This window comes from Suricata suricatta, chromosome X, assembly GCF_006229205.1.
Source record: "Suricata suricatta isolate VVHF042 chromosome X, meerkat_22Aug2017_6uvM2_HiC, whole genome shotgun sequence".
Taxonomy (NCBI): Eukaryota; Metazoa; Chordata; class Mammalia; order Carnivora; family Herpestidae; genus Suricata; species Suricata suricatta.
Window position 1 is genome coordinate 9,003,627 of NC_043717.1, and position 62,454 is coordinate 9,066,080.

A 62,454-nucleotide genomic window follows, 5' to 3' on the forward strand; every position below is an offset into this window, starting at 1 on the left:
TTCTCACCTTCTTTGTTTAGGGGCTTTCTCACAACATACTGGCAGACATCATCTTCTTTAGAGAGGCTGAAAGGTTTGCGGATTCCACTAGCTCTTTGGGGCCCCAGGCGATGAGGCACATAGTACTCGTGAGTCCAAGAATATCCTCCTCCTCCACTTTTTTTTTTTTTTACAATGACCAAGTTGAGAACACTGGGATTAGCATCCCCAATTCAACCCTGGACAGATTTGTGCTTTCTCCCTCCACTCCTCCTTGCTCTGGACCAGGTATGCCCCCAACTCAGGTACAGGAAGTCACGGCCATGAGTCAAGATACCCCACTTCATGGGTAAGCTGGTTTGTCATCGCCACCACTGATTCGGACCCTGTAACACATCCATTCTTTACCCAGAACATTTATAGCAATGTCTGTAGCCATACGCTTCTCATAAAAGGTATGAAGTTTGTGCGTATCAACCACTCCAATGAGTTTCTGGTAACCAGTAGCTGGGAAAGACATGTTCAGCTTCATCCTAAAGCTGCCTGCTGCCTCCAAGGCACCACGAAGAAGAGCAATACACAAACACCTTTAAGTTTGATAGAGTCCCATTTGTCTATTATGGCTTTTTTTTTTCTGTACTTTTGGTGTCATTTCCAAGAAACCATTGTAAAATCCAAAGTCACAAAGCTCTTCCTTCATGTTTTTGTCAGGGAGGAAGATGGTCCTCTGCCCTCCAAGGTCTTCTAGCAGGGCTTAGAATCAAATTGATATGAGACAGATTAACAGGAGATCAAACTTAATAGCATATGTACAGGGAGTCCACACAGACAGGAGATTCCAAAGACAATGAGGCAACATGAAACTTATATGAGCTCAGGAAAAAGGTGGGGGCCTGAGGACGCAAAGGGGAGAAAGCTCATTAGCAAGAAGGTGAAAGATGTTTGGCAAAACAAGGTTGCCCTATTATGCAGATGAGTTTCTTAGGTAAAGAGGAGTCTGTTACTGGCAGGGCAGGCTCTCCTTTCCAATGGCAGTGTGCACTGTTGGGGGCAGGTCCAGAACGTTTCCTGCATCTGCTGTGTTTTGATTACTTTTAATTCAAAATAATCTTTAGGTCAAAGTGGCGCATTTTGGAGCATCTCATCCTGCACCCCTTTAGTTATTTTTTGTATATGGTATAAGAGAAAGGGTCAATTTCACTCTTTTCCATGTGAATATCCAGCTTTCCCAGCATTATTAGTTGGAAAGATTAGCCTTTCCTCATCAAATGGTTTTGGCACCTAGTTGAAGACCATTTGACCATATATATAAGAGCTTATTTGGGGGCTCTCTGTTCTATTCCATTGGTCTACATGTCTGTCTTTAAGCCAGTACCACCCTGTTTTGATTATTATAGCTTTAAAATATGTTTTAAATGCCTTTTCTTTCCTTTTCTTACCTAATTTCTCTGGTTGGGACTTCCAATATTTTGTTGAATAAGAGTGGCAAGAGAGGGCATTATTCTCTTGTTCATGATCTTAGAGGAAATTTTTTGTCTTTTACTACTGAGTATGATGTTAGCTATGGGGTTTTCTTTTCTTTTTTTTTTTAATTTTTTTTAATGTTTATTCATTTTTTAGAGAGAGAGAGAGCAGGGCAGGGGCAGAAATAGAGGGAGACAGAAAATCTGAAGCAGGCTCCAAGTCTGAGCCATCAGCACAGAGCCCAACACAGGGAGTGAACCCACAAACTATGAGATCATGACCTGAGCTGAAGTCAGACACTTAAACAACTGAGCCACCTAGATTCCCCAGCTATCGGATTCTCATATATGATTTTGATTATGTGGATGTACTTTCTTTCTACTCCTGGTATGTTGAGTGTTTTTTTTTTTTCATCATGAAAGGGTGTTGGATCTTGTCAAATCCTTTTCTTGCGTCAATTGAAATGATCGTGTGGGTTTTGTCTGACATTCTATTAATTCTCATATGCTGAACCACTCTTATATTCCAGGAATAAATCCCACTTGGTCATGGTATATAACCCTTTTGATATGCTCTTAAACTGGGTGTGCTGGTATTTTGTTGAAGATTTTTGAGTATGACATTATCTTCACTAATTACATCGGCAATGATCCTATTTCTAAATAAGGTCGTATTCTGAACTACCATGAGCTGTGACTTCAACATCTCAAACCCTTATGATTTCCACCCAAAGTGCCCACATGCTTTATTTATTTTGAGTTCTGTGGTTCCAGAGAATCGCTTTTCATTGTTTACAGAGGCCCTTTGAATACAAACCATTTGTATCATTCCCTTGATTCCCACTCCACCCCACCCCCACGCTGTGGAAACCAGCCACTTTTGTACAGTGAGCTCATTTTTAATTCAAGAAAAAAAGAAAATAAATGATTGGTATGTAAGTCAGTTCCTAGTTCTGTCTCAGAAAACAAAGGATCGGGGCCCAGCTAGCATAGTGTAGTTCAGTTATTCCTTAATATGGCCCTCGTACATCCGCTCCTATGCACTTTACCTGGCTCTTTCCTTGTTAACCAGTGATAATCAGTTTCCCAAGATCTGAGTCAGGCTCATTAAAAAGTACAAAGTCATCTTGCCTTGGATGAATCTTACTTGACACTTTGGAGAATCTTCTGACCTCATGAAACCAGACTGCTTTCTCTAAGGAGACATGGATTGTTAAAAATGAACTTCATATGGCTTTTTAAGAGACTGTGTTTTTCTGCCAGCCTATTACTGGGAGATTTTAAGCATATTTTTGAGACTTCAGTACAAAATCTTTCAAAACACTCAAGGAATATAAAGGATCTTTGGTCACTTGGTAGTACCTTTCTCTCTTAGAAATCTCCCTGGTACCCTGACCTCCCTCTCATGCCATCTTGGAGCTCTGACCGGTGTCCTACAGCTTCTAGATCATTGTCCTTGACCTCACTGACTGAGAGCCTTTACTCAAAGCTTCAACATGTTGGGAAGAAATTTTCCACCGTGGGAACATTTTCATTTTTCAAATTAAAATTGCAGCACAGTCCTACAGTTAGAAGAGTAGCATTTCTAACAGAGGTGACACCAGGTCATATACTACAGATGAAATCATTTCTACTGTTTGCCGCACTTGACAATCTGAGCAAGATCCTTCTGAGGAAGTAGGCCTTGGCTCCTAGCATCTGTCCATATTATTCTATTCTTGAAAAGTATTCATATCCCATTTTCTTTTGGGAGATTAGGAAGTAATAGGATGGCTTTTACAGAATCAAATATCAGATTTTCTTATGATCAGGAAGAAGGCTATAATATTGTTTTTTGAAGGGACTTATTTATAGCGTTTGCTGTGGTGAGGTACTAGAGTCAGCTCACACTGGCCCATAAGATCTGATTGTTAAAAAATCAGGAATTTTGTGAGTTAACTGAAATCATGTTGGCAGCTTGAAATTGGTCATGGTGGGGGCACCTGGGTGGCTCAGTTGGTTAAGCGTCCGACTTCGGCTCAGGTCATGATCTCACGGCTCATGGGTTTAAGCCCCGCATCGGACTCTGTACTGACAGCTAGCTCAGAGCCTGGAGCCTGTCTTCGGATTCTGTGTCTCCCTCTCTCTGACCCTCCCCTGCTCACGCTCGCTCTCGCTCTCTCTCTCTCTCTCTCTCAAAAATAAGTTTAAAAAATTAGAAAAAAATTAAAAAAAAAAAGAAATTGGTCATGGTGGAAATATTTATACCATGGAAATCAAGGAACACTACAGACCAGGGCTTTTGCCAGCACACCATTGATTTTGTCCCTTCTTTTTAAATACTCACAGGCAGTCAACATTATGCATGACATGTCTGCCATATTCTTTTTAAGATGGTGGACCCACCAAAAAACATATAGATAGATGGATAGAGAGAGAGAGAGAGAGAGAGAGAGAGAGAGAGAGATGGAATGAATAACCTATTTGAGAAAAGAAAATGAAGAGGGAACATTATCCATGAGGATAAAAAGAGTCCAAAGAAGAGAGAGAAAGGAGTGGACACACTCATGGCAGAAACTTCAAGAGCATGTTGGACTTGGAGCTAGGTGTCAAAGTACAGGGAAGAAAGGAAATGGAGCAGTCGATCAGAGAGAAGGTCATGGAATAGCAGCAATAAGTAGACAGAAGGAATCAAATCTGTGGATAAGAACAGCTAGTGTGGAATGAAGGAATGGGGTGATGGGGGGGAAGCTTGCAACGATGAGGCCCAGAACCGTCTGTGAAGACTTTATATACATCGCCTCACATTCTTTCCTTTAAGCCTGAGAGATGAGGCTCAGAGAACTAGTGTGACAGTTGGGTGAGCCCATGTTTGGAACCAAAACCAAGTCCTGTATCCCTTGCCCAGCCTTCTTCCCACTGTTCCGTGTTGATTCTGCTCATCTATGTTATAAGGCATGTACCAAAGAAAAGCAGGAACGAAAAAGGATTAAAATCCTTTTACAAGTCATACATTATGACTTGCAAGTCATAATGTAGTACACCCCAGTTGGCTTTCAGTGGGCAACTATGCTTTCCTGGGTGGCCTTGAACAGCAGTAAAGTCTAACTTCTAAGTATAATTGCTTTTAAGAGTTCAGATACAGTTTCTGTAAGGCGTCCAACATGCCCACAGCTGTATTGTACTCAGCGCTAACTCTTGACAGGAAACAGAATTATAATCAGAGCTCAATTTCTAAGAAAGAGAACACACAGAACAAAGTAAAAATAGTGCTATCTAAACCACAAGGGTTAGATTCCTAGCCCCCCTGAGAGTCGGCGTTTCTAAAAGAAATATTTTTGTTCTTTTCCCCATACTGTACACCAACCCTCAAAAGGGATACATAAGAATTAAACTTTCAAGTTGAAGATTTTCCAGTAACCTGAATCCCCAAAACAGTGTTGAGTGAAAGAAGCCAGACATAAATGCAATACTTGAGGATTTCACTTCTATAAAGTACGAAAAGCAGACAAAACTCATCTGTGCTATTAGCCTTGTGGTCACTATCCGTAGGGTGAGGGACAAAGGGCCAGGAAGGTGACGTTTAGTTTCTCCATCTGGGTACTGTTGACACAGGTATGTTCACTTTGTAAAAAAATCAAGCTTTCGCATATCATGTGTATATATATTCTTCCTGATGTGTGGTATACTTTAATAAAAAGATGCTTCAGTATTTCCTGCAATAAACATTAAATAGGTAGAACCAGGATTGCGGTACTTCACGAGACAAATAGCGTTTGATGCTAGAAAAATGCTCAACGATGAGAGAGTGAAGGGCTGGAAGTCTGGCCCGGGAACATGTTGGGGGAAAGCAGTCAAAGGACGTTCTGTGAGAAGAGGGCCATGTACACAGGAGCAATGGTTCATTCCAGCCTTCCAAAATGGGCGCCAGAATGTAGCGGAAGGCTACTCGAGAGGATTCCAGAAACAGTAGGAGGCCTGAGATGGCATATCATGTGTGATATTAAAATATTAACAGAAAACATCAGGATCTGGCCTGCTCTGGGTCTATTTTCTCATTATTCAGCTGATTGGTTGCCCCTTAATATATTAATTCAGAAGGAAATTATTGCAGATAAAAATATAAAGACCATTCTCATACAGGCAAAGTAAAATGTTCCAGTTTTAGTCACTCGATGAATAGGATACGATTTGAAAAGCAGTGTGTAGGGCCCCTTGAATTTCACTCACTGATTGCTCTTCATAACTCTAGCAAATACTGAGGAGAACGGGATTTTTTTCTTTTTTACTGGAAAGAGGTTTATAATTTAAGAGACATACTATCTTATCTCCCTTCTAGATTTGCTAAGTGTATACTTGTATCAAGGTGGATCATCAGAAAGTTCTTTTTTTTTTAAAGTTTGTTTCTTTTGAGAGAGAGAAAGCACAAGGGAGAGAAGGGCAGAGAGCAAGAGGGAGAGAGAGAGAGAATCACAAGCAGGCCCCACGGGGATTGAACCCATGAATCGTGAGATCGTGACCTGAGCCAAAGTCGGACACTTAACTGACAGAGCTTTCCAGGCACCCTGATCTTCAGAAAGTTCTGTACCATGTTGGGTTAGTTTCCTACCTCTCTGGAGCAGATGTCTGATTTCTTTTTATTTTTGTGCTATAGAGCCTGTTGGTGGTATGGTGAAGTCCAAAGGACCTCGCCCAGAGTAAGTATTTCAATGCATGAACAAAATGCATGGAGTTACAAAGAAAACCAGTTATACTAAAATTCAGTTATCAAAATATTTCAGTATAACAACATAGATGCTTCTTAATTAAAGCATCACAAACAAGAGCTGCCTGAGTTCTAATTGCAATTGTGCTTTCAAAGTGAGAATGAGGGGCGCCTGGGTGGCTCAGTCGGTTAAGCGTCCGACTTCGGCTCAGGTCATGGTCTCATGGTTCATGGGTTCGAGCCCCGCATTGGGCTCTGTGCCGACAGCTCAGAGCCTGGAGCCTGCTTCGGATTCTCTGTCTCCCTCTCTCTCTGCCCTCTCCCACTTGCAGTCTGTTTCTCAAAAATAGATAAACATTTTTAAAAAAAAGAAAATATCTATAAGGGCACCTGGGTGGCTCAGTCAGTTTCAGCTCAGCACATGATCTCATAGTTCGTGGGATCAACTGCCGTGTCGGGCTCTGTGCTGACAGCTCAGAACCTGCTTGGGATTTTCTCTCCCACTCTCTCTGCTCCTCTCCCCACCCCCAATAAATAAACATTTAAAAAGAAGAAAATAAAAGATCTGTGATATTGCTTACCTGTCTCCATTTTAGAACCTGTTCTTGGCCTATATTCATGCTAAATAGCCATTTGACCATAACAGTCTTGATTTTTTGTAAAACTATTTAAATCATTGTGTGATGTGTAATGAAAGGTCTCCCAAATAAAGGATTTAGATTTTAGCGTTAGGAGAAACCACCTCTGAAAACTAAGAACCTTTATGCGTAACTGTCCCGCTTACATTTCCCCCCACGTTAAATTTTCCATCTATTAAGAGTAACCGTATTAGCCTTTGTGGCTTGCGTATTCGACTTCTCTGCCTTTTTACAATTTTCGTTTACTGCTGCTATTGTACAGAGCCACCCTTGTGTGTGTCTTTATTGGAAGTTACGGTGTACCTGTGTGTGTTGAGAGGTGTGGCATAAATACAAAAAATACGAGCCATTGTTTCATCGCACCCAGGGCTGCCGAGCCACCGTGAGGTTCTGGGTCTCAATCCCCAGCCCCTGTGCTCTTTCCTCACCCCCAGTACCTGCTTACTGCTTCATTGTTTGCGGGTAAAACTGGTCAACACATTAGGCATTGAAGCCCGAAAAAACAAGGGTGAAAGGTTTTATTTCTGGGGACAGATGAAAAGGATGTATTTTCAGAAGGAGGTTCCAAGCTAAATGCACATGTGAGCAGGCAGGCAGGAAGAATAGAATCTTCCAAGGATAACGCGTGCATCAAACCTCACATCACTCGGGTGTGGAGAGAAAATTTCATCAATGCTCTTCTTGCTAAAAAAAGGCTGAATGGTCTCCAGGTATAACAGTTTGGCTTTTTATTTAATCTGTCTGTCACATGAGGCTTTGAAGGTGCCTTGTGACAATTCTGAGGCATTAGAAAGGTGGCTTGTTTAGTAAGAGACTAACCCTCCTGCTCAAGGGAGCACCAGTGAGTTTCTCTCTTCTTTCTAGAACATTCTTGAGATTTAAAATTTGATGTGGATAGGGTAGACCTGGGTGGCTCAGCTGGTTAAGCATCGGACTCCTGGTTTCGGCTCAGATCATGATCTCACAGTTAGTGAGTTTGAGCCCTGCATCGGGCTCTGTGCTGACGGTGCGAGCCCTACTTAGGATTCTCTCGCTCCCTCTCTCTCTGCCCCTCCCCTACTCACATTCTCTCTCTGTGTCTCAAAATAAGTAAGTAGGCTTTAAAAAAGATACATATATGGGGTGCCTGGGTGGCTCAGTCGGTTAAGCCTCCGACTTCGGCTCAGGTCAGATCTCACGTTCGTGGGTTCGAGCCCCGCGTCGGGCTCTGTGCTGACAGCTAGCTCAGAGCCTGGAGCCTGCTTCCTGTTCTGTGTCTCCTTCTCTCTCTGCCCCTCCCCCTCTCATGCTCTGTCTCTCTCTGTATCAAAAATAAATAAAAACATTAAAAAAAATAAAATAAAAATTAAAAAGTTACATATATATGCCTATCTTTTTTATTACTAAATCAGCAGTACGGCCATAGATAGTTAAGGGGCACCTGGATGGCTCAGCTGGTTAAGCATCTGACTCTTGATTTTGGCTCAGGTTATGATCTCCTGATTCTTGGGATCAAGCCCTGCATCAGGCTCTGCACTCACAGCCTGGAGCCTGCTTGGGATTCTCTCTCTCCCTCTGTCTGCCCCTCCTCTGCTCACGCTCTCTTGCTCTCTCTCAAAAAAATTTTTTTCGATGTGGATAATTCTATCTTCAATTCCAGCTAGTTTTCTTCCACCAATTCTACTTCCTTCAAATATACACATATATACCACAAATTGGATTCTTCCAGAATCTGAACATTTCAAAATGAATCTATGATCAGGAATAAGAGTTTACCCTAAGATCACAGGGGGTTAAGAAAAAGCCAGGCCGAGCTCTTTGTCGATGTCATAGTTTCAAATATCTGTAAAGCTTGGTCAATAACAACCATAAGATTTCGAATTTGTCCTCTTGTTGAAGATGGATTTGTTGTTATGTGTGTGTGAGAGAGAGAGAATGGTTTCAGTAGACAGGAATTGCCTTTGAAAAAATGTTCCAATGCAGAATAGCACTGGGCAGGCTGGGGACGCACATCCCCGTGTCCTGTTGTTAAAGGACACAGCACAGGGGCAACCAGAGTCCATCTCAGGCGATACCACGAGAAGTTCTCATGTTCTAATCTTTCCACCCCCATTTCAATGGGATGGGGTTTTGTTCTTGTATTGATTTCAATTTTAAAATTCTAGGCTTTGGGAGAAAAATTAGAAGAGTGATATAGTCATGATTTTTAAAGATGTTAAAGTGACAGAAAGAAGTCTTATCCTTCTGATTTACTAAGTCCTGTGTACTGCCCGCGTGATACATAACAAGTCTATCTGACGGGTTGGAAAGGGGCCTCACGTGACAGCCAGGGAGAGGACATGCACTGCATGATAATTTTCGTTGTCCTTATTTAGCAAATGCTGTAGGTGTCATCTTTTTCTCGGTTCAGCTTCAGAGTGACCACGCCAATGGAGGACTCCAATTTAGAAGCAAGGCCATCCTTATGTATGTTCTCCATTCCTCTGCCTCTATGGCAGGGACAGCAACAGGACACGACTCCTCACTAGAGGCAGGGACCATCCTTCCTTGTTTGCTCCATTCTTCTTCCTCCACCCTTGAAACAGAAGTATAGGTCATGCCATGTGGGCCTTTTTGGTAACCATCAGGATCTGAACGCTTTTAAATCTGCATGTCCACTCTGACCAGCCAGCAAGGGCACAGCATGACCTTTTAACACTTTAAAATGGTCTTCCCAGGGCACCTATGTGGCTCAGTCACTAAAGCATCCGACTTCGGCTCAGGTCATGATCTCACGGTTTGTGGGTTCGAGCCCCACGTCGGGCTCTGGGCTGACAGCTAGCTCAGAGCCTGGAGCCTGTCTTCGGATTCTGTGTGTGTCTCTCTCTCTGCCCTTCCCCTGCGCTTGCTCGCTCTCTTTCTCTCTCTCTCTCTCTCTCTCTCAAAAATAAATAAAAACATTTAAAAAAGTCTTCCCTTGGGGTCCAGGATTAAGAAAGCTGTTAGAGTTCCCTGGAGAAGTTCATGACTTGAGGGTAGACATTTCAACACTTTAGTCGGGAAGAGACCAGAAGCTTCCTCGTGATCACTTCCCCCACCTGTTGTGTTTAAAGCTTACTGGGTTAATGTCCCTGTCTACTGTAGCCTGCACTCCATGTATCCCACAGATCTCTGGACTCTCATGACATTTGTGCCCATACGATTGTCGCATTTTCAACCCAGCAAGATTAACCAATATAGACACAAACCCATCGTACTGTCCTTCATTTCTGTACAAGACAGAGTTTTTACAGGACTTTCCTCCTTTTGAGAACGAAACCTGGTATAAAGGCATGCAGGGAGGTTGCTTATTTAGGCAAGCAGCCTCCCCATTTTTTCAGAAATGAAAAATTTCTCATCTCACTCAAAATTCAACACCTCTTGGGGCTCCTGGGTGGCTCAGTCGGTTAAGCGTCCAACTACAGCTCAGGTCATGATCTCAAGGTTGGTGAGTTTGAGCCCTGTGTCACCTCTGTGCTGACAGCCCAGAGCCTGGAGCCTGCTTCAGATTCTGTGTCTCCCTCTCTCTCTGACCCTCGCTTGCTCATGCTCTTTCTCTCTCCCTCCCTCAAAGAATAAGTAAACATTAAAAAAAAAAAAAAAGGTAAGAATAATTCAATACCTCTCTGCCGCCTAGGAGGGAAAATCTAACCTTTGAGCCTGGACTTAACAACTTCTGAGATCTGGCTTCTGACTCATGCCCCCCACCCCACCCCATCCCATTACACAGCACACGCCAGCAGGACTCATTAAGAATAATGCCCTCAGAATGCCATTCTCTCCTTTCATTGGACCCTCACACATACCATTTCCCCAAAATGACTCCCCTGATTCATGTGCCTGGGAAACTCCCATTCATCTTCCACATCTTAAGCTCTAAACCTTCACATCCTACTGCCCCAGTCCAGCAAATCCTCTCCCCTATGCCTTAGATGTTCCTTCCACGTCTGTCTGCAAAGGTTTTCAACCTTAGCTGCACACCTGGGGCTCATTACGTCACAATCTCTGGAAGTGAGACCCAGATAGCAGTACTTTTTTATTTATTTATTTTTTAAGTTTACTTATTTAAATTTGAGAGAAAGAGAGAGGGAGAGAGAGAATCCCAGCAGGCTCTGCACTGTCAGCATGGAGCCCGACACAGGGCTCAAACCTGAGAACCATGAGATCATGACCTGAGTCGATATCAAGAGCTGGATGCCCAACTTACGGAGCCACCCACGTACACTGAGACATCAGTAGTTTTTAACACCTTCCAAGTGATTCCAGTATTTCAGGGCCCCTGTTTTTCTTTCCTCCCCAAATTGAAGACTGCATATAAGCAATGACCAAGCTCTTATTGTTTTATAAATTTGGTGCCTAGTCCAAAAGGAATAAATACATAGAGCCTGAGCATAACTTTCCTCAAAATGTTTTTCAGTCACAAATGAATTCTTTACAAATTAACTCTAGGAAGTAGCAAAAAGTGCTTTGTCCAAATTGAACTATTTTAATATTCTTATCGGCAAGTCTAATTTTTGTATTTCCAAATATATCCATCTTTAGCAAACCACATTCCCTCACTTTTAGAGAAGGAAGGGGGCTGTCATTCCAAGATGGCTAATGTATAGTATGGTTTGCCATATCTCACTCATTTAGCCCTCTCAGAAAAAAATTAAAAAGATTAGCAAGTTCCTTTCAAAGCCAATCACCATCTGCAATGGGGACACCGTGTGTAAGTGCCTAGTATTGTACTTGGTCCTTGCCTTAAGCTCAGTGATGGTGGTTATTATCATTATGTGCTTCCCCATTTAGGAAAGGCTGCCTTATATTTTTTAAGATTATTTATTTATTTTGAAAGAGAAAGAGTGAGCAGGGAGAGGCAAAGAGAGAGAGAGAGAGAGAGAGAGAGAGAGAGAGAGAGAGAGAGAGAGAATCCCAAGCAGGCTTCTCCCTGTCAGAGAAGCCTGAGGCAGGGCTCAAACTCATCAACTGTAAGATCATGACCCAATCCAAAATCAAGACTCGGACGCTTAACTGACGGAGTCACCCAGGCGCCCCAGGAACGCTGCCATAGTGACCCACCTCACACAAAGCCATCTGGAGAGGACACTCCAAAAGGAAATAAGATATCTTGCCAAATGCTTCTTATCATTTAAGTACAGTCCATGAGATTTTCTGATCGTTCATCATAAACAGAGAGGTGTCCACCAATTTAGGCATTCAATGGATATGCTACTGCCAGGGAAGAACTTCCTCTGCCCCTCCAGGTCCTTCTAGCGAGCCCAAGAATCAAATGAACATGAGACAGATTAACAGGAGAAAATCACACTTAATTTCATACTCACAGGGAATCCACATGGCCACAAAATGCCAAAGACAGACTAACTAAAGTATGCACCTCATTGTGAGCTAGCAAAAGGAAGGAGGCATCTCGGACTTCAAAAGGAAGGAATGAGCTTCATAGGACGATGAAGAAGAGTAAATGTTGGCCAAACAAATGTCTGCGGGGCCGCTCCGAAACAGTAGGACACAACCGACTTGGATCAAACAGGTGTTGCTGGGTTCATCCCCGTCTGTCACACCTAGTTCCTATCGTTGTGTAGTTATGGGGACAGCTCCCTTCCTGATGCAGGTCCTCTATCAAAACTCACTGTAGGCAGTAGAGAGGGAGGTAAAGAGGCTTTCCTGAATCTGCTGGGTTCTGATCACTTTTAACTCAAAACAAGCTTCATGCCAACGATGGAGCCCATCTTGGGGTGGCCTGCCCCGGCCCCTTCACTACTCATGACACAGAAAAAAAAGAAGAAAGAATTCCATTCCACCTTTGCCCACTCCATTTGGCTAGTGCTATGTAATGTCTGCTTCTCTACCCTTCTTTTTTCCCATCAAACACCGGCTCTACATTTAGCCCCAAAGCCTTCCCATCGGCTGTTCCAGGACTAGCTGGCTACTTCTCAGGGTTAATCACACAGCTCCACTACACGGTCCCTACTCTCCTGGGTTCTCCGGGTCCCCACCCCATGCTGAGTAACTCTAGCACAGTCATGCTAATTGCCACCACCACCTGACTGACGGACTTGGGGCAGGCTGCTTGGAACAAGCGCTAAGCAACGTGTATTTATGCCATAGCATTTTAGTGTCCATCGTACAAACGGACTCTTGCGATTTTTTGGGCATAAATGAAAGGGACAGCTTTCCGTGTTGTAATGATAGTATGACCTAAAGTAACCCTGAATCTCAATAACTAAGTGTTGTCAAAACCGACCTCTGCAGGTCACAGGCAAAACATAGTGCAAAAACGGAGGCCGGGATCTAGGGGAAGAATGTTTATTGCTTTGCTGAGCTGTGGCTTTCAAATCCTGCAAGGCTTCTCGGAGGAAGGGGCTGGTGGTTTACAGGGAGATACAGCATCTAGCCGGTTTCCACAGGAATTGTGTCTGTACCTCCTCAGTCGTTTTCAGGGTGCTGCCGGGTTCCAGAAACAGAGGGGCTAACAAGGCAGGAGAGGAGGTATGTGGAAGACAAGAAGAAGAGATTACTTGAAAACTGAGCCTCACGGAAGCATTAGTGCAGCCATTTTGATATTTGTTCAACTTTATGCTTGTAAGCGGTTTCACAAGCCTCTTGTGATTTAATTTTTATCCAACTCAGGATGAACTTAAATAAGTCATTCTGTTTTCAGTCTTTAGTTTCATGCTTTAGGAAGCACCACACACTCGTTCAATAACATGTTCGTTTTGACAATTAGGTTCATGATTACAATCATAACTTTGCATTGACTAGGCCTCCAGGAGTTGGGAAAGGAGATACACAAAATGAGACCTTCTTGGCATAGACTGGCCAGATGTTGAATACACCCTCCCCTTTGCCTCTTGAGTACCCACATTTCCCAGCTGCCCTTGAAGTTAAGTGTCACCACATGCCTACATCCTAGTCAGTGAAATGCAGACAGAAGTAACGTGGATGAATTCCATGCCTGGCCCATTTCAGGTCTTCTTTCCTATTAGCCATGACCTCGGAGACCCTATGTTTGAAACAGCAGAGCCACAAGAGAGAATAAACCTGGGTACCAGAAATGCCATGTAGAAGAGTGTCACCCCCCTGTCAGGAATATCCTCTTTTGGCCCTTACATGCAAAAGAAAGAAATTTCTCGTTTTTCTAAGCCACTGAGATTTTGGATGTATATGTTACAGCATAGTTTTACCTTAGGTAGTACAGATGTATACTGTATACACAAAAATAGTGTTATATTCCCCCTAATAATGATAAGATATTTTCACTGTTTACTATTGGAAAATACTCCACATTAATGTCACCTGAAAGATATTTTTAGAAATAAACCTCTGATAATAACTTTGTCAGTCAGTCATAACATCCTTTCTTTTTCCTGAACATGGAAGGTAAAAACAAAAAACACAAGACACAAAGAAGACTCCCTCAATTCAGATGCATTATTCTAGGGGTCCCTGGGTGGCTCAGTTGCTTAAACATCTGACTTTGGCTCAGGTCATGATCTCACGGTTAATGAGTTCAAGCCCCACGTTAGGCTCTGTGCTGACAGCTCGGAGCCTGGAGCCTGCTTCGGATTCTGTGTCTCCCTCTCTCTGACCCTTCCGTGCTCATTTGCTCACTCTCTCTCTCTTTCTCAAAAATAAACTTTGAGAAAAAAATTTAAAGATGCATTATTCTCATTAATGTCTCAGCAATCACAAAGGTTATTCTAATGACTAAACTAACTCTCAGTGAATTATGCAGCCTTGGGAATTACAATTTTCTCAGGCCCCCAAGACATGATGCACTATTTCAGTGACATTTCTACTTTACAGCTAAGATACAACTTTGGCTCTGCCTGTAATTCTCCCAACATAGGTCAGTACGTGTGGAGATGGAAATACTCCTGCAGTGGAGACTAGATATATTAAATTATTGTTCATAGGACACAAGGACACGAAATGTTCATGCCGTTATATGCAGAACTTTATAACTTTTCAGAGTCACGGTCTGTCCAACAGCCCGAGTGTGGCACCAGTGGCACTGTGCTTTCCCTCAGTCAGCAAACATTCAGGAAGCACTGACCAGGAACTGTCTAGATGCCTAGGGCACGGCCCTGAGTGAGCAGCAGTCTTGATGATTGAGGAGGTTTTGGATCTGGGCAGAGGGCAACTGATTCCTGTGAGGAAGAGGATGAGAAAATCTTCAAAGACAGGGTTATATCTAATAGTCTGGAAAGGATGAGTGAGGGTATAAGGATAAATGAAGGAAAGGCATCCCAAGTTGAGAGAACCCCAGGGACCAAGATTTGGAACGATGCGAAACATTTGGGGAACGAACAGTTCATTTTGCCTGGCGTTCAGGGGAAACATGGGGAGTACGGAATAGGGGGGTTGGGGAGGTATCCTGGGGTCAAGTTAGGGAATCTTGGATGACATACTATACATCCTGGACATTTACCTTCTGTACACGAAGACAGGTCAACACACAGAGATCACGGCAGAGGACAGATGTCCAGCAGAGCAGCAAGTGACCAGATCACGTGAGGTTTGGCAGAGGTCATTCTGGCATAGCACAGAGGGTGGCCTATGATATTCTGGAAGCTCAGAGGCCAGTTAGGAGGCTGTTGGAACTTTAGAGTAGATGAAGTGCTTGATTTGGGAGACGTTTCTGAGACGGAATCTGTAGGACTTGTTGGCTGTTTGAGGGGGTAGGGGCCAAGGCAGGCTGCCCCCAAATGTGCTGCTTTGTATGCAAGATCCATCAATGCTTTGATAATAATAATAATAGTATTGATTATTATAAATAAAAGTTACTTAAGGGACAGTCTGCACAAAAAGGACCTTCAGATCCTTTTCTGTCCCCCTGAAAGCAGGAGATGTATCTCCGGTGTGAAAGGTATGCTCCTCATAGAAGACGGTAAAGAGATATCCTTATCACTGAAGATGGGAAATATAGAGCTGAGGAGGCTAAATAAACAGCCTGTGGTGTCTCTCCCGATCAGATGGGGACCCCCAAATGTGAGGCGACCCGATCAGATGGAAGCCCGTGGCACAGACAACGAAAGAATACACTGGAGGGCAGGCCAGCTGAGGAGACACTGTCCCACTGCAGTGGCTGGGGGCTGTATTTAGATGGGGATCGTGAGGGGGTTTGGGAAATGGATGGAATTTTCCCTTTTTCAGTGCCTGGGCCTGGTTGTAACTAACCCATCAGTCAGCTAGAGGTTATGGATATTTTGAGGCGGGTCCCCTGATGGGCCTGTTGGCATCAGTTTGGTGCTTGGTGGTCAGTGGTCAGTGGTGGTCAGTGGTCGGTGGTCTCTGGGGGCCCTTTTGCCTTGCTCTACATTCTATTATTCAAGCCCATTGCCTAAAAGTAGCCTCTACACAATCCTTGTTACTTTTTACCTATTTACTACCCTGCTCCCAATTCTGTTTAGAATTCCTTACTAATTAAAGCTCCCAAAATTCAATTTTCTTTGCCCTGTCAATTTCTCATACATTACTTGTCTCATTGTCTAAAGAAAATAAAAACTTCCCACCTTGGTCATTCCTTTGGGTCTCATGTCATGATCAGGCTTCTGTGCACATGTAAGAAAACGGATTTTTCCCCCTCCTATTAATCTATCTTATGTCAGTTTAATTCTCAGCCCAGTTAGAAGACCTTGAAGAGTAGATGGGGAGCTTGGGTGGCTTAGTCAGTTGAGTGTCCGAATTTAGCTCAGGTCATGATATCGCTCTCGGATTCGAGCCCCACATGGGGCTCTGGGCTGACAGCTCTGAGCCTTGAGCCTGTCTTCAGATTCTGTGTCTCCCACTCTCTCTGTCTCCCCTGCTCATGCTCTGTCTCTCTCAAAATAAATAAATGTTAAAAATTAAAAAAAAAAAGACCTTGAAGAGTAGAGAAGAATGTTTCCTTCCCTCTGGGTGTAACATAGAAGTTCAAGCTGCCTGAGATTTCTACTGGGAACTCTGGGTGGTTGGGGACACTGCAAGCTGAGAGAAGAAACTTAGAAAGAAAAGCCAAGCACAGGCTGATGCTAAAGAGGTTGGTTCTTGCCATGTGGTCATAAAAGTGCCTATCAAGTATCCAGGCAGAGCAAGAACTAAAAAACTACATGGTGGTTTACAGTCTCAAACTTGAATAGTTCATGTTAATTGCAAAAGGATAAAGGTTACTGACAGGGGAGAAGCATGGAAGACTCTGCCTTGACCCAATGACTAGTCAGCACCAAGATCATGTCTCCTGATACAACACACTGATAAGGACACAACACCAGGTATGAAATTCTTCTGCCAGAAATTTCATAACATCATTGTAATCTTGAGAAAACATGACACACACACCCAACATGTTACTGAAAGGAAAACCTCAACTGCCTCCATTTTGATCTCAAACTTTCTAGTTGGGTTCTTTCCAGTTAGTCTCTTGGCTCAGGCAGAGTGCCCTGAGGACACAGCACCCCCTGATGGGAGCTATACTTACCCTCTGAAGCAGTAACCACTGCCCTGAGCCATCAAGACCCCAAGTCATGGACCCCCAAGACAATGATCAATTTGACCTTCACTGCCCACCTGCACCCACCTTTGCCCCACATTTTCCTTATATAAACCCAGAAGGAGTTTTAGTACTTTGGAGACAGTCTTTGAGACACTAGTCTGCTGTCTTCCTGGTGGCCTCCCTGGCCTCCCTGAAATAAATTCCTTTCTTGTTTCACTACCACTTATTACTCTGCCTTTGGATTTTGTCAGCAGTGAGTGACCGAACCTGGCCGGTCTGCGACCCTAGGAGTCAACTACAGTTGCACCCCTGTGTGCTGGCTGTAGTTCAACACAACTGCCGTATATTCTTCAACAATGGCAATGCCATTAAAGACCAAAAAAGGCAAGAAACTCCTCCAGATTAAAGGTGACCCAAAAGACATGACAGTAAAATGTCAGGTGTGATCCTGGATAAAGTCATAGGTTGGGAGAGGGGAGAATTTCTATTAAAAAACTTCACTGAGGTCTGGCTGCTTGTAGCCCCTCACCAGAGGGCTTAGGCTGGGTCCTCGTGCCACTTCCTGCACCTGCACACACCTTGACTACACGTACAACATCCGGGCACTGCTCAACTAGAGATCAGGGCTCATTGCTGGCTGATACCATCTTCTTAACATCCATCTGCAGGAACCCAGCTGCCAGCCTACACATGGTTGTGATTTCGGGGTGCTGGGGGATATCAAAGCCCACAGCCAAGAAGAAATTCTTGAGACATCTTCAGTACAAAAAGGTGACTTTCTTAAAGCACGGGGATAGGACCTGTGGGCAGGAAGAGCTGCACTGGAATTGTGAGGAGTGACTGGTTATATACTATGGAGTGGGGGGAGATAAAGTCAAGAGGAAGTTTCTAAAGGGATTTTCATATGCTAAAGAGGACTCACAGATTACTGGAGGCCTTGCTGTTGTCAAGCTAAGGTTGTTTTCCCTCTATTCAGGCATTAACATTAGGACAGTAGGGGTTTCCTGGAGGAATGTTCTACCCTGTATTTGCCTCAAGTATCTGTCAATGGGCTGCAGGTGACAAGGAAATTTAATTGTAACTGTCACTTCCTTCTTGCCCTTGTTCCTTACATCACCATGGAGGGGAGGGTGATGTTGGGGCTATAGGTTTCTAGAGGTGAGGCTATTGATAAAATTGCCTTTTTTTTTTGGTAATTTACTAAGACATTTGTAAACTGATGGAGACTCATGTCCTGCGTGACTGTGATCTCTATCAGTTAACCATTGGTTTTCCCCATTGCTCTGTTCGTGGGCAGCCAGGAGTACCTGAGGAATGTCACACATATCCCACAGGGTGGGGGTGGGAGCAGGGAGGGTGCTAGCTTGTGCTTTGCGTTCAGCCTGCCTCATGCTCCCTCATCTGTCGGAGATGGACAGCTAGCGGTCACATGTTTCAGAAGCAAACAAATGTTCCATATCCAATGACATTTGGTTGGGACTCCCAGACCCCACCCAACTCTATAAAATAGGCCTCAAAAACCTGGCCTCCCTGTCTGCCTTGCATTTTTAATTGAGATCCTGCCTCAGTCGGTGAAGGGAAGTAAAATTTGTCACCCCAAAATATGCCACTTTGGCATAAGAATCATCTTGGGCTGGTTGTGTGTGTTCTTGTTTTCTTGTGGTTGTTTATTTATTTATTTTTAGAGAGACCGAGAGAGAAGTGAGGGAGGGGTAGAGAGAGAGGGAGAATCCCAAGCAGGGTCCACACTGTCAGGGCAGCACAGAGCCCCATTCAGGGCTTTTCCATGCTCGCTTTTCTCCCGTCAATCTGTCTTTTGATTACAGGAGTGTCTCAGGCAAGAACCCAGTAGAGTAGAGGGGAAATGATTTTCCCTCCTTCATGAAGGGAGGGAAAGATAGCTGCTGATCTTAACTGCTGATGGAATGCTCCAGCATTTTCCAGGAGATGAACTGTACTTGGAAGCTTAAAATTAAAAATAAGAACAGGTTTATCCTAAGACCTATGTGGTAGCAGATTAAGGAAATCAGATATGAGACACAGAGACTTGAGATCCAATACTTGGGTTGTTGACTTGTCTTAAAGAAAATTCCAGAACAAATGGAAGATAAGCAATATTTGGAGAAGAGAATACAATTTTCTTGAGCTGAAGAGAAAAGTTTCATCTCCAAATGGAAAGACTCTATCACAGTCAAAACAAAATTGACTAAAATTGTTCAGTATCTGAACGTGAACAGCCAATACTTGCTAGGATCTGCCCCCAGGCCTCACACGTGCCTTAACATACGTCTTCCCCATAAAGGTCAAGGAGTTCACGATTTCTTTGGAGCCTTCCAGCACAATAGATGACATCTGGCATCTAAGGCATGACCGGGTGGGTTGTCCTGAATGTTTCCCAAGACCATTGATCCCAGACACTTTGTAAGCCAAGACCCCTGGCTCAAGGCACAAGTGACTTATGGAGGCCACCTGAGCCCTTGTCCTTGTTCTGACCAGGTCCTTGATGCCTGATGGGATGCGCACACCAGACCAATGTCTTCAGTAAAAACCCCAGACGCCAAGCAAAGACAAGACTCATTCTCCTTTCCTTTCCAAGTTCCCTGGCCACTCTGTCTCTGCATTCTCTCTTGGTCTTCAATCAACTCTGTTCTCGTCTCCATCCTACGTGAAGCCAAGACCCTCTTGGCTAGTGCTGTGCGACCCCCTCTGAGTGTTTGGACCCAGCCAGCCTGCGTCAATAGGATACCAAAGACAGACTACATAGTCTTAAAGAGGAAGGCTGTGTGTGGCTCGACAATTCTATATCAAGTTATGTGCAGAAGCTGCAGAAATCATTCTCATTTATATGCAAGCGATAAAGACTCCACCCTAAGAAAATTCACTCACAGATGTACTCTATAAGTGACTGAGTGTTTAATCAAGATAAAGACGGTCAAAGTAGGAGTGCGTGGTAAAAGTCCTGATGGTGAAAGTGAAAAACAAGTAAAATAGAAAATCTGAATAATGATTGTAAGTATGGTTTCAAAGCACAAAAATGTTTTAAAAATTCAACTCTTCACCCATTTTGTTTCTCTAAAACTATTTTATTTTATTTTTACCTTAATTAACTTATTTATTTTTGAGAGAGCCCAAGCAGGTGAGGGGCAGAGAGAAGGAAAGACAGAATCTCAAGTAGTAGGCTCTACTCCATCAGCGCAGAGCCCGATGTGGGACTTGAACTCACAAACCATGAGATCATGACTTGAGCAAAGATCAAGAGTCCGACATTTAACTGACTGAGCCACCCAGGTGTCCCATGTTTCTCTAAGAATATTTCAATAAAAATAATTTGGTTCCATTAGAAATTGTTGACAATTGGAGTGCCTGGGTGGCTCAGTCACTTAAGCATCTGACTTTGGCTCACATCATGATCTCATGGTTCGTGGGTTCGAGACCCACATCAGGCTCTGGGCTGAACATTTGCTCAGAGCCTGGAGACTGCTTCAGATTCTGGGTCTCCTTCTCTCTCTGCCCCCTCCTCCGCTTGTGCTCTGTCTCACTCTGTCTCTCAAAAATAAATAAATGTAAAAAAAAATTTTTTTTAATTGTTGACAATTAGGAAAATTGAAGTAGAACTCCATACTAGGCACTATATATGTCACTATTACATTTTCTGAATTTGAGAATTGCGCTGTGGTTACATCAGAGAATGGCATTGTTCTTGGAAAATATTGAAGTGTTGCTGGGTAAGCAGATCCACAAAAGAGAGGAAGGAGAGAGGTGAAGAGAGCCAGAGAGGGAGGGAGAGAGGGAGAGGGAGGGAGAGAGGGAGAGGGAGACGGCAAATGTGTTAATAGGGGGGAAGCTGGGTAAATGGTGCGCAGGAGTGTTTTGTACTATTTTTCCACACCTTCTGTACATTTGAAATCATTTTGAAAGAAAACATCTAAAAATCACTTTAAAAAGACAGGATCAGAATGTCACTGACATTCTTGTGAAATCCATTTCGATGAGATAGTTGGGACAGTGTCCCAGTGTCCCATTGGAGTGGGTTTATGGAGCCAGAGATGAAAAAGAGCAAATGACAGGTAACCCTTGCTCCCGAAATACAGATATCTTATCTGCTTGAGTATTGAGTTTTTATAGTTTTGGTTTTCGTAGGCAAATCACATAGGTAAACTCAGGGATTAATGCACACACATCTATCCCATGCCATAAGGTAACAAAACAAATTGTTTGGGGTTGTCACCATTTTATTTTAGTTTTACAACTTTATTTTTAGTAATGTCTACACCCGACATGAGGCTTGAACTCACCACCCCAAGATCAAGAGTGGCACACTCTACCATCTGAGCCAGCCAGGCATCCTGGGCCAGTCCCTGTTTTAAACAGGAAAGTCCAGGGGCGCCTAGGTGGCTCTGTCGGTTAAGCGTCCGGCTTCAGCTCAGGTCATGATCTCACAGTCTGTGCGTTCAAGCCCTGCATCAGGCTCTGTGCTGACAGCTAGCTCAGAGCCTGGAGCCTGCTTCAGATTCTGTGTCTCCCTCTCTCTCTGTTCCTACCCTGCTTGTTCTCTCTCAAAATAAAGACATAAAATTTTTTAAATAAATAAATAAACAGGAAAGGCCAGTTGGATTATAACTGAAGTCGGAATTCTGGCAGTACCGTAGCCCCTGTGAGGAAAGCGAAGGACCTGCATCCCTGAGATGCTGAGGTTTGTTCCCCATGATCAGGAGCTGAATTCTCACCAGTCCCCATTCCCTCCCTCAAGAATATTTAGTCCCTGCAAGTCCGGGCAGTGTTCTTGGGTAGAGATGAGAGTGATTGCTTTATTCCTCAGCAGCTGCATAATTATACTCTTTACTCATGAAGGAAGTGATTGTGTAAACACATTACATGTCATTACTGAAAATTGCAACGTGCCTCCTTCCTGGCCACCTAGCCGACTATTGCCCCCTCTGCCAAGGCAGGTAGAAAACTGGACCCAAGGTAAAACAGGGGAGAGATGGGCTATCAAGATAGGAATGTTGTAGCAACTTTTATTTGGATTAAAGTGCTTTTGAAATATATGAGGGACTCTGAAAGACGCACATGATTCCAATATGCCAAGAGCATAATGATTTTCATTTGTTTGGAGTTCTTTCAAACTTATATCCATATGGACATATTGTCTCTAACGTCCATCAAACGTATATATTTTATAAATTTGTAAATGTTTATACATTATGTAACATCATTTTAGAAACACTTTTCCCTGGTTTTGCGTTTTTATCATAAAATTTTTAATAACCAGGTAAGATCCCAGTTTATTTATACATAATATACATACTTAACAATTTCCTTATTATTGGCTGCAAATTCTGTTTTTTTTTTAAATTATGAGTAACTGTGCTGTAAATATCTTCATACATATGGATTTTTCTCCTTTTGAATTTTCATATTACCTCTATTAAACCGATACTGGATCTTAAAATTGATATTGCCTTAGAATTGGAGAAATATAATAATTCTGTAATAGAAAATCAGAGTAGAGGATTTACTGAATCAAAATAAGTATATGATGCTTGATATGTATATCAAAATGTCCTCTAAAAAGATTTTGTCAGTAACATCCAGAATACACATGTGTTACTATTTTCCTACAGCTTTGCCAGCATATGAAATTTGACTTTTCTATTGATTTTTTGTCTATTTTTAAATAGACAAATTGTTTCTTCTTGATTATTTAAATTTTAATGTATTTAGCTATTCTAGGGGTAAGAGGTACTATCTTGCTTCTTGGCTCTTCCCTTTCCATGTTGGTATATCAGTTTTGCTGCCATATGCAAAATTGGAAGAAGGCAATGATTTCTTGTAGAATCATAGAGCTTTTCTGGTTTGGGTTGGGTTGGTTTGGTTTGGTTTTCGAATGATCCTTTATTGAAAATTTTTCCTTTGCAGTTCTTAAGTAGCTGGGCATTCCACTGCACCACTCTTGATGTCCTCTATGATGTCTTGAGGGTCATGGCCATCCACATTGCAGCCCATAGACTGGGCAGTCCCCAGAATCTCTTTAATGGTTCTAGAGAGTTCCCTGGCTAATGATTGGTGCTGCATCTGTCAGGCAATGTTGACAATCTCATCATAAGTGATATTTCCACCGTGCTTACTGTTTTCCTGCTTCTTTCTGTCTCTCAGCCATTCCTTACGGGCTTTGATAATCAGGCCAGAGGCAGAAGATGCCACTTCAATCTGGGCCTGTCTGTTCTAAGTGGTCAGTTTCAGACCCTTCCAGTGACCAGTTGCCTTGACAACGTCATCATCAACCTTTTTTGGAGACAGATCAGCAGGCTGAACTTCAGGGCGAGGGCAGATGTGGCACCAACTTCGCCACTAGTGCACCTCAGGTACACGACTTTGATCTCGTTGGAACTGAACTTAGGCAGCACGGTGGAGGCGGTTTGTGTCAGATGAACCTGGACTCGCACCCTCCTCTCCTCCGAGCTGAAAGCCAAAAGCTAGAACCATAGTTTTTAAGCTAGAACCTTAGGGAATCACCTAGTCAGACCCCTCATTTTATATATGATTAGATAAAAACCCAGTGAGATTCAAATTGCTCAAGATTTGGCAATGAGGAAGTGGCAGGGCTAAAATTTGAGACCCAAATTCTGGAACTTTCCACTAGGCACTCTGTCTGTCTAGTGCAAATTTTATTTGAATTCTAATGGCATAACTGTCAGTCCTTGACATTCAGGCTAGGCAGTATAAGACTTAAGCTTAAAATACGACTAGTTCTTATTAAATAAATTAGTCAAGAAAGTGAACTCTTGATGATCTTAGATTTAAGGTTATAGGACTAAACATAAAAAAAATGGATTATATCTGAATACGTTGCATAAAACTACAAGCATCTATCACATACTGCCTGGAATTGGCTGATGTAATAAATTCTGAGTTAGAAGTCTCAAGTCCAGTCATTCACATTAAGCCCTAGGGGAACTGAATCACCATGATCTTGAATTTTTCTCCCTGTAAATTCAGTCTCGTCGCTATTAAATATTGATGCTATGCTTACTTTTCCAAACCAAATTAGTGCTCAAACGTTACGTCTAAAGAATGGCATCTTTTTATCCCATCAACTTTACCCATTATTTTCAATCTCTCATGACATTATAAAATGTTCCAACAATTGTTAACCCAAGTCTCAGGCTTTAGCAGTCTGTGACAAGGATATTAATTCACACTTCTGTCTCACACCCAAACTATGTCATGAATTCAAGTCAGCAAAACTGTTTGAGAGAGAGAGAGTGAGTGTGTGAGTGGGAAAGGGGCGAGAGAGAGGGGGAGAAAATTCCAAGCAGGCTCAGTGCCATCAGTGAGGAGCCTGATGTGGGACTCGATCCCACGAACCGTGAGATCATGACCTGAGCCAAAATCAAGAGTCAGACACTTAACTGACTGAGCCACCCAGGTAGCCATGGTCACCATCTTTTATCCCTGCCTCTTTATCTTTATTCTGGATAGTAATGTTGTTTAGCACCACTGTCCTCCCTTGATGACATGATTAATTCACCCCTTCTGTGGTCTCAAAACAAGGTTAGTTCCTCTCCACATTCCCCATATCAAAATTGTGATGAAACCATACTTTTTTTTGTAATCTCTCTTTTTATTTTATTCTATTCTATTCTATTCTATTCTATTTTAGAGAGGGGGGGGAGAAGGCACATGTGGAGGAAAGGGGCAGAGGGAGAGAGAGAGAGAGAGAGAGAGAGATTGAATCTTAAGCAAGTTCCACACCCAGCATGGAGCCTGATGTGGAGCTCGATCCCCCAACCCTGGGATCATGTCTTGAGCTGAAATCAAGTCAGACACTTGACCAACTGAGCCACCCACGTGCCCCAATGAAACATTTAAAAAGCCATGTCTTGAACTCTCCAGGAAAAGGAAACTTCAAACAGAGAGTAACTTACAACATCCAGGAAAAGTAGATATGTTTAGAGATGACACGTCCGAACTCAAACCCTGAAGCCTTGCCTAATTCCCTGCAAGTCACTCACATGGCAGGCAGATGACTCAAAAAGACATAGGCAACTCTTTGTGTTGCCCTAGCTTGGAATTCAGGTCCTGTTGCAGGCCAATTTAGAGAAATAAGAAATCCTCTAGACTTTCTCAAGCCCTAGCCTAGGTTTATTTTCCTGCCCTGGAATTTTCTTCTCAGAATAACTGAGGAGGAAAATCCCCATTCCCTGTGGCAGGGGTGAGGGGGCAGGGAAGTAGTGGAAATCCAACACCCACTCTAGGGTTTGATCTGGGCTCCATAGCTTAAGTAAGATAATTATAGTAGTAGGTAGTATATTTTCCAAAGTCTGGCTTACACAGTCTTAGAATTATCTTAGACATTTGGTGGGGAGGGTGGGGTGGAATTTGTTCTTTAGCAGGAAACTAGAGTTTCTAGAGTATAGGGCACCTCTCTGGGTTATCAAATTCATGAGAGCTATTTTGCAACTCTCTACATGGTTGATAACTGACAGCAATGCAAAAATACCTGTTGATGGACATCAAATTATGTCCTGTCTGGTAGAGGGGTAGGAGTCCAATGGACTTCCCTCTTCCACTGTGGAAGAAGCCAGTTTTGTCTCAATTTGCATATTCATTTCACTATTCCTCATCTATAACTAATATTCTACACTGATTCTACTTCTGATCACCAACTAATGGTGCTGATTCCAGTTCTGACGTGTGTAAGGTGGGGGTGGGGATGGGGAGGCAGGTCTTCACACCATTCAGCAATTCTCAGACTCCAACTGGTGTCCTATCATTCTACTTAATTATGACCCTATCTACCAAGAAATAGCATCAGATCCCACAGGTTAAGGGCTCAGTTATACAAGACTGGCCCCTCCCCAACCTCAGGCACCAATAGATCCCTGGTTCCAAATCGTCCTTGGTTTTGATTAATTTGCTGAAGCAGCTTACAGAAATACTTTACATACTAGATCACTGGTTGATTATAAAAGGATGTAACTCATGAACAGCCAGATGGAAGAGATAGGGCGAGGCATGGGGACAGGGTCCAGAGTATCCATGCCCTCTCCTGGGTGCCATTGCCCCCCAACCTCCATGTGTTCCTCAATTCAGAAGCTCTCCAAATCCCACCCACTTTTTTTTAATGGAGGCTTCATTAAATAGGTATGGTTGATTAAATCATTGACCATTGGTGATTGATTCGACCTCCAGCCCCTCAGCCAGTCCAGGAGGTCAAGCCAGTGGGGCTGAAAATTCTAGCGCTCCAATCACTTGCTTGGTTCCTCTGGAAACCTCCCCCCCACCTCCAGGTGCTGTCCAAGAGGCATCTCATCAACACAAACTTAGGTGGTCAGAAGGGGTTGTTAAGGAATATCCACATACCTTTATAGCTCTTCTCACTTATGACCTTCCAAGGGTTTCTGGAGCTCTGTGCCAGAAACAGAGGAAGACCACATATATGTATTTATTATAAATCATGGTCTCACAATGACTGTGCTCATTCTTTGGATTCTCCTTTGAATGGGCAGTAACGCCGTAGCCTTTCCTCATCAACTCATCAGTGAGTTGAATGAGATCTTTACCACATGTTCATTTTTAGATCTGAACCAGAGTCATGATTTCTCCATTCAAAAATATTCTCTTCCAAAAAAAAGAAACGAATACAAATAATCAAAAGAATTATCTTTTAACACCATGTATGGGACCTTAGAGCACAGTTAGTTTTTGCTAAATCAAATCTAGTTTAGTTCCTTGTTATGTTTTTATATCCACATGAGGACTAGAGATCAAGTCTGTGGGTCCCCTTCCTCACCCTTGGCATAATATTCACACTCACATAGTACACAGGCATATACATACAACACCCCAAAAAAAGCAATAAATTTTTTAGCCTTAAAACTGCGTAACATCCACATTCAAGAAGAAAATGCTTTCTAATGCAATACACCTTCTAAGAATGTGGTCCGCCAGGCAGAGCCTGTGCTGTCTCAGCTCGAAGGGCCCTACTTTTGGGTTATCTGCCCATATCTAGAAATTTTTCAAGAATGTTGAGAACTTAGCTTTTCATCCGTAACAGGGTTTGCTGGGCTCGACATTGTTGACATTTCACAGTGGATAATTCTTTGTTGTGGTGCCATCCTGTGTACTCTAAGACGTTTAGCAACATCCCTCCCTTCTACCCACTAGGGTCAGCAACACCCCACCTCCAATCATGACAACCCCAAATATCTCCACATATAGCCAACTTTCAATTGAGGGGGCCACAACCAGTCCCAGTTGGGAACCACTGTTAATTTGGGATATATATAGATAGATATAGGTATAGATGATATAGATATAGATATAGATATAGATATAGATATAGATATAGATATAGATATAGATATAGATATAGATAAAACTCAGCCATCAAAAAGAATGAAATCTTGCCATTTGCAATGACGTGGATGGAACTAGAGGGTATTATGTTATGTGAGATAAGTCACTCAGAGAAAGACAAATAGCATATGATTTCACCCTTATGTGGAATTTAAGAAACAAAGCAGATGAACAGTGAGGAAGGGAAAGAAAAATAAGAAAGAGATGCAAACCATAAGAGACTCTTAACTATAGAGAACAAACTGAAGATTGCTGGAGGGGAGGTGGGTGGGGAGATGGACCCGATGCATGCTGGGCATGAAGGGTACCTGTTGGGAAGAGCACTGGGTGTTACATGTAAGTGATGAATCACTAAATTCTACTCCCAAAACAATTATTACACTATATGTTAACTAACTTGAATTTAAATAAAATCTTGGAAAGGAAAAACAAAAAAAAGTCTCTCACATGGTTCCTTCCCAAAGATAAATGAATGAACCCAACTGACATGTATCAACATAGGTTGGTCTCAGTAATAGTGTAATAGTGTTGAGTGAACACGGAATGTTGCAGAATGCTTTGCACAGTGTGATACTATTTCTGTAAATCTTTTCTTTTTTAAGTTTATTTATTTGGAGAGAGAGAATGACAGAGCATGTGAGCATGGAAGGTACAGAGAGAGGGGGAGAGAGAGAGAGAATCCCAAGCAGGCTCTGCACTGTGAACATAGAGCCCTATGTGGGGTTGATCTCATGAACCGTGAGACCAAGAGTTGGACGCTTAACCGATTGAGCCACCCAGGTGCCCATATTTATGTAAATCTTAAAATCACAAAGCCCTATGATGTGTCTTGCTTATAGAAACATGTGTATGGAGTAAAAGCATAAAAGCATGAATAGAAAGAATACACCTGAGTTTAAAGAGTATGGTTGTCTCTGGGAAAAGAGGGAGAGAGCTGGAACAGGCTAGGACTACAGAAGAAAATCCACCTGGATCTGCAATGCTTTGCTTATTTTTTAAAAAGAGATCAAAGGGGCGCCTGGGTGGTTCAGTTGGTTGAGCATCCGACTTCGGCTCGGTTCATGATCTCAGGGTTCGTGGGTTTGAGCCCCACATCGGGCTCTGTGCTGACAGCTGGCTCAGAGCCTGGAGCCTGCTTAGGATTCTGTACCTCCCCCTCTCTCTGACCCTCCCCTGCTTGCACTGTCTCTCTCTGTCTCTCAAAAATAAATTTTAAAAAACATAAAAAAGACATATCTAAAACAACTGTAAAATGTTACTGCTTTTTTATTCCATCCAGTGCATTATATAGATATTATGTTACTCTACCAATGACTGTATTTTTATGTATGATAAAATATTTAAAAATATGGCTTAAATGTCACAGAATGTTTTTTGAAGCCATGTGTTAGTTTTTCAATCATCTACTGTTCTGTATTATTTATACTGCCGCTCACCTCCGTCATTATAGGTGGCCATGAGCTGGCAGGATTTAGAGGGCAATTTCCCGGCACAGATGCTCACGGCAACCATAATCCGAATGCTCTCACCTGATATTTGTGGTGGGCTTTATCATTTCCCAGCCCCCTTATATCCATCTCCTCACTTTATATTCACAACTTCTATCACCATCCATCTTTGTCTTGACTATATTCACTGAGGATATATATAAAAAAGACATCTATGAAAGCTTTCTCTTTGGCAACTTCTTTAGTTTTGGGTACCCCAGAAGAGCCAGCTCCAGGAGAAGGATCCCCGTCGGGAGGTGATCCGTGGAAGCACAGCAAGGGGAAGTGAGGCAGGGCCGGGAAGGAAGCTGAGGCATGGCACGCCAAAGAGCAGGTAAACGTTCGGGACAATTGAAGCTAGATCTGCTGGGGGATCTTTAGGACACACGGTCCAATGTGTCTCAGAGCCCTCCCGACTGAGAAGCGAGTTATATGGGTTCTTTTTCCTCCAGTCCATCTGTCAGGACTGAGGGCTCTTCCCAGAGATGATAGCATTCTGTCACTTCTGACTGGCCCCACTAGGGCTCGAGTGGAAGCTCTCAGGTACTGGTGAGTGGACACGTTGGCCTGTGCTAGAACTTGGAGTGCTGGGAGGTCAGGGGCAGAGCCATTGACACATCTGCTACAACCCCTTTCTACAGGTGCATCCTGGATTTCCGTGGGTGTCTTACATTATGGCTTACATGGCATTTTCACCAATATCATATTAAATCCCACGAGGAAGGGCATATTCTGATTTGTAATCAGAAAGCTCAGCTGAATCAATTTACTTGCCAGAGGCTTGACAGTGTATCTTTTGACATGGCTAGAGTCTCCTTCTACGAGAGATTAGTGAACTATGATATCCTGTTTTTCTATCAAGTTTTATTAGAACACCAACACAGCCATTTGTTTGCACATTGTCTACACATCCTGCTACGATGTATTTAGGATCTGGCTCTTTACAAGAAAAGTTTGCCAACCCCCGTTCGATGCCATAAAAGTAGGAGGGAAAAAATTTATTTTTGCAAGAGTTTTGAGAGATTCCAGTATGAACAAGTTTGTAAAAAGAAAATATTAATTATTACTCATTAAAATCCCATTTTTATGAAGCGGGTGAGGAGGAAAACAGTGTGTTTAAAACCCTTTTTCCTAAGAGCAAATACTGGTCATTTGCCCGAAAAAATAGATCTAGATCCAGGGAGAACCTTGAGGCAGTTTCATCTCTGCTATGGAATAAATTGCAAGCACCTAGTTCAAGCAGAGAAACGTGTAATCTTGTATTGTGCCAAACCCCAACTCATTAAAAGTGGTGTTGATAATGATTCAACACTGTGTTCAAGCTTAGTGAAAGAGAGGGCCATGACTGTCGAGCAGTGTCTCAATAATGGTGGCCAATATGAATGCCAAGCATAAGCACAGCTACTTGTCATGGGGGCTGGGGACGGGGGGAGAAAAGAACAAGAGGCAAGAGGATACTGGAACAGAGTCCCAGCAGGCTTCTCTTCCGCCTACCCCGGGAAAAATGAAGCTGGTAGCCTTGACTCCTATTACCAGCGGTAGGTTTCGAAGGAGTCTGACGTTGGCAGGTGTTTTCTTTCTTTCTTTCTTTCTTTTTAATTTACAGACTTTCTTGTTTAGAATTTCATCTCAGGTTTACAGAAACATTGAGCCAATAGTACAGGCATTTCCCACACATGCCCACCTCTGTCCCTCACCCCTACACAGTTTCTCCTCTTATTAACATCTCATGCCAGTATGGTACATTCGTTAGCAATTAATGAAGCAGTTTTGGCACGTTATTATGAACCAAGGTCCCTAGTTTACATTAGGGTTTGCTCTCTGTGCTGTATATTCTATGGGTTTTGACAAATGTATAATAGCACATATCCACGATTACAGTCTCATGTAAAAGAGTTTCACTGCCCTGCAATTTCCAGGTTGCACGTGCTAGCACTTTCCCTTCCAGCCACATCCCCCGTCCAGATCCCCTGGCTGGCTATAATGCTGCCTCTTCTGGCATGTCATAGTTGGAATCATACAGTATGCAGCTTTTTCAGGTGGGTTCTTTTTGCTTAGCAATACGGATATCTTTTCTTTTTTTTTTCTTTTGATGTTCATTTATTTTTGAGAGAGAGAGAGAACAGTGGAGGGACAGAGAGAGAAGGAGACAGAGGATCCAAAGCAGGCTCTGCTGACAGTGGCGAGGCCCGTGCAGGGCTTGAACTCATGAACCACGAGATCATGACCTGAGCCGAAATCAAGAGTCAGATGCTCAACTGACTGAACCACCCAGATGCCCCTTGATAGTTCATTTTGTAATCAGTGAGTAATATTCCATTGTATGTATGGAAGTGCTAAATTTTATTTATTGATTCACCTCCTGAAAGATACCGTGGTGGCTTCCAGTTTGGGACAATTCCATTATCTATTTCTTCTTGTGTAAATTTTGGTAGATTGTGTCTTTCAAGGAATTGGTCCATTTCATCTCAGTTACCAGATTTATGGGCCTAGACTTGTTCATAATATTCCTTCATTATCCTTTTCTAATGTCCATGATATCAATAGTGATGGCCCCTCTTTCATCTCATATATGACTAATTTGCTTCTTTTCTCTTTTTATCTTGATTAGTCTGGCTAGGAGCTTGTCAATTTTATTGATTTTTTTTTTTCCAAAGAAACAGCTTCTGGTTTTGTGGGTATTTTTAAATTATTTTCCTGTTCTCAAGTGTATTGATTTCTGCTGAAATTTTTACTATTTCTTTTCCTGTGCTTGCTTTAGGTTTATATTGTTCTTCTTTCTTGAGTTCGCTAAAGTGGAAACTTAGAATACAGATATTAACATTTTCTTTTCTAATATTTGCATTCAGTGCTATAAATTTCTTTCTAAGCACTGCTTTTGCTGCATCTTCCATATTTTGATAAGTTGCATTCATTTTTGAGAGAGAGAGAGAGAGAGAGAGAGAGAGAGAGAGGGAGACCAAACACAAGTGGGGGAGGGGCAGACAGAGGGAGACACAGAATCCGAACCAGGCTCCAGGCTCCGAGCTGTCAGTACAGAGCCCGACACGGGCCTCCAACCTACAAACTGCAAGATCATGACCAGAGCCGAAGTCGGACACTTAACCGACTGAGCCACCCAGGTTCCCTGATAAGTTGTATTTTCATTTTCATTTAGTTCTAAACATTGTAAAATTTCTCCCGATAATTCTTTGACACGTGTATTATTTAGAAGCAACTTGTTTAATCTCCAAATATTTGTGGATTTTCCACCTGTCTTTCTATGATTGATTTCTAGTTGAATTCCACTGTGATCTGAAAGCACACATTATATGGTTTCTACTCTTTTAAATCAAGGTGTGTTTTATGGCCCACACTGTGATCTACCGTGGCAAATGTTTCATGTGAGCTTGAGAAGAATTTCTGTTCTGCGTTGTTGGGTGAAGTATTCTATAAATGTCAATTAGACCCAGTTGATTATTGGTGCCCCAAAAAAAGGAGATTTTTCTCTCACATGACATTCATTCCTGGGAGTACTCCTGGAAGTAAAACCCAAAAAAGTGCAGGAGTGCCCTTACGACAGCAGTGTTTAGCTCTGAAATTAGTCTACACACAGCCTTTAGCAATTCACCAATTACCTTTTTTTAAAATTTTTATTTATTCATTTTGAGAGAGCACAGGCATATGGGGTAGGGGCAGAGAGAGAGAATCCCGAGCAGGATCTGTGCTGTCAGCTCATGGAGACCAACACCAGCCCAATGCGGGGCTCCACTCGGGGCTCCATGCCATGAATGGTGAGATCATGACCAGAGCTGAAATCAGAAGTCAGCCGCTTCGCAGGTTAAGCCATCCAGGCGCCCCACCAATTACCATTTAAATATGCCAACAAGTTGGGGCACTTGGGTGGCTCAGTCCGTTAAGCCTCCGACTCTTGGTTTCAGCTCAGGTCCTGATCTCACAGTTTGTGAGTTTGAGCCCCAAGTCAGACTCTGCACTGACAGCCGTGGAGCCTCCTTCACATTCTCTGTCTCCCTCTCTCTCTGCCTGCCTCCCCCCTTCCCCCTGATCACTCACTCTCAAAATAAATAAATATTAAAAAATTAAAAATAAATCTTCCAACAAGTGTGGCCCCAGAAGTCTCCGCTCTTGGCAAGCTGTGATTTTCTGTTTTTACATATCTCCCTAGGTTTCAGGATGGTCATTTTCCTGTGATTTCAGTTCTCAGCTAGATCCAAGACAAGTCATTGATTTTCACTTTGTAAGTAGCCTACAGCCCATGGGGATCAGGGTATCGATTACAGCCAGCAGCACTCTACTAATACAGTGTTATAATCAAATTAAGTAAGAGGGATATTTTAGTGACGTTTGGTGTTATGGTTTGAACCAGACTTCATTCCCACCGTTTGAAATCCCAGTGGCCTTTACAGGGACAGAATGGGTTTCTTACAAATTCTGTGCATCATATAATGCATAAGTTGCTGCAGAATATGCTTTCTCTGGCTTATAGGCAGACCACTACTCCAGCATATGAGGTTCTAGCTCTTTCCCCTTATATCTGAAACACATTGATGGGTTCCAGCCCAAGAGACCTGCTTGACAAGACACTCTTCCAAGGATGACTAGGCAGTAGACTAAAGACAAGAATGATAACTTTTATTCAAGTAGATAAATCCATAATTTTATCTTTCTAAATTAGGTCTGTTTTGTTAGGACCTCTCATTAGATTTCCACTCACTGTCTTACTGTTCTGATGATTTACAGAAAGTAAAAAATATGCTTTTGATTTTTCTTCCTCTTCCTCTAATCCAATGGTTCTCAACTGGGGACCATTTCATCCCCAAGGGGCCATTTGGTAATGTCTGGATCCATTTCTAGTTGACATAAGTGGATTGTTGAGGGGGTGCTGCTGGTCTCTTGTGGGTAGCGGGCCAAGATCCTGCTAAACATTTACAACACACAGGAAGGCTTCCCACCACAAAGAATTGCCCACAAAAAAATTATCTGGTCCAAAGAATGAATAGTGCTGAGGTAGAAAAACCCTGCTCTAATCTGAGAAATAAGCCACCGTGGCCCAGCTCCGAGGCTATACCAGAATCCTGATGATCTCATTCTTACCTCTTTGCTTCTCTTTGGACCATTTTTGCATGAGGCCTAGGAAGTTAGTCTTCAAATTCTGCCCCACAAAACCTACAGGTCAATGATTTACAGTCTCAACTACTTACTGGAGGCCTGGTAGGTACTGGGGTCCTAAGAGTTACACACTGTGGCAAAAATTACACTCTATTTAGCATGCAGATTATACAAGTAAAAATTGATAGTAACTCCAGATCAGAGGTGTCATCAAAAACCGACCTCTGTGCTTCAGAGCTAAAATATAACGCAGAGACAGAATTTGCGGTTATAGAGGAACACTAGCTTTATTAATTTGCCAGGCGAAGGAAGCTGCAGTAGACTATGGCCTTCAAAGCCTGCAAACTTCAGGGAGGAAGGGGCTAGGTGCCGGGGGGTCGGTTATAGGGAAACACAGAATCAAGCTGGTGTTGATGGGAGTTCTGCTGCCAGCCTCGTTGCTTACGTCTTTAGGGTGGTGCTGGGTTCCCTAAACAGAAGGGTTACGCAGGGAGGAAGGAGGTTTTCAGAAGAGAGGAAAAAAGTTTCCTCAAAATGGAGTTTCCCTGAAGCATTAATGCGGCCATTTTGAGTTTTGTTCAACGTTAAGCCTTTAAGTGGTTTCTGAAGTACAGATGACATTTCAGAAATAGGCTTGGTGGAGAGATGAGAAGCAGCATTTCTGGAACGGCCGAGCTGCAGCTGTGGTTTACAGATGTTCTTGTCCTTAATTCTCATAGACGTCCCATCCAGACAACCCTGCTCTCATCAAATAAAGCTGTCAAGAAGAGAACAGAATGATACCTTGAAGAGGGTTTTCCCCTTCCTGTTAATAACTCAAATCCGTTCCTTGTAGAAATTTACAAGCTACCAAATGTCTGCAGGGGAAACATAAAACTCACCCATGATTCCATTCTCTGTTCAGTGCATGACTTTGTAACCTATTTTTTTTGCATGAATAATGTATTTGAAATACAATTGAGTTTATAATATATGTAGTTCACATATTTTTTCCTCTCTCTACAATATTATTTATGGGTATTTCCGTATGTTAGTTGATACCTTCTGAGGTGTAGAAGGCCACCTCTAGGCACAGGGCTTGAGCAATGGAAAACTGAGCAAGGCAGAAGGGCCCCCAGGGACCATGGAACTGAATACAAACAGGCTCATTAGCGACCCACCTTGAAATAGTAACACACCCTAACTGACCAATGGGTTACTTACAACCGGGCACAGTTGCTCAGGTTACCAAAAAAGGGAAAACTCCATGCGCCCCCATACTCCCCCACTCTGCCCTATAACTGTGGCCCCTCACCACCGCCAACTGGCAGATAGTCTCTCCTTTGCCACCCTGCCCCCCACCCCCTTGCTGTAAATTCTATAAACTTCTATCTCCTGTGTTCTGCCTTGCGTGAATTCTTTCACCTCCCGCCCTGCCGGCTCCCCATCCGATCGGGACTCTCCACATAAAGTGTGTTCTTAATAGTTGTAGAAGACTTTGCCACGTGACTACTTCATATGTTTAACCTTTCTCGATGTGTAGCCACATTTTCCTGTATAAAAAAACAAAACAGAAAAGAGAACAAAAGGGCCTGCATAGCACGGAACGCCAGACTTTAACAACAAAAAGCAATCATCCCTCCAAAACAAAAGATAAGCCTTTGACTTTCCATTTCATCTAATGATAAAGTTAATCCCTAAATCAGGACCCACAAAATGGATGCTGCCTCAGTTCCAAATCTAAATCTAAGGCAGCCTGCACCTGTGGGAACACCTGTTGAGGAACCCAGTCCCAATCTTCCGGCTCAGCTTTAACTAGCTGGCTTCTCCCAACCTAGAAAATAGGGGAACCTGCTAGGCTTGTAAGAAAATCCTTGAGCTCCTAGCCAGTCATGCCCTGTTTCTGCACTGGCTCTTATAACGCTCTATAAAATTCTTTTGGGGCGCCTGGGTGGCTCAGTCAGTTGCGCGTCTGACTTGGACTCAGGTCATGATCTCACGGTTCGTGGGTTCGAGTCCCACTTCAGGCTTTGTGCTGACAGCTCAGAGCCTGGAGCCTGCTTCGGATTCTGTCTCTCTCTCTCTGTCTCTCTCTCTGCCCCTACCTTGCTTGCATCCTTTCTCCTTCTTTCAAAAATAAATAAACATAAAAAGTCTCTTTCAGCCCCGAGCCCCCAGGAACAGGGCTCGGCTCCTGGTGAGGCACTCACTGCACTTCCCTAGTCCATGAACTCTTTTCCCTTGAATAAAGGTATCAAACTCATTACTAAATTGTGTTTTTGTTCGACACTAACAATGCTGGGGGTTATAAATATGTGAAATGAGGGGCACCTGGGTGGCTCAGTTGGTTAAGCGTCTGGCTTCGGCTCAGGTCATGATCTCAGGGTTCATGGGTTCGGGCCCCATGTCGGGCTCTGTGCTGACAGCTCAGAGCCTGGAGCCTGCTTCAGATTCTGTGTCTCCCTCTCTCTGACCCTCCCCTGCTCGGGCTGTCTCTCTCTCTCTCTCTATCTCTCTCTCTCAGAAACAAAAAAAAAATTTTTTTAATATGTGAAATGATACACAAATATGTGTGTGTTGATGCTGATATTTTTCACTCAGCCCGGAAAATCTGATGGCTTGGTGTCTCCTCATAGAAAATGGGGAAGATGATGAAATTAGATCATCAGAATTCCTACATAGGGTTTTATTTTTAATATAAATAGTATGCTTAGAACTGGAAACCTGGTGTGTGTGTGTGTGTGTGTGTGTGTGTCTTTTTGTGATTTTTTTAAAAGTACCGTGATATTGTGATTTATGAAAATTATATATTTGGTGACTCAGATGACCAAATTTATTTCTCATATGTTTTTTGATCTTCGTCCATGGTTAGTAGCTCACCGCTCCTAAAACCCTTGACATTTCCTGAGCCACGGGAGCCTCTTTTGGTATAATATTTGGTCTCTTATCCTCAATTCTCTAAATCCCCACAGAGCCGTAAAGGGGTAAGGTGTAAATTTTTGTTCATAACAAACTCCTTTCCACAGCGGGGTTTATGTTAATGAGATGACTTTTGCAAAGCACCTGCTGGTCAGAGCTGGTTGCCAGGGAAACCAACCTTGCTGAGAAAGGTTGAAACTTTCAGCCCCACCCCAGATTTCTGGGAAGGGGAGAGGCGCGGGAAGTTGAATCCATCACCAGTGGTCAGTGACTCAATCATCAAGCCTGCAGAATGCAGCCTCCTTAAAACCCGGACCAAGTTTGGGAATGGTGAACTCACGGAGGAGATTCGGGAAGAATGGCACACTCGGCGAGGGCTTGGCGGCCCCCCGCCCTCTCCCCACACCTTGCCCACTGGGTCTCTAACATCTGGCTGTTGCCAAGTCCTCTCCTTTGATAATGAACCAGGAATCTAGTGAGTAAAACTTTCTCAGTTCTATGAGCCGCTCTAGCAAATGAACCAAACCCAAGGAGCGAGTGGTGGGAACGTCTGATTTATGTGACCTACGTTCCCATGCTCCCTCACTCTGCCTACAACTGTGGCCTCCTCACCACCACCTCCTAACACGTTCTGCTTTGCTGTCCAACCCACTGCTTCCCTTGCAGTGTTTTTAGTAAATTTCTCTTTTGTTCTGCCTTGGCAGGCTCTGCTCTGCCCGCCCCCGCATCCAGCCGGGTGCTCTACTGGAAGCACTGGTAACAACTGACACCTGAAGGAGGGGGAGTCCTGTGGGACGGAGCCTGTAACCTGCAGGGTCTGACTCTATCTTGAGGATAGATCTTGTCAGAATGGAGTTAAATTTGCGGCACCCCAAGCTGGTGTCTGAGAGTTGTTGGTGTGGGGAAACCTCCCCTCAACGCATTGCAATGGGTCTTAGAACTCTTACATGTCTTTTTTAAATTTTTATTTCCGAGAGAAAGCGTGCAAGTGGTGGGAAGGGGCAGAGGGAGGACGAGAGAGAGCAAGAATCTCCAGCAGGCTCCACGGTCAGCCCAGAGTCCGGCGTGGGGCTCCATCCCACAACCCCAGGGATCGTGATCTGAGCTGAAATCGACTCAGACACAACTGACTGAGTCACTCAGGTGCCCCCAAATGGGTCTTAGAACTCTTAAGTGCCAAAGTAGTCATTTTAGGGTCAATCCCAGGATTTCCAAGGCTTATTACATAAAATTAGTGGTAGTAGGGGCAGCTGGGTGGCTCAGGTGGTTGAGCATCCGACTTCATCTCAGGTCATGATCTCATGGTTTGTGGGCTTGAGCCCCGCATCGGGCTCTCTGCTGACAGCTCTGAGCCTGGAGCCTGCTTCGGATTCTGTGTCTCCCTCTCTCTGACCCTTCCCTGCTCACTCTGTCTCTCTCTCTCAAAAATAAATAAAAACATTAACATTTTTTTAAAAGAATTTTTTAAAAACTTAATGAGTATCATTGACACGTGGTGTTATGTTAGTTGCAGGTGTACAACATGGTGATTCAGTGTCTCTCCGTGAAGCTGTGCTCACAAGCGTTCCTATCATCTCGGAATGAATTTTAGAACTCGTGTCCCGGGAGAATGCAAGGCTGCTAGAGATAAGGGACCTCCCCGAGTCAGGGCATGCCTTAGCTGAAAGCCCAAATGCCAGACTTTGCCTTCTGCCTGGCCGAAAGCGGGGCCCAGCTGTCTTTGGGGCCTGATAGCTGTTGATAAACAAAGAGAGGCAAGCCCTTCGGTTACTCAAACCAAACTGCCCATAGGTAGGGCTGTAAAAACATTTTTCTCCACTTAAATCAAAATAAACAGGGAAAGTCCCACAGGAATCTGACCCTGGGGGTTTTAAGCCTAAAAACCCAGTTGGGAACCCATGATAATTTTAATGCACATTTAATCCCCTCCAAGGCAGGAAATAATTTCATTTGAATTCAACCAGTGGCTGGAACAAGATCATGAGGAGCAAAGACCACCTAGGAAATGTAAGGGGTGAGGTGGGTGAGAAGTAGGTTCAGGAGATCAAACTTAGTTCTCAGGGCTGTTCATGTGCCTCACACCTGCAGTGTCTCACGGCTGGTGGCTGACCTTGGCAAGCAGAAAGAGTAGTAGCTAACAATAAGCATTAAGAAATGGAACCTTTTCAGGGCACCTGGGTGGTTCAGTTGATTAAGCATCTGACTCTTGGTTTCAGCTCAGGTCATGGTCTCACAGTTTGTGGGATCAATCCCCACAACAGGCTCTGTGCTCATAGAGTGGCGTCTGCTTGGGATTCTCCCTCTCCCTCTCTCTCTGCCCCTCCCCTGCTCGTATGATCTCTCTCTCTAAAATTAAATGCTAAAAACAAACACACAAAAAAGAAATAGAACATTTTCTTTAAGAAAAGGAAAATTGCCCAGTGGTGTATCAGTTTTATATTTATAATCACCATGGTTCACTTAACCTGGGGGGTATTCTTGGATCAGGAACGGGTGCAGAAATGGGAGGGTACAAGAAAAAGTAAGAAAGTTAGAAACAAAAACTAATCTCACCATGAAAACAAAAATAGCCTGTATTGCATCCCACTTCTGCTAGTCCCCGGGCATTCTGAAAGACACAACCATCGGAATTGCAGCAAGTGGAGGACCCTCCCCCCAGAATCACCATAAATTTGGCTCCCACACTGTGGACCCCAAAATTAAGGATGTAGGGTAGTACTTTGCTCACTTGTCATCTTACACATTTTTTTAATTTTGGTTTTTTTAAATATTAATTTATTTTGAGAGAGAGAAAATGTGTGTGTGTGTGTGCATAAAAGCAGGATTGGGGCAGCAAGAGAGGGAGAGAGAATCCCAAGCAGGCTCTGGGGTGTCCATGCAGAGCTCAATGCAGGGCTCGATCTCACAACCATGAGATCATGACTTGAGCTGCAATCAAGAATCTGACACTTAACCAACTTAGCTGCCCAGGTGCCCCTCACTTGTTTTTCAAAAGAATAGTGACTAAGGACCTCATGAAATCTAAATATGGTTACTGATAGAAATTTAGATTGTCACCAAAAGCACAATAAAAATTTTGTATGGTGGGGTGCCCGAGGGGCTCTGTTGGTTAAGCATCTGACTCTCTATTTTGGGTCGGGTCATGATCTCATGGTTCATGAGACCAAGCCCCTCACTGGGTTCTGTGCTGACAGTGCAGAGCCCGCTTGGGATTCTCTTTCTCTCCCTCTCTCTCTGCCCCTCCTCCACTTGTGCTGGCTCGCTCTCTTAAAAAAAATTTTTAAATAAAAATAAAAATAATTTTAAAAATTTCATGAGAAAGCAAGATTGAGTTTTCATTATTAGTAGTGCCTCTCACTGTTCATTGATTACTTTATTCATCAGCACATCCTCCTAAATGCCTAAAAGAAAAGCCCTAATGTGTAGCATTTGCCAACTTGTGTGGTATAAATACTTCCACCATGGCCAATTTCGAGGCCACTGAACACTGAGTTGCAAAGATATGCCAATAATCAGCTCCCAATAGACCATAAGGGCTGACCTGAGCATTCAACTGCCTGTAACCAGGGAAGACAGAAATGTTCAGGGATGTTCGACTACTTAGAATACTCACATTATAAAGGATGAGGGGACAGACAGCAGGGGCTGAAGGGGATGAGACAGGCAGAAGTCAGAGCATGAAGAGCATTGAATGTCCATCCGGGAGATTCAGTGACCGTAAGGTCTGACAGATATTTAGGTAAGAGATGATACTGGCTCTCACGATTTTCATGACCATAGTTTGGGAAGGAATCTAAGGAAGAGATAATGTTGTCTCTAACCATGACAGTGCCCATGGGATTTTGTAGATTTACGATGAACAGATGACCAAGACCTAACCATGGTAATGTCCGTGGGAGTTTGTAAATATCAAGGCAGGAAATGAGTTGGTAAACATTGAATATTGAAGTTCTACAAGTAAGAAATAATCAATTTAACTGTGGGAGTGACCATGGATTTTGTAGATCCTCAGTTAAAGATGGTGGTCTTAACTACAGGGCTGAAATTGGGACTTCTCAAGTAATTAGGTAGAAGCTTATGGTATCCCTTATTATGTTAGTGAATGTGACATTTTGTGGTATTCCAGGTGTGATGGAAAATCTAACCACAGATGCAAACATGGGATGTTTCAGAAGTCTAGGAAAGAGATGATGGCGTCCTTAGCCATGAAAAAGATGTTGGGATTTTGCAGGTATGCGGTCAAGAGATAATGGCGCTCCTAACCACCCTAGTGAACGAGACATTTTCCAAGTGTCCAGGTGAGTGACATTGATGTCCCTAAGAATGTGGTGATTGTAACATTTGAAGGTATCGAGGTAAGAAATGATGTGTAACTAATAATGGTTACCCAGATTAGAGCTGATGTGTTCCTAACAGTGATGTTTATCTGGATGGTTTGTCAATCTCCATGTGAGTTCTGTTTTTCTGTAGATAACCATGTAAAGATAATGTGTCACAAACCACTGTGCTGACCACGATATTTTACAAGTCTTTAGTCAAGGAAATATGGAACTTGGAAGGTATTGTAGGGGAGGAAAAATAATGTTCCCTTTACCCTTCTAGATTCTTGGAGGAGACACCCCCCCCCCAGTAAGAAAAGACCACTTAAAGAGAGAAAAACCAATTTTAGTTACTTATGCACATGTGGAAACCCTACAAAGATGGGAAACTCAAAAAGGCAGGCGGACAATCAAGGCTTCTATCCATCCTGAGCTAAGGAAAGGGATAGGGGTCTGGGGCTTTCGAAGGACAGGAGGACAATTCACAGGAAGGTGGGAAGAGGAAATCTGTGGTAAACTGTTTGCTCTGCCATACAGAGAACTTTGTCACCTGAGAAACTTCTCTTAAACATAGTACAGACCATCTGGTCTTCAGAAATCTAGTAGCTGATGATGGTGTCCTTAACACGTGTCACTGTGATGTTTTTGCAGGAATTCAGGTGAAAAATGAAACTGGGCCTATGAACACTAGTAACCATGAGATTTAGTGTAACCAATTTTCTAGTTTAGAGATACTGCATGTTTAAGCTGAGGAATGAATGAAGGATTTACAGGCATCTGGGTAAGTGAGCCCAATTTTCTTCATCACACAGTATTGACTGGGAGATATTTATAGGTTCAGAGTCAAGGGAGCATGGTGTCTGTGACAACAGTGTTAACCTTGAAGTTCTCCCAGTGTCCAAGTAGCATTCATGGGCCCATAAAGGTAAAAGTGACAAAAGTTATTTGCCAGTGTCCTGGTAGGAAAAGTTAGATCCTTAAATAAACTTGCCACAATAGGGTTTTTTAGGTCTCAGTCAAGAGGACACAGAGCCCCTAACAATGGTAGTTAATGGAACTTTTGGACTTTAATAGTATGTAGTAAGTGGTTATGTGAGTCTTACGTTAGAGACCTGATTTTCAGACATCTAGGCAAATGGTGATGTTATCCCTAACATTTGTGTTATCCTGATTTTTGTGGCTACTCAGGAATGTTCCCACAAATACTGTTAAGAATTAGCCCTTAATGTTTCCTAGTTTTGAACCTTGGTCAAGGCTCAAGGATTTGCAAGTTCCCAGGTAAACTGTCGTAGTGTTTTTCAGCTCCCTATTGACTATGGGATCTTTATAGGTATCCAGTCAACAGTTGATGGTGTGCCAATGGTTTTGACCTCAATATTCTGCAAGCATGCAGATAAAGTTGATGATTCCTCTAATGCTAGTAGTTCCCATGGGATGTAGCATGGTCTAGGTCGAAAAAGATGTGTCCTGAACCATGGTTGCCACCATGATGTTATGGGTTCCACTCGATGGATGACAGTGAAATTAACAATGGCAGCGAACATGTGACTTTGCTGGTAGACACGAAAGCAATGTTGGGAGCATTCACATGTTAGAGATCTTCAGATTTCCAATATCCAGGTTAGCGATGATGGTTCCCATAATACCATAACCCTATGAACAAAGGTTTGTTTCGTTTTGGTTCTGGTTTTTGTAGCTTTTCAGGTGAGGACTTTGCTAATATACAGGTAAGAAATCGTGTGACATTTTCACATTAGAGACCCTCTGAATCTCAGATAACTAGATAGTTAATGATGGTGATCATAACTCTGATAACCTGCTTTTCGGCAGGTATGCAGGGAAGAAATTAATTTGCCTCTGCATATTAGTAAGCATGAAATAGTCTATATTTTTGCTCAGAGATGGTATGTGTTTATTTTATACTCCTAGTGATGCATCAATAAGCAGGAATCCAGGTAATTTCTGATATTGCCTGTCGTGTGTTATTGACTGTGGGACTTTTGTAGGTACCTTTCAATAGAAGCAGGTATGTGTTAGTAGGGCTCAGGTTTACAGCTCTGCAAGTAACCAGGTGGCACTAAAAAGTAGCAAACATAGAAACAATTAAGGGAATATGCAGCTATCCAGTAGTTTTAGACTAGTACTAATGAAAATGTTCCCAATATGCTTTTCCTGCTCCTTTAAGCAGATCATGACGAGCCCAACAATAGCCATCGGTAATGGGGGAACATTGCTGTTATCCAGGTAAATGATGATGTAGGTGTAAAACGGAGCAGAAAACCACTTGAGCTTTACTAAAGAAAAGAAATAACCGCACTGCCTTTGAGTACCAGCTGCACCTGCACGTGGGGATCAGAACCTGACTGGAGAGGACCTGCTTGCACATAACTGAGCTCCCCCACACGACTCCCCACCCCGGCCGACCGCCATTTTAATCTTAAGCTCTAGTCCATGTGCTTTGTGAGGTGGGCAACTTTCCAGAGATCGGGAGACTTCCGCTTTAGACCTTAATGATGGTGTAGAAGTCCCCTCGGGAGAACTCGGCTGCTTAGTACTCAGCATATTTTTGTGCCTTTCCTTTAGGTTCCCAATGCCCTCTGGGTGGAGATCAGTGACCCGTGCAGGTTCAGTTAACTCAGAGGCGTGGAGGGGTGTCCAAAGGGAGGGGAGATGAGAGTGGCCTTCAGCAGCCAAGGTATACTTGACAGGAACTGGCTTCCATCTTGAACTGCCTGAAGTTAGAAAATGTGGCTGAGGTGTAGTTGCCGCCTACATAGTGTTATGCCCAAGTTTCCAATATCACCCCAAAGGAAACCAGAGACTACCAGGGAGACCGAGTCACGCAAGCAAAAGCAAAGGGCTTTACTACGGGCTTAAACTCGGGCTCACAGACTCCACCAATCCACTGGCCATGTGGAGAGGGCCCCGAACATGGCAGTGTAGGGGCTTTTTTTAGGAAGGGGGCATTACAAGAAATGACAACACAGGTAGAGCAATCCATTCCCTACCCCCCTATCAATACTGGCAGTAGTGGGAGCCAATCACAACATTTAGAGTATCGACCAATCACAGAGTGGGCCCAGGACCCTCATGTAGGGTGTGACTAAGACCCTCACGTAGGGTGGGGCATGATTAGCCTCCATCTTTAGGCCCGCCCCTAGAAAGGTCAAAGGTATTAGCTGGCCTCTCCTGATTGGGTGCCACAAGAGTTGTCCCTCCTTCCCTGGGCAATGTGTGCCCTTCCATTGGCCAATGATACAGAGAAGCCGCACCTTGGCCTTTAAGTACAGGGGAAGCCTGAATCAGACCTGCGTCCTTACAGTAGGATATTGTATCTGGATACTGTGTGTGTGAAGGGTGGGGCTAAAAGCTCGACGCAGATTAATGTGTTCCAGTGAGCCCAAACAGCTCGCCATAACAGGGTAGCTGCGAAGATGAATTAGATTTTTCTCAATTGCTGGCACAGCATAGGCATGTGAATTAACACATGCTCCTTCCTAATCCAGAAGACAGGTGAGGAAGGATCTCTCACCTGGGTTTAGGGGGAAATGCACATCAATTCTAACTAGAAGGCTGTACAAGTGACTCAACTACTCAGGTAATCACTGGAGTGGAGGGGGGTGCAAAGGTAACAGGGTTGCTAGGCAATTAAGGGTGTAAATTCCAGCCCAGAGGTAGGACTGTCACCCTGAGGTTTTCAAATGCAGGTTGAGGATAATTGCGCCGATCTCGTCTCCTGTCAGGGTGTGGTGAAGAGTCCTCGCAATCTGAGAAGAGGACTGGTCCCGCAGTCACCCAGGAAATTGAAGCTGCCATTGGCTGCTCAGTGCCCAGGTACCCCGTACCTCTGTTTCTTCTGTCCCTATCTAAACAAGATTCGGTAAAATAACAGATGCACATCTAGTATTTGACATAAGGTATTTATTTTGTGAAATCATGCAAACTAAATCTCCACATAGTATTTGATGAAGGGTAGTCATGTGTGATCTCTTTACATGGTAGTGCACTTAGCCCTTTCCCGTTAGTTACTGCACAAAATTTATAAAGACTGGTGAACAAGAGTACGGCCTGACAAATCAGCCTACACAGTGAGAACTCAGAATAGTATGCTGATGGGAATAAGCAAATCCATTTTTTTCAAATCAAATAAAATATTTTCCTTTTTTAATGTTAATTTATTTTTGAGAGAGAGAGAGAGAGAGAAAGCAAGTGGAGGAGGGGCACAGAGAGGGAGACAGAGAATCCTAAGCAGGCTCCGCATGGTCAGTGCAGAGCCTGATGCAGGGCTCGAACTCACAAACCATGAGATCAGAACCTGAGCTGAGATCAAGAGTCGGATGCTAAGCTGACTGAGCCACCCAGGTGCCCCTAAGTTAAATGTTTTAATGTTGCAATTAAAGTAATCAAGGGTTCAAAAATATTTTTTCAATCTATGCATTTGTTGCAAGTCCTGTTCAGGCAAGGTGCTGTTGAAAAAATACTATTAGCTTTGTCCAGAGACAGAACATCAAGTTACCCAAAATTCTTTTGGTATGAATGTAGCTTTAAACAATAAAAATTTCTGGTTTTTTTAAATGTTTATATTAGAGAGAGAGAGCACAAATGTGCATGCACACAAGTAGGGGAGGGACACAGAGAGGGGGACAGAGAATCCAAGGCAGGCTCTGCACTGGCAACTGTGAGCCTGATGCGGGGCTCAAACTCATGAACCACAAGATTCTTGACGTGAGCCAAAGCCGGCACTTAATCGCCTGAGCCACCCGGGTGCCCCCCGAAATTGTGTTTCAAGTGCACTTCTCAAAGCAAAGTATAGAGCTAGAGAACCCCCAACCTTGTAAAATAACCACCTGACACAAATGGACAAAACAAAATAGGCAATAAGGAAGGGGGGGCAGGGGGGAGGGGGAAGGATTTGTGATGACTTACCTAACTATTGTTACCGTGTCGTTTGTTTTGCAGGTATTGAAATAAGAAATGATAGAATCCTTACCAATGTTAGAAATCACGAGTTTTTACTTCCTACATTGTTGAGAAAATGTGTGCTTAGTCTTGTGGGTGTTAAGGAAGTTCCATATCCAAGTAACTGTCATAGTGTTCCTTACCACAGTACAAACCAGGAGATGTCTGGAAGTGTCTAATAAAGAAATAATGGTTTTCTATAGCAACGGTGTTGACAGTGGAGTACTACCAGCATCAGGTAGGGTTTCTAAGTCCTATAATGATAGAAGTCAACAAGGTATTTGCACATCTGGTAGGAAAAGTCTCATCTCACAAGTGTTTCAGAATGTGTTTTTCCATTTCCTGTCAAGAGATTATGGTAAAACTAGTAATGGTCTTGAACCTGAGACTTTGCCAATAGTCAGGTGAATGATGATGTGCACCCTCCACACTACAGATCATCTGATCTTCACAAATCTGGGTCAGTGATGCTGCCCCTAACACTCCTGTTACCGTGTTTTGTTTTGTTTTGTTTTCAGGTATCATGTAAGAACTCCGCTAGTATAAGGTAAAAGACAACATGACATGTACGCATTAGAGACCTTCTTATTTTCTGACAGCCAGGTAATTAGTAATCGTTTCAAGAGCTTCTATCCTGATGTCTTTTGTCAGGTATGTAGGTAATAAACAACCTTGTCCCTAATAATATTAATGAGCATTAGATTTTAATTTTCTTGATTAGAGAGGTGTATCAGAGTGTCCAGGATTGCTGTTCCAAGTACGTATGATGTGCCCACCATACAGGTAACCACGGGATTTTTGCAAGTGTGCAGTCAACAAAGAGATTGTTGCTGACAAAGGTGTAGGCAGTGGAATAGATCACGTATCCAGGTAGAATCCATGGAACCTGCAGCGAACCGAAGTCACCAACTTGATTGAAAGATATCTAGAAGGAAAAAGATGTACAGGTAGAAACTTTGTAACAATGTGTTGTTCAGGTTCCAATTAAGGAAACATGATGGATTTCATCAAGGTTGTTTACGGGGCTTTTGCTGGTGTCCAGGCCTTAAGAACACTACAGATCAGACCTTTACTTATCTAGGTAAGTAAGGATAGTGTCCCTAAAATGTGTGTGTGTGTGTGTGTGTGTGTGTGTCTTCGGGTAGGAAATGTAATGTCCCAGCCAATGCTAGTAAGCATTACTCCTCAGTGTTTAAAATTTTCAATACAATATATGTTTAACCTTAGTTATACAGGAGTATCACATAAATCCAAGTGAAATATTCTGCATCTCACCACAGTATCGACCATGAGGTTTTTAGAGGTGCTCCGTCAAGAGATGATGATGTGTGTCTTAGTGGCGTTGATCTTAGGGCTCTGCCAAGAGCCAAGGAGTGCTGCTAGTTCCCTAATAATGGAAGTGACCAAGGTTCTTTGTCATTACCCTGATAGAACAAGGTGTGTCCTTAAACACTCTTGCCGTCGGGGGGAGGGGTTTGGTTTGGTTGGTGGTTGTTTGTTTTTCTTTTCGGTGCCAGTGTAGAGATCATGGGACATGTAAAAGTGTTCATTAATGGAGTTTTTTGTGTATCTAGGTATGTAATACTATGGATTGTGCAAGGTGACAGACCAACCAATAATCAGATATCAGGAAACTAAGATTGCGACCTTAATACTTGTGTTCCCATGTTTCTTGTTTTTTGTTTACTTTCTGCAGGTATCTTAAAGTCTTGCCTAGTATGCAGGAATGGGATGGTGTAATAGTTACTCACTTGAAGACGTTCTTATTTGCAGAATCTCATTAATGCTATTGTCAAGACTCTTATGTTACAAATTGTTACGGACATGTATACAGTTAAAAATGGATTTGTCCCTAACAGTACTAGTAAACATGAAATTTTACTAATTTCTTGTTTAAGGATAGTAAGATATTTAAGGATAACAAGTATTTAACTCGCCTAGCCATAGATATGCAAGTGTCCAGTTAATTTTTTGTATTGTTCAACATTGTGTTATCAACGTGGGATTTCTGCAGATATGCCTCCATGAAAGGAAGAGGTCTTTGACAAGGATTTGACCTGGGAATTCTGCAACATCCAGATCTCACTGATGAGTCCCTAAATAATCAACCAAGTGTAGAGAGATTGCAGGTACCAGGCAATTACGGTGTACTTTACCACAGTAGGAACCATGGGATTTTTGCAGGTGCACAGTTAGGAAATGTTGGTCTTACCTAAAAATGGTGACCTTGGGATACTGCTAGTATCCAGGTAGAGTTACTGTGTCCCATCAAGATGAAAGTAAACAAGGTTATTTGCAGGTATCTTAATAAAATCAATGGTATCCTTTGAAACAGACTGCATAATACGTGTTTCAGCTTCCTGTCAGTAAATCAGGATGACGCTAACAGTGCTCATTAATGGGGACATTGCTCATGTTCAGGTAAGTGATGAGGTGGGCCTAGACCGCAGCACAGAGTACCTGGCCTTCAAAAACGTAAGTAAGTGATGATGGCTTCAATAATACTTACCATAGTTGGATTCCATGCTATTCAGGGATGAAGATCTAGAGTCCTCACACTCTAGAAACAATGAGTTTTCATTTTTTTAGATTTTAGAGAAAGTGTGTATTTAACCCTTAGCATGAGGGATTGCACATATTCAGATAAGAATCATGGTGTCCCACAATACAGGTAGCCCTGGGAATTCTGCAGGTGTTGAGTCACCAGACGATGGTCTTAATCTGATAATGGTTATTAACCTTGGCGAACTGTAAGTGTCCATATGTAGCTACGTGTTCCTTAATGATAGAAGTGACCAAGGTTATTTACAGGTATCCTGGGAGAAGTAGTTGTGTCCTTCAACACATTTGTGCCATTTTTTTCAGGGTTTAGTCAGGAGGTCACAGTTAGTCAGTGCACATTAACAAGACTCTGCTCTTAACTCGATAATTGATGATGTGAGTCTGAGCACAATACAGACTGACCTTCAAACAGGTAAGTGAGGATAATGTTCATATCTCTGTGTTACCATGTTTTCTCTAAGTAGCTCATTAAGGTCTTTGCTAGTAGACAAGTACGGTATTATATGACATTAACTCATAAGAGACATTCAGACAATGTTGTAGAAACCCTTATATTAACCTCTCTTTTAGCATGTATGTGGTTAAGAAATTTGTTCATAATGAACTAGTGGGGTGCCTGGATGGCTCAGTCGGTTAAGCAACCGACTCTTAATTTTGGCTCCAGTCATGTGATCTCATGGTCGAGGTGGGATCAAGCCCCAAGTCCAGTTCTGCACTGAGAGTGTGGAGCCTGCTTGGGATTTTCTCTCTCCCTCTTTCTGCCCCTTTCCTGCTCACACACTCTGTCTCAAAAATAAAGAAATCAACATTTAAAAACAACAACAAAAACACTAGTAAGCATAAGGTTTTACTATACTCTCTTGGGAACTAATGTGGATTTAACATTTGTAAAGAGACAGGCATCCAGGTAATTTATCATATTCTCCATCATGCCTTAATGACCATGGGACTTTTGCAGGCATCATTCCAAAAGTGGAAGATGCTTTTTCTAAGGTTTAACTGTGGACTTGTGCAAATATCCAGAAAACATCGATGGATCCTCAAGCGAAACAAATAACCAAGGGAATTTGGAGGTGAGAACTAGAATGATTCATGGACCAAACACATTTTTCACAGTGTGTTTTTCAGACTCATGTCAAGACCTCACCATGAGTTTATCAGTGATAAGTTAGCGTGGGGCATTGCTGTCATCAAGGTCAGTGACGTGGGCCTAAACCGCAGCACGCATCATCTGATCTTCATACACGCAGGTAAGAGCTAACACTTCTTGTTAACATAATTCTAACAAGTATTCAATTAGTGAAGGATAGATTCCAAGCCAATTCTGGTAACCATTATTTTTCACACTTTATATTGAAGAAAAGAATTATGTTTAACTCTGAGTGTTGAGGAATTATGTGTATCCAGATAATTGGCATGATGTTCTGTCCCCAGTTAGTAACCATGGGATTTTTATTAGGGTCCTGTTATGAAATGATGGTGTTATCTCACAATAGTGTTGCTCTTATATTAATCCAAGTATCCAGGTAGACTTGATGGGGCTGTGATGGTAGAGTGTCTATAGTTATTTGCAGATATTCAGGTTTTTTAAAAAAAAAAAAGGTGTATCCCTTTAAAAAAATCTTTTAATGTTCATTATTTTTGAAAGAGAGAGACAGAGCATGAGGATGGGAGAGGCAGAGAGAATGGGAGACAAAGAATCTGAAACAGACTCCAGGCTCCGAACTGTCAGCGCAGAGCCTGACATGGGGCTTGAATTCAAAAGCCGCAAGACTCATGACCTGAGCTGAAGTTGGAAGCTTAACCAACTGAGCCACCCAGGCATCCCTCATATCCCTTAATATACACTTCACGAAATGTTTTGCAAGTTTTTGCCAAGACACCATGAGGAAACAGAAGTCACTAAAGGGGACATCTCTGGTGTGCAGGTAAGTGAGGACAGGCACGTGCAGGCCATCTGATCTATATTTATATATATATCTGGGTGAACGATGCTGGATTGTCTAAACCTCTTTTGCCACGTGAGTTCCCAGCAAGTGGTCAGGTACACCAGCTATCATATGATGTTGCTGATTATAACAACCATGTTATCCTGCTGTCCTATTGTATAGAAAATAGATGTTTAACTATGTAAGGATTGAGTTCTTTGTGTTTATCCAGGTAATTACCTTGGAATTCTGCCACACAATTATAAGCATGGTATTTTAGAGATGTGTAGTTAGGGGATAATGTGTCTAACTGTGGCTAGCCCTTAGTTGCACGCATCCAGTTAGCGTGATGGATCCTGCCATGATGAAAATGCAGGTTATGTGCAGGTGTCCGATAGAAGATATGTGTCTGTAGATGAACATTTGTCACAGTGTGTTTTTCAGGTTCTACTCGAGAGATCACAGTTCATTACTAGAGACTTTGCATGGATCACAGAAAGTCATGATAAAAGCCTTAAGCACCTTAAAGATCAGGTGATCTTCAGATATTGAGGTAAATGAGGATGTTCCTAACCTTTGTGTTACCATTTTTTATAGGTATTCAGGTAAGAGATGATGATGTTCCTACTGACGCTAGTAATCATGAGCCTTTATTATTTGAGAGTTTAGATGTATGTTATGCATAGAAGGGACTGAGGAATAAACAAGTGTCCAGGTTATCTGACTATTCAATATCAAACACTGTGAACCAGGAGATTTCTACAGGTAGCTGGTGAAGAAATGATAGTGTCTAGCAGTGTCAATAAGGAAGTTCTGCCAAGATTGAGGTAGTGTTGATGCTTTGCCAGTAATCTAGGTTACCAAGATAATTTGCAGGAGTCATGATAGAATTGGTTGCATTCTTATTTTTTTAATTTTTTAAATTTTTTTAATATTTATTTTATTTTTTGAGGGAGAGAGTGAGCACTAGCAGGGAAGTGCAGAAAGAGGAGGAGACACAGCATCCAAAGCAGGCTCTAGGCTCTGAGCTGTTAGCACAGAGCCCAATGCAGGGCTCGAACTCACAAACCATGAGAGCATGACCCCGAGCCAAAGTTGGATGCTTAACCGACTGAACCACCCAGGTGCCCTTAGAATAGACTGTGTTATTTTTTTTAATATTTATTTGATTATTGAGAGACAGAGACCAAGTGTGAACACAGGAGGGGCAGAGGAGGGGAGACATAGAATCTGAAGCAGGATCCAGGCTCCGAGCTGTCAGCACAGAGCCTGATGCGGGGCTCAAACTCACAGGCTGTGCGATCATGACCTGAGCCAAAGGTGGACGCTTAACCTACTGAGCCCCCCAGGCGCCCCTGGACTGTGTTCTTAAACACAATTATTACACAGGTTTTCTGGGGTTCTAGTCAAGAAATCACAGCGAACACAGCAATGGTGATTATTGGAACATCGCTCATAACTGAGTAAGTGATAAAGTGGGTCTTAGTCTGATGTAGACGATCTGATCTCCAGTATCTAGCTAAGGATGGTGTCCCCAACACATATGTTCCACTTTTTGCAGGAATAGTGTAAGGTCTTTGCTAATAATGGTATGATGTGGTGGGACATACACTCATAGAAGACCTTTTGTCATTTCAGACATCTAGGTAATTAACAGTATTCCCAAAAGTCTTCTGAACACCTAGTTTTAGGGCACATAGGCAGGTAAGAAACTGACTTGAACTCAAATACTGTCATAAGCATGAGTATTAACTGTCTTCATACTTAGACATAATGAGATTTTTATACTCAGAATAGTAACATAGGCAAGTAACCATGGTCTTCCTGTGGATGTCCCTCTAAGAAAAGAAGGTTTCTCTTACAGGGATTAACCTCAGAGTTTGGCAGTTATTCAAGTGAACCTGATGAGTTGCAAAATGTTACAACTGACCAAGGGAATTTTGTGGGCATCCAGGGAGAACAGGATGTGCACTGAACACTTTGAACAGCGTGGCTTTCAGGTTCCTGTTAACACCGTGACTGAGATTGCCAGTGGTAGTTAATTAGGCACTAAGGGGGTCAGTGATTTGGGCCTAAGTCAAGGACACAAACCATCTGATCTTCACACACATAGGTGAGTGATGATGATGTCCTTAACACTTCCTATTACCATCATTTTTTTTGGTAGGTATTCAGTTAAGAAATGACAGAGTTCTGGGGGACAAAAAAGTCTCAGTTAAGTGTCCCCTCTTGATCTCCACTCGGCCCATGATCTCACCATTTATGAGATCGAGCCCCACATTGGGCTCTGTGCTGACAATGAACAGCCTGCTTCAGATTCTCTCTCGCTCTCTCGCTCTCAAAATAAACGGGAAAAAAAAGATGGAGTCCCTACCATTGCTAATAACTGTGAGTTTCTACTTTTCCCATTTCAAAGAACATGTATGCTTAATCCTTTAGGTATTGAGAAATCGATCCTGGCTCAGTAATTGTGGTGAACTCATACCACTGTAGAGACCATAGGATTTTTCCAGGTATCCAGTCAAGTAATGTTAGTCTCTCCTGACACCAGTGTTGACCTTGAATTGGTACAAGTTTGCCAGTAGAGTTGATAGAAGTGAACAAGGCCAGGTGCAGTGGTCTTGAGAGAACAAATTGTATCTTAAACACATTTCTATGTGTTTCCTCAGGTTTCTGTTAAGAAAACAGGGTGAACTGAAAATGGTTAACATAACCTTGCCTGTCAGCAGATAAATGTTAAAGTGAATCCTAGTGCAAAGAAGACCATCTGAACTTGATTAGCTAGGTAAGGGAGGATGATGTCCCTAACATTGGTGTTAAGTGGGTCTTTAAAAATTTTCTTGGGTATCAGGTTAACATCTTTGCTGGTATGCAGCTACCAGATGATGTGATGTTAACTGATTAAAACCATACAGTTTTATTTTAACTAATCTCTGCACTCAACATGGGTCTCAAACTTATATCTCTATGATCCAAAGTCACAAACACCACTGACTGAGCCAGGCAGGTACCCCTTAAAGACATTTCTATATTCAGATATCTACAGAATTTATGGCTTCAAGTCTCAGGTGTACGTTGGTTTTGGCATGTATTCAGTTAAAAGTTTAATTTGTCCCTAATGATATTGGTAGCAATAAGATTTTTCTGTATTCCTATTAGAAATAAGTACTTAATATAGGACTGATACAGAGATTTGCAGATAGCCAGGAAGTTTATCAGATTCTCCTTCACTACTTCAGTGACTGTGGAATTACTTCAGATAGATCTTGGAAAGAGGAAGGTGAGTCTTGTTAGAGACAGACTTTGGAGTTCTGCAAGTATCCAGGAAGTGATCATGGGTCCTGAAAAGATACAGTGACCAGGGGAATTGGCAATGGTAGAGGTAGAATGAGGCAGGCCAAAAATGTGGGCTACAAGGGTTTTTTTTCACACTATCCTTTTATCACACTGAACCTAATACTGGGAGCTAACATGAGACATTGCTGATGTCACCGTAGTGATGATGTGGCCCCACGCCACAGTGCTGACCGTCTGATCCTCAGACAGCTAGGGAAGGGCTGATGGCGTCCCTGACGCTTGTCGTTACCATGAACTCTCTGCAGGTATTCAGGTAGGAAATGACAGATTCCTTCCTAATTCTCAAAACCATGAGTTTTCACTGTTTAGAGAAAATTCATGTTTCACTCTGATGAGGGATTGCACGTATCGAGGTCCGTCATTGTGTCTCAGCCACGGTAGAGATGGTGGGAATTTTGCAGGTGCTCTGTAAAAGTTGTGTCACCTGACAAAGGTCTTGACCTTGGAGTACTGCAGATACTCAAGCAGTGGTAATGCTTTCATAAGGACGGAAATGACCAAGCTTACCTATAGGTTCCCTGGTAGAACAAGCCGTGTCCTTTCACACATGTATCATAGTGTGTTTGCCAGACTCCTGTCAAGAGCTTATGATGAACCTCACACTGGTGGTTCTCTGGGGACACTTCTGTTCCCCAGATGAGTGATGATGTTCACCTTCACCATTTCAAACCATCTGATCCTCTCCTATGTAGATAAGTGTTATTTTTGGATTGTACTTGTTTATCATGGTTTTTTTTTTTTTTCAGGTAATCAGGTAAGAAATGACAGCCTTTTACCAATTATAGCAATCAAGCTATTTTATTGTTTTCTATTTCAGGAAAATGTCTGTTTATGTATATGAGTGTTAGGTGAATTGTGACGTGAATAGCCACAATCATGGAGCTGTGTGGTCGAGTACTATCTTTGGTGTTATTGCAGGTGAGTGGGGAAGAGGTGAAGGTGTGTCTGTCTTTGGCATTGACCTTGAAGTACTGCAACAATCCAGGAAGAGCTGATGGGTCCTGCGGTGACAGCAATGAACAAGGTCATGTGCAGTGTCCTAGGAGAAGAGGAGTGTCCATAGACACATTTTTCACAAAGTGATTTTTAAATTACCAGCAAGTGGTCATGGTAAATTTCAAATGGTCACTCATAGGACTTTGTTTATATTCAGGTAAGTGACGATCTGGGCCTTAAGCACCCTGCACCTTGATTTTGAGATACTTAGGTCAGGGTAGATGGTGTTCCTGACTTCTCTGTTGCCACGTTTCTATGCAGGTATTCAGTTCAGAAATGATACTGTTCTGAACAGTGTTAGTAAGTATGAGCACCTATTTATTTATTGTTTTAATTTAGATACAATGTGTATTGAACTTCAGTAGTGATAAAGGGAAATGCAGGCCCAGGGAACTTCTCCTGTTGCACATCAAGTATTGACCAGGAGATTTATACCAGTACTAGAAGAGATGTTAGTGTGTCTAACAACGGGGTTGACCTTCAAGTTCAGCCAAAATCCATGTGGTGTTATGCTTCCCGTAAGTGACCAAGATATTTGCAGTGCACTATTTCTTTCTGCAGGTAAACAAGCTGTATCCTGCCACAGGCTTGTTGACTGTGTTTCTCAAGATTCTAGAAGTCCTGACCTCACAGTGACCCAGACCGTGGTCATCAGTGGGAACTTGCTGGTAACCAGGTGCGTGATAGATAAAGTGGGTCTTATTACAAGACGCGTATCTGATGCTCAGCTCTCCAGGTGAGTGAGCATGGGGTCTCTGGCACAGGGTTGCATGCTTTTTTAAGAGTTTCCTATTGAGCTCTTTGCTAGTTTACCGATATGAGATGATGCAGTATTAACTCATTAGGCACATTCACTTTTTATATTAGAAAAAGTTTATTTGACCTTGTGACTGTTGAAGGATCACACACATGCAAATATTGATCGCCGCGTTTGCCCCACAGTCCTCCGCTTGGGTTTCCTGTTGGTGTCCAGTGAAGTAATGCTGATGTTGTCTGACACCAGGGTTGATGTGTGATGACGGGAAATATCCAGGTAGAATTGGTATGTCCTGTATGATGGAGTGGCCGGGCTATTTGCAGATACTTGCTAACAAAAGTCATTTCCTTTAACATAGATTTCATAATGTCTTGACAAGGACCTGAGAAAGACATCGCCATGCACCTGACATGGATATTAACGGCAGACATGCTAGTACGTGTGCGGGCAAGTGAGGACGTGGGCCTGAACCCCAGCATGGGCCGTCTCCTCGCCAGAATGCCAGGCAAGTGACGATGGTATCTCTAAGAGTTGTTACCATGATTTCTTTGCAGGTAGTCAGGTACAAATTGATAGTCCTCCCTAATGCTAGAAAGCCTGAGTGTTTACTTGTTATATTTTAGAAGAGATTTCGGCTTACCCTTGTGGGTGTTGGGAGATGGCCATATCCATGTAATTCACATCATGTCCTCAACACCAGCAATAACCGTGAAAACTTTGCAGGTGTGCCATGAAGAAATATTGTTTTCTTGGTAATGATTTTGACCTCACAGGACTGCAAGTATTCAGGATGAGGTAATATGTCCCATAAGGATAGCGTGATTAAGGTTATTGCAGGTATCCTGGCAGAGCAATTCGTGTCCCTTTACACATCTATTGTAATGTGTTTTTCAGGCTCCTATCAAAGATTTCAATGCACCTGACATGAATGGTCATCAAGGCAGGGACATTTCTGACATTCAGGTATGTGATGAGATGTACCTTCACTGTATCAGGCCCTCTGATCTTCATGAATCTCTTCCTGTTAAGTTTTGGTGATTGTGTGAACTGGTTTACCAAGAGGGTTATTTAAAGCATTTGTGGCGAAATGATAATACTTTTACCAGTTCTAGCAAACATGTCCCACCATTTTATATTTTAGAGGAAATTTACATTTAACCATGTGAATATTTAGTGATTCATGGTTTTTCATATAATAACCATGGAGTTGTGGGTCATACATGTTACCATGGTATTTTTGTAGGTGAGCAATAAAGACATAATGGTGTCTGACTGTGGCATAGACCTTGGTCTGCTGCAAGATCCCAGGTAGGTTTGATGGGACCTACAATGATGGAAATGCACAAGGTTATCTCCCATGTCCTGGTAGAGAGGGTTATCCATTGACCCATTTGTCACAGTGTGTTTTTCATTGATCTTAGCCAAAACGCTGAGAAGTGATGTCACAATGTGTTTTTCAAGGTCCTTTACAGAAATCAGAGTGAACCTCATTATGATCAATAAGACTTTGCTTTTTCCAGATAAGTGATGATGTGGGCCTTCACCCTGGAAACCGTCTAACCCTCTGATATGTGGGTAAGTATGGATGGATTTCCCAACATTTTATTAATATGTTTTTGGTTTTGTCTTGACAAGTATTCAAGTAAGAAATGATACAGTCCCCACAAATGCTAGTATGCATGCTAGTAAGTATTTTAAAGTTTGGTGACAGTGTGTGTTTAATCCTAGTAACAGGGTTTGGTGACAGGGGGATACATAGGTATACAGCTCCGTTATCCTACTGTCCCACAGCACTGTAGTGGACATGACGTTTTATTGGTACACAGGAGATGATGGTTTCTCTAACAATGGAGTTGACCTTGAAGTTCTCATTTTGCCAAGATCCAAACTGTTGATGATCCTTCCAATGATGTAAATAACCATTGTTAAGTAATTATAAAGATTCTGTTTTTTTCTCAGGTAAAACAACTTTTGTCTGAAACATGTCATTCCATTGTGTTTTTTCAGGTTATGGTTGCCAGTCATGTTACAGTGACCCTAGTCGTGGTCATTAATGGGACCCTGCTAGTCACCTGGAAGGGATATTGTGGCCGTCACACTGTAGTTGAGATCAACTGTTCTTCAGATGTCTAGGGAAGTGAGGATGTGGTCCCAAACACTAACCACAGCGTTCCCATGTCTTCTCTGCAGATATCATGGTAAAGTCTTTGCTGTTGCCCAGGTATGTGATTAACTCATTAGACCTCCCTATTTTCAAATTGGTATGTAATTAATGAGGTTTTAAATATTCTCACATTACCCATATTTCTTGCTTGTATGCAGTAAAATTAATTTATCCCCAGCAATACTAGTAATGTATACCATTTTACCATATTCTTGTTCAGGGATTGTGTTTTGCATACTCCATTTGATAAAAAGATAGGCAGATAGCCAGATAAACTATCATATTGTCCATCTTCACAATATCGAGCATGGAATGTTTATAGGTATCTCTTAAGAAAAGAAAGCATTTCTTACCAAAGTTAGTCTTGCACTTCTCCAAGTATCCAGCCAATCGTGATGAATCTCAAGATGACACACTTGACCAGTGGATTCTGCAGTAGATCAGGTAGAATAAGGCATGTAGGAATTTCTGATTGATAGGCTCCCCCATATTTCATGAGGCATAGAAGCATCTAGGTGAGTGATGATGTGGGCCTAAATCACAGCACAGACCATCTGATCCTAATATGTAGGTAAGTGATTGTGTCCCCAACACTTCTGTTTCTATGATTTTGTTGCTGGTATTCAGCTAAGAAATGAAATGATAGAGTCCTTACCTAGTGTAGCGACTATGACTTTACAGTTTTTAAATTTTGGACAGAACTTCTACTTAATCCTATGAGTGTTGACATTTGAGTGTATCTATAATTGTCAAGGAGTTTCCACACCAGTAGTAAATACCATATTGTTGCAGGAGTCCAGTTAAAACATGACAGTCTCTGTAACAGAAGTGTCAACCTGAATTAATGGAAGCATCAACGTAGAGCTGATGTGTTCCATATACTGGGAGTGAACAGGATTCTTAGAAGATGTTCTGGTAGAATATTTGTGTACTTAAACATATTTTTCCTATGTGTTTCTTCAGATTCTTATCAAGAAAACCCAATGAACCTAATAATATTCACTGATGGAACCTTGCTCTTAACCTGGTAAGTGATAGTGTTTTCTACCACAATCCAGACCTTGTGATCTTGCATCTGAAGGTAGGTGACGGTGATGTCCCTAACATTTGTGTTACCATGTTTGTTTATGGGTATCCTGTGAAGATCTTTGCTACTATACAGGTATTAACTTAGACATTATTTTCAGAAATTTATATGGCTAATGATATTATTCAGGCTCTTACAGTAACCTAGTGTTAGCATGTAGGCAGTTAAGAAATGCCGTTATCCCTCACAATTGTAGTATGCCTTAGAATCTCTTATTGTTTAGAGAGAATGTGTTTTGGACTGATAGAGGGACTTTCAGATATCCAGGTAATTGATCATATGGCAGCAATGGGAATTTCGCAGATATTCCTTCAAAAGAGGAGGATGGCTCTTACTAGGAGCTGACCTCCCGAGTTTTGCCAAGTATTCAGGTTTGTTGATGGGTCCCAAAATGATACAGATGACCAATGGAATTTGGAGGTGTAGAGGGAGAATGATTCATGGACCAAACTCTTTTTTCACCATGTGTTTTTCAGGTCCATGTCAATACCTCATCATGAATGATGAGTTCGCCTACAAATGATAAGTTCACATGGGACATTGCTGTTACCAAGGTAAGGTGAGTGACGATGTGGGCCTAAACCATAGGACAGATAATCTGATCTTCATATATGTAGGTAAGAGGTGATGGGTATCTCTAACACTTCTTGTTAACTTGCTTCTTACAGGGATTCAATTAATAAAGGATAGATTCCAACCAAATCTGGTGACCTTTGTTTTTCACAGTTTATATTGAAGAGAAAAAGTATGTTTATCTCTGTGAGTGTTGAGATTGCGTGTAGGCAAACAATTGTCATGATGTTCTTTCTGCCTTAAGTACCATGGGTTTTTATAAGGTTCCTATTATGAAATGATGGTATTATCTGACAATGGTGTTGACCTTGAATTAATCCAAGTATCCAGGTAGGCTTGATGTGCTGTGTATTGATAGAGTGTTCATGGTTATTTGCAGTAGTTCTGGTTTAAAAAAAAAAAAGTTGTATCCCTTAATACACACTTCACAAAATGTTTTTCAGGTTCTTGTCAAGATACCATGATGAACCAGAAGTCATTAACAGGGGGACATCTCTGGTATTCAGCTAAGTGAGGACATGCACATCCCAGACCATCTGATGTTTATATATCTGAGTGAATGATATTGGATTGCCTAAACTTGTTTACCATGTGAGTTATACCAGCAGGGGTTCAGGTGAGCAAGCAAACATAGTGTTTTGCTAATTCTAACAACCATGTTATTCTGCTGTCATATTGTACAGAAGATATATGTTTAACTGTTTGAGTATAGAGTAATTTGCATTTATTCAAGTAATTCTTGGATTTCCACCTCACAGTTGTAACCATTGCATTTTAGAGATGTGTAGTAAACATTAAAAAAATTTTTTTTTAGAAAGGGTGGCTCAGTTGGTTGAGCATCCAACTTTGGCTCAGGTCATGATCTTGCAGTTCGTGAGTTCAAACCCCATGTCGGGCTCTGTGCTGACAGCTTAGAGCCCGGAGCTGCTTCAGATTCTGTGTCTCCCTCTCTCTGACCCTCCACCACTCACAGTCTGTCTCCCTTTCTCTGAAAAATAAACATTAAAAAAAATTAGAGATGCAAGTAAATGATGTGTCTAAATTTGGCTAACACTTTCGGTCTTTCTCTCTCCCAAAATAAATAAATAAACTCATGGTTGTTAAAATTGCTAAGGACTCCTTAGCAATTTTAACAACCATGAGTTTCTACTTTGCATATTTTAGAGAAAACTTATGCTTAATCCTATAAATATTGAGAAATTGGTCCTGTCTAGGTAATTGTAGCAGACTCTTAGGGTGCCTGGGTGGCTCAGTCGGTTGAGCGCCCGACTTCGGCTCAGGTCATGATCTCACAGTTCATGAGTTGGAGCCCTGCGTCAGGCTCTGTGCTGACAGCTCAGAGCCTCAGAGCCTGCTTTGGATTCTGTGTCTCCCTCTCTCTGCCACTCCCCTGCTCATGCTCTGTCTCTCTTGGTCTCTCAATAATAAAAAACAAAAACAAAACAAAAAATTGTAGTGGACTGTCACCTCAGTAGAAACCATAGGATTTTTCCATGTATCCAGTCAACTAGTGTTAGCTTCTCGTGACAACAGTGTGTTGATCTTGATTTGGTGCAAGTGTGCTGGTGGAATTCATGCGTTCCTTAACAATGGACGTGAAGAAGGTCAGGTACAGCTGCCTTGAGAGAGCAAATTATATCTTAGACACATCTCTGTGTGTTCCCTCAGGTCCTGTTAAGAAAACAGGGTGAACTGAAAAAGGTTAACATAACCTTGCTAGTGAGCAGGTAAGTATTAAGGGAACCCTACTACAGTGAAAACCATCTGACCCTGACTATCTAGGTAAGTGAGGATGATGTCTCTAAGACTTGCGTTAATATGGTTTATCTTTTAATTTTTGTGGGTATCAGGTTACTATCTTTGCTAGTATGGAGGTATGAGATGATGTGATATTAACTGATTAAAAACCTTGGTATTAAAGATTTTATTTTTAAGTAATTTCTCCACCCAACATGGGGCTCAAACTCACAACTCTAAGATCACATGTTCCACTCACTGAGCCAAGCAGGTACCCCTAAAGTCAATTGTATATTGAAATATCCACATAATTTATGATTTCAAGTCTCTTGTGTTTATTTTCTTTATGGAGTGTATTCAGTTAAGACTTTACTGTGTCCCTTATAATACTGGTAGCAAGATTTTTTTTTTGTATTCTTGTTTGGAAATAATATTACTTAACATTAGTAATTATAGACAAATTTGCAGATATCTGGGAAATTTATCATATTGTCCTTCACTACTTTATTGACTATGGAATTATTATAAGTAATTTGAAGAGAGGAAGGTGTGTCTTCCTAGGGATTGACCTTGAAGTTCTGCAAGTATCCACGGGTCCTGAAATGATACAGTGATCAAGGGAATTTGCAGGGGTAGAAGTCGAATGAGTCATGCACAAAACTATTTTCTACAGTGTTATTTTTTTCAGACTTGTGTCAATGAACCACAGTGGGCATATCAAAGGTAGCTAACATGAGACATTGCTGATGTCACCGTAGTGATGATGTGGCCCCACGCCACAGTGCTGACCGTCTGATCCTCAGACAGCTAGGGAAGGGCTGATGGCGTCCCTGACGCTTGTCGTTACCATGAACTCTCTGCAGGTATTCAGGTAGGAAATGACAGATTCCTTCCTAATTCTCAAAACCATGAGTTTTCACTGTT

At 42.4% G+C, this 62,454-nt stretch overlaps 3 long non-coding RNA genes and 2 pseudogenes across 3 annotated transcripts; 3 read left to right on the forward strand and 2 right to left on the reverse strand.

Moving 5' to 3' along the window:
* Positions 1-511, reverse strand: part of LOC115283844 — a 763-nt pseudogene extending 252 nt beyond the window's left edge.
* Positions 512-23,157: 22,646 nt separating this feature from the next.
* Positions 23,158-29,109, reverse strand: LOC115284313 (annotated as a pseudogene).
* Positions 29,110-55,738: 26,629 nt separating this feature from the next.
* Positions 55,739-56,469, forward strand: LOC115284213. Its single transcript, XR_003905134.1, has 3 exons — positions 55,739-55,888; positions 56,155-56,245; positions 56,328-56,469. It is a non-coding gene; the product is annotated as an uncharacterized LOC115284213 (long non-coding RNA).
* A 178-nt stretch (positions 56,470-56,647) lies between these two features.
* On the forward strand, positions 56,648-58,818 carry LOC115284214. The gene is made up of 4 exons (XR_003905135.1): positions 56,648-56,764; positions 56,864-56,932; positions 57,213-57,544; positions 57,977-58,818. It is a non-coding gene; the product is annotated as an uncharacterized LOC115284214 (long non-coding RNA).
* A 91-nt stretch (positions 58,819-58,909) lies between these two features.
* On the forward strand, positions 58,910-60,620 carry LOC115284211. The gene is made up of 3 exons (XR_003905132.1): positions 58,910-59,160; positions 59,697-59,779; positions 60,237-60,620. It is a non-coding gene; the product is annotated as an uncharacterized LOC115284211 (long non-coding RNA).
* Positions 60,621-62,454: the final 1,834 nt, after the last annotated feature.